At 42.0% G+C, this 62,858-nt stretch overlaps 1 protein-coding gene across 1 annotated transcript; it reads right to left on the bottom strand.

The window, feature by feature from the left end:
• Window positions 1–7,799: 7,799 nt before the first annotated feature.
• fbxo41 (F-box protein 41) lies at window positions 7,800–39,302 on the bottom strand. Its single transcript, XM_071912984.2, has 13 exons — window positions 38,733–39,302; window positions 37,472–37,701; window positions 25,218–25,425; window positions 20,682–20,755; window positions 15,527–15,912; window positions 13,814–14,052; window positions 13,539–13,654; window positions 12,692–12,844; window positions 12,229–12,324; window positions 11,986–12,104; window positions 10,160–10,318; window positions 9,240–9,355; window positions 7,800–7,933 (listed from the first exon to the last, which is right to left on the bottom strand). The coding sequence occupies exons 1-13, from the start codon at window positions 39,279–39,281 to the stop codon at window positions 7,871–7,873; spliced, it is 2,508 nt and encodes an 835-aa protein (XP_071769085.1). The 5' UTR covers window positions 39,282–39,302; the 3' UTR covers window positions 7,800–7,870.
• Window positions 39,303–62,858: the final 23,556 nt, after the last annotated feature.

Below are 62,858 nucleotides of genomic sequence, written 5' to 3' on the forward strand. Positions count from 1 at the left end.
CACTTACAATGAATCAAAAGGAAGTAATCTATGAGAAAATGATTTTTGCTCTGCAAGGCCAAAGCAGGTTTGTTGAAGTACCTTGAGCCTCAGAGTTAGAGGCATCGTGCGTATTGAGTTCCCTCTGAAAAAGGAGACTATTTTTACTCCTCTATTTAGAAGGATTTCTGCTGGCTGAGCCTGTGTGTGAACAATGAGCCGCATCTGGAGAGCATCACACAGCATTAATGTCTGAAATTAATGGCCTTTTAGGAAGATGAAATGTGGAAGCAGCAATACTAGATCTATTAGGAATAGTGTACAGAGGCAGCAGAGAGTCCAGGTATAACAGGTTACTGATTACATCGTATTCACACTTACCAGGGAGTGAACAGACAAGTGAAATGAGAAGACCAGGAGGATTTCTGGAGACCTACAGTATGAGTGGAAGAACAGCATACATCATGATCAATGTCATCATGTTTTGAGAACCAAGACTGCAACACTGGACATGGCGACAAGCCCTGAAGACACCAATTAAGAATTACGTAGCCTCAAATTTCAACATTTTGTCCCAGCATGTATAGAAATGTAACACATCCTAAGCTACTTATTTACAGCGGAGCTTAGAAACTGCAAATATATACTCTTGGAGGACCAATTCAGGGCTTCATAGAACTCACCTCCAGTAAAGGTCAAAGTCAGTAAGCTTCACCCTGAAGCGCTTTCGCAAGTGATCCACCAACACCATGTTATCTGGGTTCAAATCCATGTGGAAAACACACTCTTCACGATACTGAATGCTGCAGCCAGCTACATGTAAAGTCAGGAATATAGAGTGTAGAATATACTGCAGTTGAACATTTATAAGGTTTACATTTTGCTCTCCATCTAACATTAGTGAGGGATTCAATTTCATACTAATATTTGGCCCTGGCATATTTGGTTCTTTATGTTTCAATTGCTCTTGATTTGGCTGCCAAACCATATCATCTGTACGTTTCCAGTGACGGCCTTATGTCTTTTAAAGGCAGAGGATTAAACTCTCTGCCTCATCTAGAGCCAAAGGCTGATGTCCAACATTTTGAACATTAGACAAGTGTGACCTCGCAAACATGAAACCTGATGAGGTCGACATCCGTGGCCGAGTTTTTTTAGCATGGACACCTGACAATACAGAAGAAGTTAGAGATTGTTTATTGACTTAGTTCACATATAATACACTTTTTTAATGGGTCAGGCAAAGCATAGCAAATACAATAAAGTGGCCCAGCTCCTTTTTGGCCTCAAAAAGATTTAGCTTTTTTTTTTCTTTTGTGAGACCTTTACAGCAACGGTCTCATTGGTATCTAATTTCAGACCTTGCAACTTTTCCAAAGCTCTCCTCTTCCACAACAGCCTGCACCAGGTATCTGCTGGAGCGGCTGGACGGCCCTTCATTTTTCACTGCCTGGTCGTCTGCACCGGGGGCGCGAGGGAAGCTGAGGTGTTGAAGCAACTGGGACAGCTAAATGAGCTTTCTCTGTCCTTTGGCAAGGAGCTTTTCTTTTTGTCAAATTGCACAGCTGAGAGGAAGAATGAAACAAGGGAGTTACAATCAGAGGCTTGGAAGGCCATGCAGTCAAAACAACACAAAAAGAAACATGCAACTAATCAAGATAATCAAACCTTTGCTTTGATTGCTTGTCATTTGAATGTGTTTGCTCAAAATTAGCCACCTGTTACATGGTAATTAACTTGTCTGATAATTGGCTTTAATTGCTTTCTTTAAAGAGATGCTTGTACTCCATTGTAGTGTTGTAATTGCCGGTTGTGCCATGTTTAAATAGCATTAATTTAATTTATTCTTATTTACATACCATTCCCCTTGCTGTATCCTATGTTTTTCCTGTTATTCATCTTCAGTGAGAAGAATAAGCCAACATTAGCAATAATACTTGATGAATTTGCAGACAAATTCATGATTGTACTACTGTCATCAACATGAGGATGCCTTTCTGAGCCTACTCAGTGGTTCAGTGAAGACTAGGCCAGCCATCCTCTAAACCAGAATTTTAAACTATGGGTTTTGACCCCAAATTAGCCATGGGGCCGATTCTGTTCAGTTTCCACATGAGCAATAAACAAGTGTAATATTAGGTTTTAATGAGCCTGGGTCTCTGGAAGGAACTACATTTAACCATTTGGGTCTGGAGCTGAAACAGTTTGAGGAGCTGTGTTATAGTTCCTTTATATTTTAGATCCTCACATCATGTAAAATGGCCAAAGCCACTATTACTGTAGGAAGACTGAACAATATAAAGAAAGGACAGTTGACTGCTTCATTAAAAAACACATGATGCCATACAAAAATTTAATTTATGCAAAATAATCTTCATTTATTCCACCAGAGCCATAAAATGACCATTCACAATAGTTCCTAGGCCTTTTCTGATCACTGTCAGATTTATCACCTAGATAAGAGAGACACAACCATCAATAGTAAAAAGATTTCTGTGATTATGCATCTTCTTGTCTGATATTGTGTCCTCCCAAAACACCTTTGAAGTACTATCTAACAGCCGAAGAACGACTCCAAAACAAAATAACGCCAAGGACAGAGAACTGATAATTTTTCTTGTTGCCAACTGCAGATATCAAGGAAGCATCGGATGGTGCCTTGGCGGATGAGAGGGAATGGGAAGCCCCGAGATTCAGCGCGAGAACGACATCCAAAACTCAAAATAAGGGTTTTGAAAATATAAAAAGAAGATGCCAGCTATTAGATGCTGCCAACAACCTCCTCTCCATCTCCGTTTATCCTTCTCCTCTTATTTAAAACAAATCTATTAATGAATTGATATCTAGCCAGCATAAATAACCAGCATTATATAATATGCACTCTAATTTTGTGATGGTTGAAACAGTTGGGAAAATGAACATTTGTGTGTACTGGGTGATAGCACACCTCCAGTCACATGGTCCATCTCAAACATTTAAAAAATCTACAGAATTTACTCTTATTTTCCTTCATTTAGCTACAAAAATTGATTGATACAAAACCACAGCAGCATCATACAGTTTGGCCACAGAACCCAACTTCACACAGTGAGTGGAGTCAAGTAACAGAGAGGATGTTGAGCCACAGCTAAGATGTAACAGGAAGCCCTGACATTTCTGTTTGGCCGTGATGTGCAGTGTGAGCCGGTGTGTAACAAGATGTAAATCTGAAACCGTTTTCTGTACAGGAGAGCAGGCAGTCCACTCACCTTCAGTGTTTCTTTATTCATTCAGACAGTTGGGAAGCAGGGAGGGAAACACAGCAGAGAAGGTTCTGGCTAAAGAGGCAGTGGATTAAACCATTCGACTAAAACTTATCAGTCAAAGCTCAAAGTAATCTTTCTCACTATTTATGGTGGTGCCACACCATTTATGGAAGGCACTCACTGCATTACTTTTGACTCAATCTGAAACCAACATGACCTGATGAAAAGTGATAAAAACAAAATCATATTTTTGATTTGCGAGGTCAGATATCAATAATCTTCCCAGCATCGCACAAAGCTGATGCAATGTCTGATTGAGCTCCAGAAAGGAGTTTGAGCTTCTAATCATAATCTCTCAAAATTATAAAAAATTAGCTGAAACTACATGCAAATGTATTTAAGCAATTTTATTGATGACAGGGAATGAGTGAAAATGAATAATAAAACATTTTCATCTATTGCAGTCGTCTTAGAATGCTGATCCTCTATTGGAAAAGTTTTTCAGCAACAAAACCCATTTTGTCAAAGTAGCAACATGAAGGAAATTCATGAATCGATTGGCATACCTGTCAATGGCAGTCAAAAATTAAAATTACAAAAACACTGCACACTTAATTGCCCAGATAAGTGTTGAGGTAATGTGTAAAATACTATTCAGATGAATGGGCAGAGTACAATCATTCATACAGAAAATATGTACAGAGGTACATCAAGACTGATGAACAGATACTGCTTTTCAAATGCACAGTATGACAAATTGCTGCAGCTCCAACAAAGGATTAATAAAATTAGACTGAAATAAATAAATAATGAAATAAATGTGCCAACAATGAAGCACCTTAGTTTGATAAGTGATGCTTCAGGTGCTAAATCAATACAGTAAATAAATTAGAAGTTTATTTTTTCAAAACTGGTAGAAGAAATAAATCTGGTTGACATTTGGAGTGGCAGAGAATGGAGAAGTAAGCCAAAATTATTCTGGCATACTTCGCACCTCTATTCTCCATTTTCAGAGACGACGTGCTCTGGAGCAACTTCAGCAGGTCCGTTTTCATAATAAAGCAAATGTAGGAGTGACGTTAAAATCTGATGCAAAAGTAAAAATAAAAGCATATTGGCATTGAGAAAACACTTTTCATACCCAGCAATCTTAAGACAGTAACAAATAGAACGGTGGTGAGCATAAGGTCATATTGGCAATGAACCGAAAAAAGCACTTGGATGCGGTTGAATCAGGTTCAGTCATGAACTTCCCAACCAATGAGATGAGAGAGATGGTGTAAGAGAGAAGGTCTGCATTGGAATAAGCACATTTTCTTCAGCTGTACATAGTCTGTTCACTCACAGCGGCTCACTGGTTCTGTTCCCCCGAATCTTCTTCCTGTAACATGACCATGTAAGTGAACAGCTCATATCGTACGGGACGTCCCGCTGACAGAAACCGCTGATGTTTCTGACAAAACTGATGACCAATGGGCCGATAAAAGCGTTCTAGAAAAAGTGCATTATATTTTGTCAAATACTGAGAAATAGCTGAACATTAAAAACAACACTCTAATAATAAACATCTGGAATATCTTTTTTTTTTCTCACTAGTGCAACAACAGACTTGATCAAATAAAGAGAAACGGTATTAACCTGCAAGCAATCAAAGCTCTTAAACATCTAATAATTTTCTTGCCACAGTAGCAGAACAGTTAAGAAGGCAACTTAATGATTGATGCTTGAACACAAACATGCCAACATTATAGACATTGCTCTTTTTATAGAAATAAATAGCTGAATTATCATCTTTATCCTCTTCTTAAATAATTTCCATCTCTATATGACTCTGATGCACATTTAATATAAAGTATCTATAATACACAACTGCAATTTCAACACTACTGTTATACATAATATAATTCTCTATGTTTATCTTTCATTCAACTTTGGAGAGAAGATGCTTACAGAATGAAGACCTGTAAACTTTTTCCATCAAGAAGATCCCCATAATTATGACCTTAATATTATATAACATCAAATGTTGTTTGCTTTTTTTTCTTTTTTTACAAACAATTTATGTACAGAATAGTTCTTAGCGAAGGCAGGATTGTCTAAAACTCAAAATCAACAAGTGCATTGTGTTTTCTCTATTGTGTCAGCAAAGTTAAAACACCCTTTCCCCAAACCTCGTTCCCTCTATGAAATTGAGCGGCAAATCCTTCAGCAAGTCAGTACCAGCTCGGGATAATATGCAGCACTACTGGAAGAAACATGGAGAAAATGGACAGCCACAACTGTTACAATGTGTCTCACATATCGATTTGGAACAAGCACATCAGTACGACAATACGCAGCTACACAACTCCTCATAAACATTACGAAGTAGAGACCAAACACAGCGGCCAGCAGCTCTCTCCATCACTGAATCTTGACTCGACCGATGCCCGCTCAGCATTCTTGGAATCAGTCACCTTGCTCTGTTGTACACTCCACCCACAAATGTTCAGATTTGTTGTATATTAAACTTAGAGACGAGGCTAGTTGCCTGGTAACAAATGAGGTGAATATGCAAGGCGAAATAAAGAACGACTTGTTCGGCTCCTGCTGGAAACTTGTCGCAAGGGAGGAGTCTGGTGATATTCACCCTGATGTGGGATTCAGGAGAAAATGCAAACCTTTTCACATGTTATCTACACTATTTCTTTTAAAACAAAGGAGATGCAAGCCTCTGCACTGGTAATAAGAGCCTCTGTAAGTTATCTGCAGCACAGGAGAATGTGCACTCTGTAGTGTTTCCACTGTAAATATTGCTGCTAATACTATTTGACAGTCTCTGCAATTGTGCCAAACTAAGACTGTGACCAGAAAATCATTATGCCATATTAAATTCTCTGCTTGAAAGGTAATAAATATGATTCTGAGGACCTGATCCCTTGGTTTTAGAGTACTGTGTAATAGTTAAGGTGGTACTCTTCAACGCAGTACGCACTGCAAAGATCACCAAGTCTCCTGGATGACTCCAATACACCAGCAGGCCTTTCAGCTGTGTAACTGCCTACTACACCAGCAGAGGGAACCAGAGAACATCAGCTGGTCATTACTGAGATGCATGAGGAACAGCGAGGGGCTCAGCCAATGACGAGCCCTTTGCATGGCACTGTTAAGTATGGTAAAATGTGAAACTCACGTGAGATATATATATATATAAACACCATAACATACTCGAATATACCCGGAGGAGAACTATATGCACCATGTTCTATATGAAGCACAACACCTTTTGTTAGTAGTAACGTTTGCTTACACTCACATCAAACTCCAAAGGACCTGGAGCTAGTTGCTTGTGATTTGAAGAGTTAAACATCTGCCTTACATGGTCCCTCTTTTCCCGTTAATGGCACATTGGAGAAAACACTCAGTGGAATGAGGACAAACGTATACTGTTACAAATGGCACCAGTTTCCAGAGAAATGCATTATGAATAAACTTGCAGCCTTGTTGAAGAACAACATCAGCCGCTGCGTTGTGTTCCGGCCCGGAGATACGGCCGTGATAGAAAGAAAAAAAAAAACAAGGGAGAGAATCAAACACTGAGTCCGGGGATGTGAGACGTAGGCCTGCGCCGAACTGATCCTGATCCCGTAACCTAACGATCCCGTTCGCATGGGGAGCAGAGGATGGCGGAAGAGGTAAAATGCATCGCTGCCATGACAACCGCGCCGCGCAGCGACGAGAAGACGGTCGATGAAGACCGTCCGCGTGCTGCAGGAAGGTTGTCCTCGCTCTCTCCGCCGCGCCTGGAGCTGGCACAGTACCTGTCTGTCCGGGGTGGAAGCAATATGTGTTTCTCTTTCTGAAAGTGGTCCGTACAGGAGGTGAGTCCAACAGGGTGCAGGGCAGGCGGGATGAAAACCATCTATCCTGTCCTTGGCCGTTTGTTGACACATACACACACACACACACACGCGCACGCACGCACACACACACACACACACACAAACATAAAGCCTCTAAATATACTGGCTCAAGATTCCTGCCCTTTGACAAAAAAAACTTCATTTGAGATCCTGTGAGAAATCCAAAACAATTTCCTATTCTCACAACAGCTGAATGTCCTTGTCGGTGGTGAATATATATGCTGCTGCTCCTGCCCCCTTGTTGTTGTTGTGTCTAAGGTAAGTTTCAGGTACAGGTCGTACATATAGATGCAGACACATGAATTCTGCATCATGACTTAGCTCCAGGCGTTTACAGAAAGGGATCTGGTTCTGTTACAACATGATCTAAAACTGAGAATGAAGAATCGGTCGGGTTTCTTTTTGTCTAATTGGCAAGTTAAAGACAGGCCCTTCATTTGATGTATCCTCCTCCTGACTGGTGTTCTGTCATAAGCAAAGTGAAGGAGATTTTGATTTCCCCCTACTGGAATAGTAAATGAGTTTTTTTTTTGCAAGTTTTGTAGTTACAGAGTATGCAGGTTGAGCCTCGGTAGTGTAGCCAACTTCCCGGTTCATCGTGCCGGTTCATCATGTTCTTCCGTTGTTTCTGTTGGTGCTGCAGACTGATTGAGCCCCGTGGAGAGGGCTCAAAGCGACTGGGTCTGTTTGAGTGGCTGGAGCCAAGATGGCGCCTCTCCAAGACTTTCAGCTGCATGAAGGATGTTAGCAGAGACTGTCTGCTTTCACGTGGAGAATTTTGGAGAAGCCAGGTCTCTTCTTCAGAGCCTGAAAGAAAAGGGAGGGAGGGATATCAGAATGCGGCAACCCGTGTGGGATTTTCGCTAAATATATTAATGTGAAATTATTCTATTGCCCCCTGTGGACTTCTGTCTGTCTTCTATCTTTTCTTCCAGGAGCTTTCCCCTCATTTCTGTGATGAATAACTTACCAGTCTAATGTTAGGGTTTTCTTAGATTCTTACATTTCGGGGAGAATGGAGCCTTGAGAAATCCCAAATTGGATCAAATACAAACGTGAAGCAGATTACTGTATGACTGTAACAGCAACAGCCATTTTGTGCTAGTATTAGAATGTGCCAAGAAACTGATTTACAACAGCGGCCGAGAGAAAAAAATAAGCACAATCCTCACTTATACTGCATGCCGCTGCAGAACAATGAGGTGCAGGTTATGGATACATAAGCTTCACCTCTGCAGAATCACTCCTCAAGAGAGTGGATTAAATACAAGAGGAGAACGCTGGCTTCCTTTCAACAGCAAACTTAAAAAAAGACGCTGGGATAATAATAAATCATATTTGGTTACAGCTCTGGAGAGGTTACCTAACTGCTGTGAACAATCCCACCATCTACAGTGCAGCATCCAAGAGGGACTCACTGTAACTGACTCATAAAGGCAAAACATAAATAAAAGGCCTGGGATTTCACAGCTATTGTATCTCTCTCTCTCAACTGAGCGGTCAGCTATAAGGCATCTGACCTGAGCGTGTTTCACATCCTCTCACAGCAAGACTCTGCTCGACTGAGCTAGCGCCAGCCAATCGCTTCCACCGACCATCAAGGGGACTTCAAGGTCTGAGTCGTGGTTTCAGCATTGTGTAGTCGTAACAAAAATAGATGCGTCTTACCCACAGAACAGCTGGTAGCTAGATGATTGTAAGGGTTAGTCATGTGTATACAGTGGTGTAACAACTCCAAAGACTTGTGGGAACTGGAAATACTAAGACTCTTTGTGTTTGGACCACTAACTGAAATAGAAATCTAAATTGACAAGAAAATCAAAGTAGAAACAAATGCAAAGTGCAATAAGCTTGGCTTTGAACTACTGTAGGTTTCACTAAATACTACTTTGTGGATATTACCATATTTAGTGGGATCAACTGTTCCAAGATCTGTATTTACTACTCTGTAGTACTCCGGTACTCTGTAATACTCTGCAGATATGGTACAAATATGAAGAAGACTGGAATATTGACAATTTTCTGACAATTTTTATTTTGTCTATCTTTTGCAGTGTATCTAGTTGAAATACCTGTTTATGAAACTGAAAACCGTGTGTGTGCTCAGCATTACCTGCAGCTTGTTAACCATCTCATCAAACAGCTTCCTGGCCTCGGGGCTGTTTGGGTCCTCAAAGTAGTCTTCTATGCCAATCTGAACCACAATGGACTTCAGGTTGCGGCACACGCCTACATGGGTGGAGAGAGGTTTGAGGGAGCAGCAATGTGGATGTCATCAGGGTGTTCTCATAACAAACTCGTTCTTACAGTTATGAAAAGTAAATACATAATTTTGTACGATAATTATTGAATCAAGTGAAACAGGAGGCAGGTCTCATGTGACTGAAACAGGCTGTAGTTTAACATTAAAACAGTGTTGCAGAGAGTAAGAGAGTGGAGGTCGAGTGGTGGATGGGTGGGTGGATACATTTGCCTTTGATTGCTGCGACCTGGGTTCAATTCCCGACTCATGCAAAGAAGTTTTCTGCTGTGAGTTAAGTTTTCATTTTTAGCAGAAGATTTTATTTAACCATGACCAAAACCTTTCTCTTACCATAATCAAACTGTTTTAGTCACCTAACCTTAACCAAAGTTTTAGTTGCCTACACCTAACCTCAAACCTAACCTTAACCAAATTTGTTTCAGCTGCCTAACCTTAACCATAACCTTAACTATAACCATAGCCTGTTGTTTTAGTGCAGGTTATGCGGCTGCCCATACAAACCAAATGCATAGGTATAGTACAAATCAAGGTGCATAACATTTCGTAATATATCATACAAATGAGGTATAAGAACACATTGTATGCATATTGTAGCTACTGACATACATTCAATGAACACCTGCTAGAAGTGTTTTGTACGACTAATACTAACTCAGTCCTAATACAGGAGGACAGCATTATAGTGAACTGCAAGACCTGTGTTTTCACCACAGGAATGCATTCGGTAGGCCTACTGTAGCCTGTGCAGTATCTGTAGTGTTCAGACTCACTGTTGAAGTGCAGCAGGGCCTTGGGGGTGACGGGGGTGGAGGTGAGCACCAGCATCTCCAGGCCCTTCAGGCCCTCCCTGCAAACTTCTGCCGCCACCTCCTGGTTGATCTCGCTCACATGGTCCAGCTCCAGCACCTGCAGACGCATGCAGTTCCTCGCTGGCGGGAGGTGAGGAGGGGTGTAAGGAGGGGGAGTAGAGACGCAGAGGCGGGGAAGACAAAGGGGGAGAAGGTAGAAGGAATAGAGGAAAGGGGGAGAAGGTGAAGATGATATACAGCAAAGGCTACTGTAGGAGATAAAGGCTTAATTGCGTTCATGTTCTCTACCCATCTTGTCTGAAATGCACTTTGCTATGAAAAATATATATTAGATCTACTTTTCCAAAACTGTAATAAAGCCAAGAAATTGCTCACAATGCATTTATCATATTGATCATGAAAATGTATTCTTTAATTGGATGGCAAAAATGTAAGGATGATAAATTGGAGGCTCATTGTCCCAAGTCCCAAATGTGCCCCAGGTAAGTCCCACCCACTGTAGAAGAAGACTTCAAATGGGGCATGTGAAGTATGAGCAGACAGCGAAATAATCATTGATACCACTCCTCTCTCATACAACTAAGAACAAGATCAGTTATGGATTTTTTTGTCCATTTCATCAGCAAAGTGTCATGGGACCAACACACAGAGGATGGACCATTATTTTACATCCAAATAATTAGCTAGGAGACAACGTAAGTGTAAGTGTAATATTAATGCAGCTGGCACTACTTGTAAGCAAATTTTGGATGTTTTGTTAAATGCTCTACATCGCTCCATAAGACATTTTTCTGAAGGTAGAGGCAGGGTACAGACTGAACTCTCCTCATCTGTTCTTTCTTTCCACTATCTGTGCTTTCCTTTTGTTAACTTTGATTCTCACTTATGTCTCGATAAGCATGCAGCACTTCTCTGTCATCAAGCCACAAATGTTATTTCTCTCTCTTAGGCCTAAAGACCCATTCACATCTAGAACAATAACCATAAAGATAACTGTAAAGAGATTTAAGTCATTCTAACTAAATAGAATGTCTGTGTTCCCACTACAACGATAACTATGAAAACATCCAAAATGAGAACTATAACTAGATTTTTGGTTTGATCTCAGAGCGACTTTTGGATGCAGAGACAACGATAAAACTGCTTCAGCCAACTAAATTAAAGTTGTAAGAAAAGAAGGGGGCGGGAGAATTCGGTACCTCACTGCAGTAACGGCTTCGTATGCAGAGGAACTGATCACAGATATTGCTGTAGTGTGAATACTTGGGCACCAATGTATCGTTATAGTTTATAGCTATCTTTATAGTTATCGTTCTAGATGTGAAGGGCCTTAACTGTTTCTGTACGCTGTATAGGAGGTCCTGAATGAAAAAGCAGTGCAGTTCCAAAAGAATATAGCTGGATCTCAAGTCATTCTCTTCTAAAATGAAATAAACAGTATGATACAGTGTATAGATGACAAAAAATGAAAACTTGTTTTGAAGAGAAAATGTCATGGAAAAATAAATTATTTGTTGTAACATTATATGATTTTCCTTCTTATAATTAAAAAAAATACAAGTGGCCAGTAGCTCAGTGGCAAACGATATCAAAGATCAATTTACTGGCTATAGATAAATGATGTCACCTGGACACATGGGATTTCATTTGACCATTTGTCAGCGATCTGATTACCTACAAATATAAAGTGTAGTGTCATGTTATGCATTTCAATATCGTAGCTGCCCCTACTGAAATGGAATACAGTCTATGGTGAATTACTATGGTATACACCCATACATATTTACCCAGTGAGGCGAGGCCCTGAATGCCACACCCAGCCCCACCCACACCGAGGGCGCGGAGGTGCGGCCAGCATCTTCCTATGGTCTGTAGGCATCGGTTACTGAAGCGAGCGGGCTGTTGGCTGAAAGAGACAGAACACAGGGCATGTCCATTCATTTACTAAACACAGCGTGGTCTTCATAATGCGTCTATTATCTGGTAAAAATCAAAAAGGTGCAGAGGTACTATGTCCCTCAGTCTCTTACCATGGGTGTAGTGGTGCCACCTGCAGGGAGATGATGTCTCTGCAGCCTGCTCCGAGGGCCCAGATCACCTCCTGGCCAACTGGGTCTGTGGCGCTCCTGGAGCAAAACAAACATACACAGTTCATGTCCATATTAAATACATAGGTCAGAAGCATAAAGTTAAATGCTGTCTTACATTAGAGCAAAGTCTCTGAGGAACAACTGTAAAGTATTGTGCTTGTAGTACTGGTCAGTGTGTGGCTTTCCATGAGGATCTTGGTCCTAAAATCATCTTTTTTCACACTATAAGTCAATGATCTTTAAAAGAACGCAGGACTAAAATGCATTGGGGAAACCATGCCCTGATCACATGACCATAAACATCACTATGATTTTGCATGTTGGGCATGGAAGCTGCTATCAGGTAAGTACCCTTTCCCTCCTCTAAGATGCTTCATGAATGAGCAGTTGAGTTGCGGTCTACCTGTAGGTGACGGCCTGCAGGGCTCGGCAGTAGCAGCTGGCCAGCCAGAGGGAGCGGTCGGTCAGCAGGTTGGGGCAGTGAGACACCTTCAGGATCAGCAGGTTGCTTCCTGTGGCTTTCAATATGGCCTCCAGACCCTCCTCCAGACAGCCACTGAGATGGAGCGGTAAAAGAGAGACAGACAGAGCAGGGGTGGTAATTCTCCTTTCCTTGAGCAAGGTACTTCAACCATTTATGGCACATAACAGAATGTCTATGTCTGCCTTTGAGCTGTAATATATTCTGCAGAAATTGTGAAACCCATAATGGAACAGAAGAATAGATGCATTTTTTTTACAGAGAGGGTAGTCTGAGAGTACAGTGTAGTCTGAGAATACTGAAATGAGAAAGGAACTCACATGCACAAACACACACATGCACACACACACACACACACATACATATAGATGAGAGAGAATAAGATGGCAGTGGGAGGCAGTTGAGGGTGATAGAGTAGTGTGGCCCTGCAGCTCTATCTCGTTCTAGAAGAAAATGTGTCTGTCCATCGTGTCTCTCTCTCTCTTTCTCTTTCACACAAAAACACCTGAACCTATGTGACTGGATATCAGTGCAGTATTACACGGTTATCTCAACTTCAAAATTATTCAATATTCAATCATATCACCCCATGTTGGCATCCTCTCATCAATCAAGCAGCACAATGCAACGTGATTCCCAATGCCAAAACTATACACATTGTAATAATAAAATATCCCAAGGTGACTGTACATTTAAAGAGACACGTATGGCTACAACATCCCTACCTGTGCCTGCACTTCTGTTTCTACTGTGTGTGTGTGTGTCTCACCGTGTGCTTTTGAGGTACTCCTCCTTGGTTTCCTTCTTGCCCCTCTGTCGTGGTTTGAGGTTTTGCAGGATGAGCGAGTGTGTCTGAGTGCACCACTGAGACAGTGTGCCCAGGAACTGAGAAAGAGACACGAGGATGACTGAATATAAATAGTATATACTGCAAAAAGCAACAAAAAGGGTAAGGGTAAACCTGCCTTGACAGGTTTGGAAGTGCTCTCCTGCAGTCTCCTGCGATTACAAACGATTGACTGCGTACAGTGTTGCAGTGTTCACCTTGGAAGAAATGCGAGCGTTCTCCAGCAGCACTCTGGTCCACACAGCTGGGTGACGCGCCACGAACTTCCAGTCGCGGCAGATCTCAGCGGCCCGCAGCAAGGTTTTGGTGTCCAGGTAGGTGAAGATACAGAAGAGGGCCGCGCGCATCTTCAGGATCTCCGGGCTGATCACCTCGTTGGATTTAGACGGGCTCTTCTCATGGCGGCATGGCTTACTGTAGACGCCTTCAGACCGACCTGTGGGAATGGAAAGAACGGTTTGTCTTTCTAACTGATGCACAGTCAAATGCTTTTTTTGTTAATCTGCAGAAAGGCTGGCCACCTGAACCACTATGAGCCTCTTGTAGAACCACAATTCAAATATGAGTGAATTAATTTAACTCAGGGAGAGAGAATATCTCATGCTGAGGGAGATATATTTTACTGCACAGTTTTATTATAGTAGTTAAAATCTCTAAAGAAGACATTTAAGTAACTGCATATCAGAAATGTTTAAACGATATTCTGTCACATGGTGGCGCCAACTTTCAACTTGACACGCTGAATCAGAGTGCATAAAAATGTTTTTTTTCTTCTTCTTTTTATTCTATTTATGTCTATGTATTGGCTGATACCATGTGTCCAATCAAACCCAAGCTTATTCCTCCCAGCAAGATCACTCCTAGATGAGTCATTGCATCTTTGGCCTTGTAAGGCGTCCTCTTCAAAGCAACAGGGCTATGAACCATTGCTTATACTCTCTCTCTCACTCTCTGTTTGTTTCTCTCTCTCTCTCTCTCTCTCTCTCTCTCTCTCTCTCATTCTCTCTCACACACACATACACACACACACACCGCCTACGCTCAAGACTGCCAAATGAACTGAACAGCCAAGCTGTGTTATATGCTTAGAGAAACTGTGTGCTTGTAGATACATACCATCTGATAAAACCTGGCAGAGACTCTCCCAATAAGGAGAGCTACGTCAGATCATAGGAATGGCAATAACATGTTGATTATTATGTGAGAAGAATCTATTTGAGTTTATGGGACAGTCATAGCAGTCCAGACAAATTTGTCACAGGACTCTGGCCCAGTTTTGCTCCTTCCCGGACTGCCGTGCTACACCTGGCATTTGTAATGAACCCAACAGCAGGTGGAGAAAATGGAGGGCAGCAGCAATGAGTTGAGCAGGGCAGGAAACTAAGAGAGAGATGTACAATCTGTGTTGGATCTGAAATGTGTGGACACGACTGGCTCTCTTACTTGGCTCCCTCTCTCACAAAAGCTCAGAGCTTAGATTTTAGAGACAATAAAACAGAAATAGAGTGCATTTACACATACAAATACTCTCTATCTCTCTCAAATGCACAGATACACAGAACTGAAAGACTACAGTGATAGGAGCAGCAGTTAATGCAGTATTTTGTTTGTTGTGACAGACAGAGGATATATGGGACCCCTTGCCCTCCATTTGTTCCATATAATCTCATATCTAATCCAGACTCCAGGATTTGTAGAATGGTCTTTAGTCAGTCTGTGCGTGACACAGCTCCTGTTACATTCCCACAACTGCAGCTCATCCTGACCTAGATTCACATCAGTCACTGTTCCTCTGGGAGTAATCTCAAGGCAGACTATTATACTGCTGGTCTGTGAATCTGGGCTCCCGTGTGTCTCAGCAGTTTAGTCAGACATGCTCTTGGCTCTACTAGTTTACGCAGAGCCCCTACCTGCGTTGGGGCGGTATCCGGCCCTGCCGTGGTGAGGGTAGGGGGCGGCAGACTGCTGGACTTCAGCCACAGCCCTCCTCTCCTGCTCCCACATCTCCACTTCTGACTCGGTGGTGCGGGAGCCCACGTCTGACACGTCTCCCTCCTCCCCTTCGGTGCTGTTCCGGTACGGCCGCCGCTGCCAGTTCTGGATGGCCTGTTTGCGGAGGCCCCAGCTCCGGGACACGCCGCCGCCCCCGGGGGAGCGCTCGTAGCCCCCCTCGCCCAGCCGGCACTGGACATGGTAGTACTGGGCCTCGGGACACTCCTCCATGGGATGCATCTCTACACTGTCGCTGTCGTAACCTCCAGAGCCCTGTGAGACGGACTTGAGGCGCCCTGATGCACTATGGGAAAAAAGAAGGGAGTGAGTGATGAGTAAGACTACCAAAAACAATTAAATGAACGATGGCTGAATGAATGTGATGACCATGAATGACCTGGTTAAATAAAGTTTAAATAAAAAAAATGTTTTTTGTTTTTTTGGGTGTGCCACATAGGTGGTCCATCCCATGTGCAATGACATTACCTATTGTATTCTGAAAATTAATAATGATAATCATCATCGTCATCATCATCATAATAATAAATAGAAATTCCGGGGTTCAAGCCCTAATGACTTTTATGCCAAATGTTGCTTTAGCGAAGGTTCAGTCTGGAAGACTATCTTTAGCATGCTTAGGCTGTAGTTTTACTTCTCATACCATCCTGCCATTCACATCTCTCACGCATGCTCACTCATTATTTCCTTGCTGTCTTTTCCCGGGCCGTCAGTTGAGATATCAGCTGTTCACATCTATCCAATAGCACAGCGACACACCTCCATTGTTAGCCTATCATCTTGCTGCTGTCTTTTTAAATATGTTTCTCTCTCTCCGCTTTAGTCCGTTCATGCTGCTGTTATGCGCACCCCTCCACCTCCCCGTCACCGCCCAGTCTTCGCAGATTCATCATCTTCATCAGCTTCATCACTCATCAGCCTCACCAGCCTATCAGTCTCAGCAGAGTCATCAGCCACCACCACCACCAGTGTCTGGACTCCACGGGGGGATTTATCTTGCTGCTGCTCAGGGCTGGTGCCCCTCGATTACAAAATCTCCCTGTAGAGTCTAAGCGCCAAAGACTTTCTTGTCAAGTCTTAATTTTCACTATATCATCTGTTATAATAAACAATTATCTTTACTTCATTCACTTGTCTCTCCTGATTGAAATATGAGCTATATGCCATTACTGCATAGCCATACGCCTCCAACCCAAACCAAATCATTATGGTGGACTTGGTGCTTCAAGTGGCAAATTTGCTCGATCTGGTCACCATGTTTGGTGTCATTCAGACATGCATTGTGTGACATAAGGCCTTTCAGAATTTTAAATGTCACTACAGCGCCCCCTTCCAGCCAAATTGAATGACATTTGGTACACAACGTCCTACCAGACAAGGCTGCCAAATTTTATACTAATTTTGCAAATGCACATCAATCTACAAGCTGTTATATGCTAATACATGATTATTATGGCATAGGCCATGACTACTTTCACCAATCACAAGCAAATGAAATTTTGATTAATACATGGTCCTGGAACATGTAGACCAAATTTCATAAAATGTCAGATATGCATTATGAGATATGCATTTGTGGCACAGTCTTGAAGTGAATTCACCCCATAGTGTCTACAGCGACACATATAAAACCTTCTCACATGGTGAATGTGATGGTGAAATGTTCATATAATTCTTAAATGAACCTCCATTTTAATATATAGTTCAGGCCCCATTTCATTCATTCTATAAGATTCGTACAGGTGCACTGAGGAAAACAACGTTGTTGGTCTTTAATTTGAGAAAATTAAAAAATGTTGCCGCAAAAGCAGGGGACGCACTGAACCACTGGAGCAAAACGAGCCACAAATTAGTGTGACTGATGAGGAAGAGCTGCATTTCAGAGGATTTACAGTAGAACGAGGGCAGCTTTTGTACATACTGCAACAGTACTTAAAATAACCTCCCTCCCAACACAAATAATGAGCAGTTACAAATATCAGCCTCTCAAAAAGTAGGACATTTCTCTTTCTTCCACTATTTCTTCCTTGTTCCTTCCCCTGTTTCTCTTTGCATAATGAAGAGAGACGAAGCATCTGCATGCAGCATATTGGGAATGAAAATGAAAGAGTATCATGGGTGACACTGTGACACTGTAGGTTGCCAGTTACAGACTCTCATCATCATTCGTGCCCTGCAGATGAGCTGCATATTATGCAACAAATTTGAATTCAGATCCACCAAAACCTACCAAAGCTGTTTGTTTATTATAACAGCATTCTAAAAGAGGACAACGATAAAATTGGAATTTCTGTGTCAGCTACTGTCTAATGACATGGGTGCAAAGCAATAACCTAATTAAAAATATTTTTTGTCAACAGTAAAGCAGTAAGAACACAATGATATGAATTAACCTCAATAGAGATATTTTCTAATATAACAAGTTACCAGAAATATATATTAAGTTGGGTTTGCTAGTGACTAGTGATTCCCTAGTGTCACAGTTAAAAAAAGCTGGCCAAAGCTATGCAGGGCACAGGTTAAATCAGTGGAGCATAATCAATCGGTGGAGTTAGATAATTGGGTAAAGATCATTATTTGAGAAAGTTACAGCATGGTGATACAGTTTCCTGATTAGTAATGCACAGTGGGACTGAATGTGAGCAATGGAGCCGTTCCGGTGCAAAACTGATGCATGCAGAACGAAGATTGTTGCAAAAATATCTGGTGAAGCCAATGTCGATAAATCAGTGAGACTGTTGTGCGCCCAAGATGAAGACCATTTATAGGGGCAAAAATATCATCTATAACAATCATCATCATCCGACTTGATGAACAATTATTAATAAGCAGAGACAGAAGGCTTTGGGGGTTGTTGTTAGGCCGCTGTGTGAGCGGTGCCATCTATGAGTCAATGGGGAAGGCCTGAGTGGTCTGTGTGACGTCACGGTAAAGACACACATTCACACACCAAATGGGAATGACAGTTGTATTAGACAGAAGATTATGCCATGTCCATGTGTCTGATATCTCAAGCAGACATCCAGACACTTGCACTCACAAAAACACACTTAAAAATTCTACAGCCACATCTTATGTAGAGAGCCATCCTATCTTTACCTCAGTGCACCTATAAGAATCTCATAGAATAAAATGGGATCTATACACTATTCTATACAATACTAGTCTATCTATTCATATTTTTAAAGTAGATGTCAGTGTGTGAAACAACATACAAGTAGAGACACCACCTTGTCAACATTCACCACACTACATAAATACATTACTGCATAAGTACTGCAGTATAAATGTAGTCTACTGCATTCAGCACAGTATAACCAGGTGGCGAGGGAGGGGGCGTGTCTTCAAAGCCGCCTCAACAAAGTGGGAATGTTGCAGTCGTGGCCAGACCGAATATACTACAGCAAATCTACTGTTGGTTGAGATGCAAATGAGTTCATTACATCAGCTGTAATTTTAAAAATATATAGCCTACGGCACAAATTGTATGTTTGCCCCTATTTGAGGTTTTATGTTTCATTGTCTCAAATCAGTGGGTTCAAAGTTGGCCAGCAGCCCATAATTCACTGGTGCGTCACTATTTTGGAGCAAGCCAGCTGAGCAGGAATCGACTCTTGTGTTAATATATTACTTCTGATTGGCGGAAATGACTACAGGCTCTTGACTTGCATCCCCAAAATAGTAAGTGCTACAAATGTGGGAGAAACAAACTACAGTGGAATCAGACAAGTCGTAGAAGTAGTGCTGAAAACTGGCTGCAGGCTGAACTTCAGGAACAAACAGAGCCAGCAAATACATCTTCTATATCAGTTAGCATAACTAGCACTGATCATGGAGGCGTCAACAATGGCATTGCTGCTGCTTTTCATTGTTTGTGTGAGGCGTTGTCACTGCACCACTGTGCTTACAAGCATTTATACATGGGATTGACAAGCTGTATCCCAGAGGCCAGGCAGCGTGCGCAGTAGATGGTGGTGGAGAGTTACGGGGCTCATGGGGTTCTGTTATATTTCCACATAACTGACACATTGTGTTTCGCTTCAGCAGCTCTTACTAGATAAGAAAGATGAGGTGTGCTTTGGGTTTTGTGTGTGTGTGTGTGTGTGTGTGTGTGCATGCATGCGTGCGAAAGATAGGGCTGCCGCTCTGGTCTACTGAAGTAAATCTGTTTCCAGTAGAGGTTGAGTCGGTTCCATGGAGCACTAGATCACCAGCTAAACCAGAAATTCTGCTTTCTTGGCAGATAAATAAATAAATACACAACATGTTGTATAGTCCTTCTCTGAAAGTGGAGTTCACAATGCAGAAACAGAGTTGGCCCTGTCTTGATCTTGTGCTTTGTATTCACTCTTCCCTGACCTTGCCACTAATTAGTAACTGGACCTCAGATCATGTACTGAGGGGTGACATGACGGCCAGCTGGTGGTTAGAGCGGCCATCTTGTAACCTGCAAGTCACTGGTCTGAGCCCCCATGTCAGCTCATGTTCATCCCTGCCAACTTGTCCTAACACAAGACACTGCACAGCTCCCTAAATAGCTGACTCTGTGCTCGAGGCCCTATATTAATACACTATTAATTAATAATAGTGTGTCAGCTCACATTTGGTTGCACTCTATAGCTTTACCATGAGGCCAAAACTGACAATTTCATCTGAAGCTGCAGGACTGTCACTGAAATGCTCTATCTATGTAGCACTTTTCCAAAATGATGAATCAAGCTTATATTCTCACTGTCAAATCATTTGCCCCATGGGCTTGGACCCTGCTAATGGCCACTTGCAGCTGTATTTATTATTTTAATTATCTTAAGGAGATGAGCAAAGAAAACTAATTCCTAATTGCACTATATGTAATATGACAATTGGGAGCTCAAATAATCCTCCTCTCCTTACTTGATGACAGTTTAGTGAGCTACAATTATGTGAGGGTCTCTGTACTTGTACTGCAGAAAATACTCTTATCTAAAGCCACTTACGGCACAGCGCTCCCCTGGGTCGATTCCATTACAATCCTATCTACAATGTCAATGATCTGATATTCTCGATGTGACTTACCCGGTGCTGGGGGAGGAGCGGCGGTCTGACACCTGGTACATCCCCCTCGTGCTCCCAGAGATGCTGGAGTTTCTCTGGAGACAGATGAAAAGATGCAGATGGGAGAAAAAGGAGGGGAGGGGGGCAGAAAAGTATTATTACTATAAGGTCTCTGTATTTCCAGTAAGCTCCTGAAGAGGGAGTGATGCCTATCGTACTCTCGCTGTACCATTAGTTTAGGGTAAATAACACAGGACCATAGATGCTTTCTTATGGTCATTTATTGTACAACAAATATGTGTACCCAGCTACTATACTCTAAAGCATAGTAACGAGAACCCACTGAAACCTAAAGCACATGGGATCGATTTTATTATCAAATTGTTGTCATGGTATGTTAGTGTCGCTACTAAAATGAAATGAGCACAGCAGAATAACCACCGCTTGACAAATGCCTGCTGGGGAAAATAAAATAAAAAAAACAAATGGTAAATCAAATAGCGGCCTGTTTTGCTGTTATTCTGGGAATCTTTTCTATAAATATTTCAAATGAGCTCTCAGAACTCAGATGTTTGTCAAACAGAAGATAATCAGGGTTGAAGTGAACAACAGAAGTCGACTACAAAGTAAATACATGTGGCATCTCTGTACGGTTAAGTGATCTCCCCTCTCACAGACAGACGATATGAGCATGTAAAGTGTGACTGGTGAAAGCATCAGGCCTAAAGCCAGGCCATCCGTGGATATGAGCTACTCCTCCGTATGAGTGGAGAGCAGTCACGAGTTGACAAGCATGAGACAATCAAAACATTTCATGAAAAGTCAATTACCTACATCCATCATTTGTGATACTACAGCAGTTCATTTATCACTCTATTGAGACGGACAGAAAGAGTTTGTCATATTATAATATACTATCACCATCTTTACGATAACTTAAAATGTTTGCTCTGAAAACCAGAGGCAGTTAATAGCTGAAAATTAAGGAAGTGTATCTGGGTGTGGGCGTGCAATGTGAGTCACATTCTTTCTATCGCCTGAAAGCAAAATCCTCCTAGTCACTCTTTCATACAGCGCTTTAAGCAACCTGTGCATTGAAGTATGCTGTGCTTTGTGTATGTGTGTGTGAACTGGTGCCAGGTGGAACTCTGTGCGCCAGACCGGTGAGGGTGCCACAGAGGGAAAATGTACACACACACACACACACACACACACACACACTGTCCCTCCCTCTCTCTCCTTCTCTCTCTCTCCCTCACACACACACTCACAGAGCTAGACTGGCCCTGTGCCAGTGAAAATGGACCAGGGAGGAACAAGGCAAACACTATCCATCGCTCTCTTTCCAAGCCAACTAGCAGTGAAGGCAGAACAGGGACAAATCCCCCCGAAATTGACTGGAACACAAAGCGTCTGTCCCATCCATCTCAGACAGAGGGAAAAACCCCAATCTGGACTTGTCTAAAGTCTAAAACTGAAGTCTTTCTATATTCCTCCCTCATTTTATTTCTCTTACAAAGCCAAAATGTTGTTGAATTCAAACTATGAATTATGGCTATCTTTACCTTGCACCTCCCCTGACAAAAATGGATTGGATTCAGCTTGGATTGAACTGGCAAGTGAGGTGAAACCAGTCATCCATCCCTTCTCTGACTGTCATTCCTAAAATACCTCTGTGGCTTTTTCTAAAACCTGTCTCCTAGGAGATAAGGGCGACCTTGCTGATGTCACGATAGAGAGATGGAGAGTCAGGTTGGGTGGGGTTGTGTGTGTGTGTGTGTGTGTGTGTGTGAGAGAGTGTGTGTGTCAGTGGGCATCCCTTGATAGTGTAACAGTGTATCAAGGTGCCAGCCAGTCCACGACTTCGCACTTGCACTTGTCACATTGATTATTCACAGTCCTACAATGCCGCACCAGCACACAGACATGCTGACAGCTGATGCTTAAATTCAAAGAGAAACATCTAAATTCAGTAAGCAGTGTTCCAGGTCAATCTCAGGTCAAATAATTTTTGAACATAACAAAAAATATTTAACACATTTTAAAAAGATTAATCTCAGGTCAAATGGTCTTCTAACAGAATGCAATAAAGATGAAAAAATATATTTTTAATTTTTTTAAAATATTTAATAAAGATCAATCTCAGGTCAAATGGTCTTCTAAGATAACTCAATATGAAAAAAAATATTTTAAAATTTTTAAAAAGGTTTTAAAAATACTTTTTTAAAATGGGCCTGATTCTAGTTTGCAAGAAAAATGGCGTTAAACCAATTCCCTCATCATTTTCCTAACACTGAGCAACAGGCTCCTTTACATTACAAGACAGCTATCGGTGATTAATAGCGAACTCTTGGATTTTTCACTGTATTACTTTACATTACATAAATTGGCTCTCAGCGATAGTGATCTGAGGGGAAGATGGATTTTACTGAGCATCAGTCATACAAGAAGTAATGAAAGAGCTAGTTTCTCTCTCTCAGATGGATCTCTACTACACTACCTCTGTTACAAAATCATCTTGGCATCTTGAACAAGAGCAAGAACTGGTTTCCATGGCAGCGCACAGATCTGTGCGGTGAAGCTGGCCACCTCTTTCTCACGAAGTGTTGGATAATGATTTCAATAAGTGACATTTTTAAGAACAGGAAGTGTCTGTGAATATATTTTTATCAACATTTAATCAGGCAAAGTAAGAGAAAGGAGATATTATGCAAGCTGCAGCGTGCTCAGAGGCGAACAGCCAATGTTCCTGTCTCCGTAGCATGTGGCAGCATTATGTGCAAGTCCAGCCTCTGGTCAGCATGCAGCCTGTTGCAGAGCTACACTCCCATTCCCAGAGTTTCTGCTGAGTGCCAAGCAGAGAGGCATCGAGTCTCCGCTGGAAATGAAAGTCCCAACCTCAGAATCTCAGAGACAAAGCTGGCTGGTCTCTCCAGCCTCATCGACTGCAACCCAGCAAATGAAGTGAACATCACTTGAGTATGGGAAAAAATAGATATATATTTAGCTGGTTTATCCAAAGTGTGTAACTGGCGCCCCCTGCTGAAGCACTGACACCCCACCACAGGCTTTGTTTACATTTACAATTACATTACATTACATTTACAATTTACAATTTCTCTCTCCAATTTATTGTCTGGGCTTTTAAATTAATGATTGACAGTATGTGAAAACGTAACATTAATTTTACATTTATTTTTGTAAGATGGACTTAAGGGCTAAGTTTTAAAAAGCTTAATTTCCCCAACTACAAACAACAGAGAACATAATGAATACAGACAAAATTTAGATGGTCAAAAAATTGAATCTTTGATAAAATGTGTCATATACACACATTAAGCACCAGTGGCATATCCACACTCCCTAACTTCAATTTACTGTAGTATTTCAGGTAAAAAAAAATCTCTGCGAGGTTTAATTAAAGCTGTGCTAATATAACCAACAACATGTTAATGACTGGCTAATTCCCTGAACAGGCAACAAAACAGATGAGCTAAATGACTTAAAAGAAGAGCATGCGCATACACACACACACTCTCTCTCTCTCTCTCACACACACACACACACACACACACACATTATCTCCATTCAAATTAAATGCAAACCTGCAGTGAGGCAATGTGTCATATCCCTTGTTTCCCATCTCTAATCATACAGAAATTCAAATTCTGTGTGGTTAGAGATATGAACTGAGGTGTTTCAGTCTTAGTTCAAAGCCATTTCACTTTACCAGCTGATGAATAACTCAACCTGAAGGTAAATAACCTATATGATTATTTGACTCATTCCTCTTTCTGTCCGGGTTGGGCTAGCGACTGGTTAGTGGAGACTGGTGTTTTGATTTGAAATTCATAATCATGGTCAGAACGATTACATGTCTGTCAATCAGTTGTTAGAGCTTGATGTATCCTCATTACCCAGTAGACATGTTGTCTCAGGCATCTTTAAGTCTATTATGGCTTTGCTTGTGATGCACTACAGGGACATTACTCAATATAATCAATGCTTATACATTATTCAAAAGTAAAAGCTACTTTTACAACAACTGTTGTCAAAGTAGAAAACTAGAACCATCTCTCTCTTAATTTAAATTAACTATGACTGGGCAATACTTAAATATTGTCATTTATTGTCTTTTAATAGAATCATATTGTGATTAAATAATGATATTGAGTTATCCAGATACACAATTCTGTTTTGATAAAAACAAACACTAATCAAATGCTTTCACAAAATGAGATCTGAAACAAACTAGGGAATATTATTTGAAAATTACAGTTTTACCATACTTTATATTATCATGCAGTTCAATGTGATGAGCACCAATTTGATAATTTAGCATGATTTTGCATGTTAGCACATAAATCATTGTGATAATAATTTTGTCCATATTGTACATTCCATTTTCTATTTGCTGTCCTGACTGTTTGAAAATGGGAAATCTTAAGACACATAAAGCCTAATAGCTTCCATTCAGCGTCGTGCTCTGAACAGCAACACAACACTGTAACACAAAACAGAAGCGATAACATCCCTAAGCCTCCTAAACCTCCTCACCTGGCGCCCGTTGCCCTTTGAGCCCTGGAGGCTGCAGCGTCCCAGGCTGCCATTTGGTGTGGTGCCACAGCTGCTGATGATCTGCAGCTGTTTCTCGGCGCGGTCGGCGCGGTCCAGCAGCTCCTCGATGAATTGTTGCAGGCGCACCTTGGCGTTGGCTTCACGCGCCGCCGTCTCCTGAAGGAACTGGTCAATCTGGGCGACCTCCCTGGAGCGAGAGGGAGAATGGCAGCGTTAGTGGGACACTCATTATACTGGAGGAAATACTACATTATATCCAAACCAAACAGTTTTTCTCTCGCTATGATCTGTAAAAGCTGCCTCTTATTAGGGCTCAAACTGCAGATCTGCTGTACCTCGCTTGAGGCAGGGAGATACAAGAGGACACGTTATACATGACGGTTGTGTATTCTACCAATGTGTCTTATGTGACTGCAGGCGACTCTTGGAAAGCCATCTCTCACATTCCCACAGTGGATCTGGGGATCTGCTGTCCTTCCCTTTGCATGAGAACTATGCACAGAGGTAAATACGCAATACAAAAACAAACCAAGAATGGGGAGAAAGGGAAGCAGAGAGAGGGGGAGATAGAGGGCGAGAGAGCAGCTGGATATTTACGCTACCACAGGCAGAGTAGGGGCAAGTTCCCATCACCTTAGCAACTGTTTTGACTGCATGGGCCGCTACCCAAATACAGAGACAAACAAACCAGGAAGCAGAACTTTGCCCACCATTCATTTTAATGAATGGATGTCTCTTAATTCAGAATATATTAGTTAGTAGTCGTCTCCAGCCTGCTTGACAATATCATTCTAGTTCAATCATGTTTGTGCACTCTGGTACTGATTAAGACTCTTAAATCTGATCTGATCAGATGTGATTAGTTATATTAGATCTCACCTACATTTTCACCACAAACAATATGAGCTGTCAGTCAGGAAAGTGAAATTAATTTGCTAAGCTGCGGTGTCTGAACATCCAACGTTGATCTCGGCATTGATGGGAACTGGCCTTGATCAGCCAACTGGAACCAGTGAGTGAACCCACCTATAGATCAGTGACAGATACTACATTGAAAAAACACACAGACACGCAAAGGGACACGGGGACGAAACACCTGAATTATAGCACCCCCCCTCCCCCTGCATTCGGTTCATCTTGTATATTATGATGCTCGCCCCACCCAAACTTCACACATCTTTTCATATCTGAATCCCCCCCCCCCCCCCCCCTTTCTGCATAGCTTTCCTCGCTCTTTTCATGCTTGTTAATGTGGAACCGCATTCTACAATTCCCAGAAGATGCCGACTTCATCCAGGCTGCCTCTCCTCTCCTCCCTCTCTGTTTATCTCTGTTTGTGTCCTTATAAACAGCGCCAGCCGCTACTGTCTAAACAATGTAGTCAGGAGAGCTTAACAAGGCCGCTCTGCCATCTGACCTTGACGAGGCCATAGGAACGACGACTAGGTCAGCTGATTAGACATGAGCTCTGACAGAGAATGGGGGACATAAAAGCTGCATCCCTGTGGTTTAAATAGGCTTCTGCTTCTTGTTTTTGTTCCCGTAAACATCTCAAACATGTCATGAAGTAAACCAAGCTGCACACATGTAGCCTGAAGTGGATTCTTCTCATCTACATACTTGATTTGAACATATGATAGAGGCCCATTGGAAGATGCTGTTGTCAAAAGGTTCACTACTATCCATTATCCAATTCACAATCCAGCCCAAAACTGCACTGGCACTCACACTGAAATGTCTTCAAATGGGGGCACACTGGGCTAAAAATAGTTTGCTGTCTGGCACAGTTAACTTTTCCTGTCCTTAGGCAAAGATCTCAAAAATATAAATCCAAAATTAGACTAGGTGTTTGATTATAGGGAAGAAAAGAATGCAAATGTGCTATCAAAAGCACACAAGTTAATAATCAGAACGATGATATCTTAATGAAGTGGCCATAGCCTCTCTCCAGTGGCTTTATATGATACCATTTAGAGTTTGTCTCTTGGTAATTGTACATAATAACATGATTTGGATCTACATGTGGCATCAGGTGGTCAAGTGCTGATTATAATCGACTGCAGTCAACCCCTCTCTCTCTCCACTGTTAAAGATAACACTCTTCACCGTTATGGAAATTCACAGAGTAAACAGAGAGTGCCTGTGTGTGTGTGTGTGTGTGTGTGTGTGTGTGTGTGTGTGTGTCTGCGTGTGTGTGTGTTTGTGTGTGAGACAGAGATCATTTGTCTCCGCTCCAAGCTCTTCCATCCATCCCATCCTCACTTTAGTGTAAACTCTCCTCTCTTCTGCTGACAGAGAAAAAAGGAATTTCACTCTCTATCACAGAGGTCGTATCAACAAAAGCTCAGCAACAAACTTGGAGAGAGAGAGACAGGAAGGGGTGGGGTCTGATTTTCACCATAATATAGGACATAACAGGCGTTGGCATGGGTGCTACAGGAAGGGAAAGAATGGAGGTGGTAGAATGAGGGGTTTGCCACATACACTGTCTCCTTCGTGCAATATGAATGCAAGAGTATTGGCTTTCAGAAACAATCAGGATCACATTGAGAATTCACTGCAAAAACTCAAACTGATATCTACGTTGGCGCAGGATTGCAGAGATTCAGATTACTTCCCTCCTTCCAATCAAGGAAAGATTGTCAACCATGTCGGGCCTGAATTAGAGATGAGGTAACGGTTTGTAAGACCGCTGTGCTCAACAGCAGACTGAATACCGCTGTTGTCATGGGAAACCCTTGTAACACCAGTTAAGGATTTTATTTTCCTCTGTGGGCGGAGAAAATTCTACAAACCTTGGGCTTATGAAAACCTTTCAAAGTCCCATTGGAAAAACTCTAAACTGCATGGTGGATAAGCTAAAAACAAGGCTGTTTCTCTTAGTTCCTGAAAAGTTGCCGTTTCGGAGATACAGGGTTTTTACCCAACAGCGATTATATGCAGGAAGAGAATCACTGGCTGTAGTAGTGATTATGTTAAAAATATATATCATGCATTGGCAAACTGCCTCAGGAGAATACAGAGATTTCCATCCGTCGCTGATTCATCCTCCACGATGCATCACATACTTAATGAGTCCAGAAGCATATAATTATTATCATTCAAACATATATGATTGGCACTGGGGCTAATGTAATGTAATATATGATCGGGCAATCTGAACTGGATGTTGAAAACGTTATTGTTCCGATTATTCACAAGTAATGGTCTGTTTTGAGTTTAGCCTATAGTCGTCTTATAGCTATTGTAGGACTGCTATGAATACTGTAGATAAGCTAAGGTTGTATGCAGCTTAAAGTAAAGGCCTTTGTGTTTCAGCATCAGGATTTTCATTCAATGTGTCAATAATTTGTAAATTTACGTATCCAGTATCAGTTTCTTGTTGTTAATGGAGACTGCCATACTCTACGTAAGTCACACCACAGGATAGATGCACCAATCTTAAGAGGGGGGAACAGGTTTGAGGCAACATAGGAAAGCCTCTCTCTCTCTCTCTCTCTCTCTCTCTCTCTCTCTCTCTCTCTCTCTCTCTCTCTCTCTCTCTCTCTCTCTCTCTCTCTCTCTCTCTCTCTCTCTCTCTCTCTCTCTCTCTCTCTCTCTCTCTCTCTCTCTCTCTCTCTCTCTCTCTCTCTCTCTCTCTCTCTCTCTCTCTCTCTCTCTCTCTCTCTCTCTCTCTCTCTCGCTCTCTCTGTCTTCCCACAAGGAAGCACTGCATTAATGCCCCATACTGCCTGAAAACCACTTGACTGACTGCACCTTACTCAGCTGGGAATCTGGGACTTTCTGATGGAGGAGGAGGGGAATTAGGTGAGGGATCGAAAGAAGAAGATACTGTAGGTGGTGGAGGGTGGGCAACAGAGGAGGGAGAGAGAGAGAGGTCGCACAGGGGAGAGGGAAACAGAAGAGTAGGGGAAAAAAACATCAATAGTAAAAGGGAGAAAGATATACACTCACCAGATCAAGGGAAACGTGTGAGGATAAAGGGGTAAAACCAGAAAGAACGAGGAGAGGAGAAACAGGACAGAGACTGATAGAGGGAGGAATGGGCACAGAGAGAGAAAGAGAGAGAGAGAGAAAAAAACACTGCAGAGGACCAGCTAAAGCAACAGACAGCAAACAGAAATCTGCAGTCATGTGGAAGCAGAAAGCAGAGGAGGCTTGAGAGAGGAAAAAAGAAAAATGGGACGCGGCTGCTTCCTGTTGTCAGTCCCAATTTAAACACACACACACACACACACCTCATTCGCAGCATTACTCACGCTAACACCTCAGAAATGCAGCCACAAGGTGACAAATATGTGCACACATTTACCCGAGCACCGGGGGAGTTGAGAAGCAGATCGCCATCTTTACTGGGAGATGAATAAGAAGGTTATTAGACTGGGGCAGATGCAGTAAATATGACTGACTAGACACAGCGGGGGTTTCCATGGTGGAGCGCCTCCATCATGACTCTGATCCATGTTTGTGGGCGAGGGGGAGCCACCCATTTGTGACCCCATGTTGACAGGTGGCTGACGGTCTCACACATCTAGTCTCCTTTCTCATTCTCTCTTTTCCATCTCACATACAGCGTAAACATACATCCGCTCTGCCGTGATGTTGTTCAGAGTTGATGAATTTGAGAATATGTAATAGCAAACAAAGATTTTCTGCAACACATTCAGCTTCAAGAATATAGGAATGGACCTTCTCCAACAGCATGTCACATGAAATTTAGGCAGAATAAATAAGATCAGGTTATGTAGTGATGCAGCCCCTTGCGTACATAAAATGCTAGATCTGAATAAAAACTTCAAATGTAGCTGTGCTCCCAGCTAACGAAAACCTAAGAGTCATAGGATTTTGCAGACTAATCAAATATTCTGTTTAAAAGACGAAATTGATCTTACCATATCTCACCATGGTATTATCCTAAAATTAATTCAGCTGCACAAAATGAACTCAGACTAATATATTTTGCACAGTGTCAGATGCCAGAGATTTGCATACAATTTCACATGACTTCACTTTTAAAATGGATGCATTCTACCTATGCACCATTATTGCAGTGAGTAATTTCAATGAATACTAATGAGTAGGTTAAAGCATTGTAGCATAGGATCCAATCGGACTAAATATTGTGTTCAAGAGCTAGGCTCCCAGGCAAACAAGGTGCTTCACTACTGGGAAATACTAATATGGGAGAGACGGAGGCAATTAAAGAGCAGCAGATCCCAGGGAAGCTTTAAAGTAATACTATACTTGAGTATGGCACTTGTAGGTTTTACCACACATTCCCTGTCAGTTCACGATCAGTAAGCCACCAGAATTGCTCTTGCTAAAAAAAGGGGCATGTTTGTGAGATATGCATCTAAAAATCTCTAAGTGAATCAGATGGCTACTTGTTGCTTTAAGGTCTTGGAAACAGAAAGGGCAATTTGTTCTTGCATTCCAGTCTTGGTGAATTTAGGTTTTGCAAGCCTGCAACCAAACAAGTATCTACGCTGCTGTTATTTTGTGATGGAAAGATAAATCACAATGGATAGTATAAACCTTGAACCTCTTATGCTACCAAGAGCTGGTTTCATTTCCCTGTCACTTAACAGCCATGACAGACAGTCCAGTATAGCCAAGACTGCCAGCCGTAACAGGCATGATTAATAAGGCATGATCTTCTGAAGTATTCTGTTTAAATGTTAATTACAATCACGGTCAGCCTCCTTTCAGAGTTGCCATCATCTCTGGCCATTAATTCAAAATTATTCCTCATTAATATTTAAGAGCAGAGATGACTGACTGAAAGGCCGGAATGATGAAGAATAGGAAGCCATTGTTTGAATAAATGCTTTCTTTGCTTTAAACAAGGGCCATCCACTCGCGTGGCATTTTGTTTTGCCACCTGGATCAGACCCTGGAAATTATGTTTTTTTGGTTAGATGGATTCAGTAGGTTACATTGTGTCATAATGTCACGTACACACACATTTATATGCATCACACACTTACAAGCACGGACATCCGCGTGGACACACACAAACAGAAAAAGAGGAAGGCAGCCAGGAGGCGGTGTAGAGAGTATGGCAACATGAGAGGAGATGAGAGATGCGCTCTGAGAAAGACAGGGATGAAAGGATGACAGAAAACAGACGATGAAAGAAATACAGGCTGAAATCAAATCAAGGGGAAAGGGGAGAGCACAATGAAAAGAAAGAGAGAATAGGGACAGAAAAAAGGGAGGGACAGAGGGAGAGTGACAGATCCGTTACAGGAATCAGGTGTAAAAATGCAGCGTGAACATCAGACAAATTCACAAGGAGAAAATATGCCTTTCACCAACCTGATGCATTCATCAACCCCATTTTCAAAGCCTCCCGGTGAAATGCATGACTGGCTTCCCAAGAAGCCAGTAATCCAGGTCTTGGCTCTGATCAATCACAGAAAGTAAATATTTTATTGTGGCTCGACCGGCACCATGCTGAGCTCCTGCTGCTGAGCTCACTCCCCAAAATTTAAAACTGCCATCAGAATTCACAGCTAGTTCAGTCACCCAGGGACACAACAGCAAGGTGATTACACAGTGCATTTCAAAACGCATGAGAGAAAGGGAAACCGTTCCAAAAAAGCATGTATTTATTCTGGGGAAAAAATGCTACCTGAAATTCATCAGTCAATATTTAAAAAATAAATAAATAATCCATCCTCAAATGCTATCGTTTTGTAAGCAAAGATTGCAGTGCTTGGCAGTATTCCATAATGTGTTTTGCCCTCATGCCAGCAATCATTTACTACTAGGCAATAGCTTTTTAAATGGTGGGTATCTAGCTTTGGAATGCAACTACTTCCACTGATGTGATGATACAGGAAGATAATTGGCACAAAATTGGAAAAAAATGAACAGATTTAGATTTGGGACTGTGGAGGCTAGTGTAAGGCACACATGCAGTTCAACTCGTGCACACCATTCAGCTCTATGACAGCTCAAGATAAAAAGAAATGACAGCATAACCTCGGACTGGGCTTTCCACTGAGGAACAGCACCGCACACACCAACGCAGAAATCCAGTATGGCCTCTAAGCATCTTATTCCGCTATAAGCATAGTGCATTTTCTAACAGTGTAACGCACAGTAGTCACTTGAACCTTTCAAGTCAATGTTGACAAAGTGAGAAAGAAGGGGCATGTCCGGTGAAGGAGTGTCTGCTCCAGCCCTCCTGTTTCCTCTTTCCTCTGTCTTCAAAGCACTTCGTCCAGCCTCAAGGACCCACAAATCACTCTTTCCATCACATGACAGGCAGCTACGGCAGAGACCAACGGCCCCGCGCCTATAAATCCTGAGGGACAGCGTTCATTGGACGTTCCATACACTACGTTCTGGGTTATCCACTAACTAGCAGAACCCTTTCTCATTATAAGCCTCTGCGTATTGCTGGTGGAAATCTGAGATGCAGCGTCCATGTTGGTTACTTAAATGTCTGTTTTATGTGGTTCCACAATCTTTCTCTGTTTACAGCTATAGCCTACCGTAGCTCTACAATGTGCATTGCAACCCTGTTTATCCAACCATCCAATCCAGCTGGACTACCAAATGAGTATAATGAACAAATATGTGACAATGCAAAAAAAAAAAGTACAGTATTGATTGTGTTAATAAATGGAACTAAAGTATTTCTAATACAAAACAGACTGCACAAGGCATTTTGTCCATGCATGTTTTATAGTGTGAAAGTGTTTGGCATCAGTATTGCATTGTATTTCTGTAATTCAAACAATTTGTTGGTTTGGATGACCTCCATCCCTGAGGGGTTTGGATAAACAAAACTCTGCTGTATTGTACACTGAATCTATGGAGGACATATTTTATTAAAAAAAAAAAAAAATCTAAAGCTAACATCAGCTACATTCATCTTTATGACTTTATCTTTATTCACAATCCAAATTGTCCACATTCTCAGATTTAGCGCTGATCACATTCCTACACGTTTCATTCCATTAGAAGCCTTCAGAAGTCACTGCAACAGCTTTAACCTTGCTTGCTATGCTAATAACTGCACGCTCCTCTGTGTCAGACTCTGCCGTTAATGAGGCAAGTTCTCTCTCTAGCCTGACAGCTTCACTTTGCATTCAAGGATACTGCTCAATGAAACACATGCGTGCTTCCACAGAAGCAACAGTGACAGCGATAGCGAGCGAGGCTCCTCCGCGTGCTCTGCCGCCCTCCCACTAACGTCTGCTGGGAACAGGTTGAGAACGCCCTTTCAGTTCGTCACATGGGGCTTTCTTGTGCTGCACAGTGCACTCGCTCCCTTAATCGTGGCTGGGTGTAGGAATAAATCAAGCCTCGGGGTTGAGGCCTACTGCAGCAACTGGGTGTGTGCTGAATATGATATGAAAAAACCTGACAGGGGCCTAAATCTTCTTCTGTTTTCCTTTCATATGCATGCCCATCACACTGATTGCTCTCTATTGCTCTGCTTTTTTCCATACATAGACATACAAGATTTTCCTACGAGAAGAGAGGCAATAAAGTCCTAACCAAACCTCAGTCAAGGGAAGGCGTACATAAAGACAGCACACAGAAAAACACAGTTATTCTCCATGTTTGCAGAGTTGCCCTTCGTTGCCTTTAAGCCTACATGTCACAGTGGGTGGTGATCTGGCTGCCACTGAAGCGTATTATCCTCCTGCAGGAACACTCAGCGAGGTTGGCCATCATTTCCTGGGCTATGAATAAAATGGCCAACAAAAACACTGTTGCAAATTGAACTGCAGTCTTAAATGTTACTCACAAGATCAAAATTGATGAGAAATGGCACTTCAAAATGATCGACTGGCACAATGAATTGACTATTAGCCTATTAGCAATTGGCAGAATTACATAATAACCATAACCACAGACAACCCTGTATGTCATTAATGGCTGGAAAGATTATGGCAGCATATTTCTTGGCAGCAGTTTTCTAATCTAATGAATTTGTAAAGCGCTGAAATGATGGAGATAAGCCTCAGACTGCTTGTCATTTCTCCTAAGGCTAAGATTTCTGTTGATTAAGGCTGGATGGCTCTACCAGGGGCGTTTTTGTACACTAGTCTCTTTTCCTAATCGTTTACAATGTTTCTGAGTGCAGCGAGAAATGATTAGATCTGTGTCTCATTTTTGTGCGTGGCACTGCTAGCAGCAAAGGCCAGCTCTCATGAGTTTCCTACGGTTGCATAGCAACACTCAGTTAGCTGACTAGCATTTTTAGCATCTGTCAGCATTTGATGTAAAAAATGATATCCATGTCCTCCTTGAGGGGGACACTTAGCTTCACAGACCCTTCTAACCCTAACCTAAAAATGACAGAATGCAGCTGCTGTAACTGACACCCACAATGTATGGGATTGTTAGACAACCATGTTTGAACCGATGAGCTGCTCTGTGTCTGTTAACTACTGCTTAGTCATCCTCACAGCCGACCCTGCTGAACATTCACCGCCTGTGATGCTCTTTTTCCATCTCTGAGCTACTCTGTATTTTACAGTCTGAAAGAGCTCACTGTTCAACTGCCAGCTTTTCCTTAGAAAGAGGGAGGGAGAGAGAGAGAGAGAGAGAGAGAGAGAGAGAGAGAGAGAGAGAGAGAGAGAGAGAGAGAGAGAGAGAGAGACAGATGTTGGGCCGTTGGCATAGCTGGGAGGCAGACACATAGCCCAGGCAGTGCTTTGTGACTGAACTTCTCAGACAATTCGTTGCTGACAGGTTTGTGATACAAAACCACAGCTACTTTATCCTTTACTATAGGGACACATAAAGAGGCGGGGCCAAGCAGAAAGAAAATCACACTGATCCTCTGCTCAGGTTCCCATTCAAACCAATGAAATGCTGTCACAAGCACCTGGATGACCCATGTGTTATCGAATGCAGTTTAGACACATACAGGTCAGCACTGCTCTAATTGACATTATATCAGGATACAAAATGAGAGCAGTGAAACAGGGTGGATGACACACACGACTATTCCCCACAATTAATACGCAACAGCCTTGTAATAGTAATGTACAGAATATATGTGCCATTCTCTAAGGTTTATTTACAAATACACACACACACACACGCACACACAGTGCACAGTGCACAGTGATGTGTGCAGCATGTCAGCTTTGTGTTTGTGATGAGATTGGAGGCCTGGCCCTGGACAGTGTCTTTCTGTCTGTGGCCTAGTGCTGACGTCCAGGACCGATAAGAAGACTGAAGAGAAGAGATAAAAACCAAGAGGAAGATAGAGAGATGCAGCTGGCTCTCCTGACAGAGTAACACACTTGTATATGGAATACACAGTACAGATTCCACCCAACTTAACTGTAAGCCATGAATGATGTTTGTCCACGCGTTCTAGGTCAACAAAATAACAAAAATAATTTAATAATTTTCTGAGACCCATTCAGGGTTTTTCTAATATTGAAAACAACAATAACCTCTTGTCTGTCTTTTTCCTGACCCTTTTATTGTGCTATCTGAAAACCAAATCAATTGCTTAAGGAGAATAAAGCCTTCAAATGAAATGTGTTTTCTGATAAGTAGCAGTTAATCCTACTTCTGTCTGTATTTGTAATTCAATCATTCAAACACTGCTTTGATGACTAATACTCATAACATCAGAATTTCAACCAGCTTGTACCTGACTTGCATCATGCACAAGTTCCTCAGGTAAAACAACATGTTTGTGGAGAAATGCATTTTATTCAGTCTTTCATGGGTTCATAACTCTTATTTTGGGTGCCAAAAAACCTGTTTTCCCAGGTTAGCAACTTTTTGCCTCTGGAAAATTTTTGGGAATTGGATTGTCAGTGCGTCTCATGCCTCCCTTTTGTAAACACTTGGCATTAATTCTAAGAAACTGGATGGCCGTAGGCTGTTTGGCATTGGCCGAATACATTTTTTATGGAGATTCAATGCAATGAGTTGTCACATCTAATTTTCACAGTAAATTTAAAGAAAAAGTCAACCAACTTACTGATACTGCAGAAGGCTAACCTACAGACTGTGTATGATTAATGTGAGAGGATCAAGTATTTTCATTTATTACCTTTCATTTTGAAATACGGTTACCTGCCGTAAAAACATTGATACATGTTACATTGCCTCTATCCTGAAATCTAACATCACAATTTGGACTACACAATAAACTACCTTGGGATTAATTTAAATACACAAAAATTAAAAGTTGGTCTTTCTTTCAACAATGTAGGCTACACAGAAATCCAAACCATGTTCCTCAGATACTGAGCCGGCAATTAATTACATCACCAAACTGTGTTTTATACCCAAGTACACCTCCTATTTGCATTACCCCTACTATTAGTTCATAAAACACAATGGCAGCTCTATGGAGAGTCAGGCCAAGTGCTGTGAGAGCCCAGTCGTGCCAACCCAGCTGCTCCTGTCCAGCCCTCCATTCAGCGGCTAAGCAGTGCTAGCAGGCACTCAGAGAAATAGAGACGGCGGCGGGACAGATGCAGCCCGCATCTGGTAGGACACGACTGAGGATCACACCGTCAACAGAGAGGCAGAGGTGGGGGAGAGGAGGGGAGACGACATACGTTTCTGCGTTGTGCTTACTGTGTTGTGTGGGAGTGTGTGTGTGTCTGGTAGTGGGTTTTATTAAGGATGAGCAGGAGTTAAAGTCGAGATGAAACGGCATTTCGAGAGTATCTAACTTCCGTATCGTGACGTATTTCCGAGTGAAACAGGAAAGACAGGCGGGACATAACGTTGGGAGGAATTTGATTTGAACGTTGAAAAGTGGGTGTGTCATAACACCCGAAGACACACCAAAGTACCATGCTGTTGCTAGCTAGCTAACTAATGAATCTTAGCCTCTTAGCTCTGTGCGCTAAAAGTTGAAGATTGATTGATGGGTGGATGTCATGATATTATTGGTTGAAATTAGTTACGGGCATGCTTACGTAAGCACACGGCATATTTTGTTTTACAGGAAGAAAACATGATTGAATTTTGATATAAGAATACAATGAAATTGATTTTTGGTATTTTTTTTGGCATCTATTGTTAAATAGGTGCACAGTATGACCGGGGATGTGATCTAAAAGGGTTAAAAAGGCATTTTTCATTTCATCTCGTCTTTAAGAGCCGCCTGTAGCAAGGTTCAGGTAGGACTCCATATCATAGCTCAGAATTAGGTCTCAGTTATTGGGAAGGCAGGCGGCAACCCGTCATAAGCACAGAGACTAGGGACAGACCAGTATATCACTCACTGCTGTTTGTGGTTGAGCTCCTCCTCCTTGTTGACCAGGTCCTGCTTGAGATTGGCCAGCATCTCCACGGAGACGTCCACCTGCCGGGAGAGCTCCGAGGCCTTGTCCTCCAGGTCCTGCTTCTCCTGGCTCAGCCGGTCGCTCTCCTGCTTGGCCCGCTCCAGCTCCGAGCTCTTCCTCTCCAGCTCCGCCTGAAGACGGCCGACACGAGCCGCTATTTTCTGCTCCACCTGCAAACAAGAGGCACTTGAGCGGCTTAATGTCCCGCCATAATCACCCTGATATAGTAAACAGAACCAGTTATGAAGATGAGGTTATTAATTAAGCTAATGAATGCATCAAGTAGCAAATATTTCTATGTCAACATACATGTCTTCACATAACACGAGTGGTATTAATATGAACTTTATCTTAAAGTGTTACAAAGTTACAGTAGTTGTTCCTCATTATATGCAAATTTATGCAGTAAGGTGCTTCAGAATCTAACCAGGTCATCTCCTCTAAAGGGGGAACCTGTGGTGAAAGTATGAAGTTTCTATCATGTATTGTTCTTGAGTTATTGTGTTCACTAGAATGTGTCTACAGACAGACAGACAGACAGACACACAGACAGACAGACAGACACACAGACAGACAGGACATAAAAAGGAAGGAAGCACTGGCTCTGATGAGAAAATATTTGTTTTTTCTAAATGTAGGGATTTTGACCATATATTTTCTAGGTCATAATTTTATTCCCTCTTGCCCTAGAGATGTTTGACTTTTTTCTACAGTGGTATAGCAATACAGAGCTCAAAACAAAGAGCCTATGGTTTATTGTGCTAATTTGGTTTCCGGTCAGTCAAATAGTAATTTGTCACAAAGAAAATCAATCTTAAAGTCCTCATGAAATGGCAGATTTACTTCCTGGATTTGATGCATTTCCTGTTGGGGCGGGACATAATGCAATGAGGGATCATTCAAAAGTCTAAACCAATGAAATATGAGTCAGGGAGAGAAAGGCAATTTTACTTAATGGGACTGGTGCGGAGGGGCGGGACTGTTCAAAAATCTGATGGTTTTATTGGTTAGAAATTTATATTTTACGCCTACTAGAGCAGCATGAGGTCACCATTAAAGATACTGTATTTTCCAGGAAGTAAAAGTAATGGGAGTTCATTTCATGGGGTTTTTAAAGACTGAATCTAACAAGATCTCAATACAAACATAAAAATGCGGTGGCTCTCTCCAGTACCATAATGACTATAATGATCCTAATTACCTCTTCAGACAGTTTCTCCAGCCTCTCATCCAGCTCCAGTCGCTCAAACGCCCGTGCCTTCAGCCTGGCCAGGCCTTCCTCGTAGGCCGCCTCCACTGCGCTGGCCGCTACATTAGCCGCCACTGCTACAGCTGTGCTGGGGTTTCCATGGGGACCCGGGTCAGCGGATGTCATGGCTTTCTTCATAAAAATCTCCCCTAGGGGAAACTCCACATTGGGGATGTACCGGGCTGCGGCGTTGGAGTTAGCCGGGGTCAAACCCAGGTCGTCCGGGCAGGGAAGCTCGCGGCAGGGGAAGCGTCGCTCCTTGAAGGCGGAAGGTCGAAGCGGCTCGAAAGGGTCGTTGTTGTTGGCGGGCGTGAGGAGAGCTCCCTCAGCCACTAGGGGGAGCAGAGCAGCGGCGTCACACACACTGTTGGACTTGGAGAGGACGTAGAGGGTCTCGTACGTGTGGTTGTACTCCAGGTGGGCGCGTAAGGACGACAGGCTTCGGAAGCGCTTGTGCTCCCCGCAGCGAGGACAGCGGTATGGCAGGTCCAGAGAGGCCATTCCGTGCAATAACCGCCGGAGGAGTCGGGGGGGGGGGGGTGGCGCTCACGCAGCACAACGGTAGCGCCGGGACGAGGGCACAGTGGCCGAGCGCCAGACGGATCCTCTCATGGTGAAAACGGAGCAGTAGGGCAGTTAGTGGAAGGTGGTAGGACCCAGAGAGATCCCACGTGCGACGGAGGAGCCCAGTTCAATCACAGAACCACACATAGTGGCGACATTCACATCCACACATTTTCTTGTGTCACCCGTTTCATGAGTTCCTACTGGTCTTTTCACTTCTGCTTCTCTTCTGGTTCCCCTGCCTGAGGTCCTAAAAACAGAGAGAGAAAAATACAGATGACAGGTTAAGCACTTCATACATTGAATGAGTGGCTCCTTTTGGTATAAAATAATACAGCCGAGAATCAACCAAACTAAGGGAATGTAATCAAAATAAATAAATAAATGCATAAAGGGTTGCTCAAAGGAAATTGATGACAAGGGTTGTGCTTGTGCCTAATGCAACCTGCTGCATAATGTTAAAGCTGCGAAGCAATCTTTTAGGGAAAAACTGATGTGTTGAACTTATTTTTAGAAACGTATCTGGCATTTCAGTGCGGCAAAGTCAAGTGACTGCTGTTGTTTGGAATTACTGCTGAGAAAAGAAAATGCATATCTTATCTCCTCAGTAGTGATGTTGGCATATCAGCATATCAATTGGACATCTCGGGAACTTGTTTTGTATGTTGTTTGGAATTGAATGGGAATCAATGAGCTCGAGAGGAATAGCATAACTGATTTAAAAACATCATTAATCATGAGATATGATATGAGAACATGCAGGAACTCTTCCAGAAGAATCCAGATGATGGTCCCATAGCCTAGTCCTCATCCCTTCACTCAGCCCATCCCTCACTATGTGCTACTCCTGCTGACTGGACAGGCAGACATTAGGGCCTGTTATGTCAAAGTAAGAATATTGATCTAAGGTCAGTGGTCAGGAAACATGAAACCTAAACTTCACTATAGCTGAAGAAGCAAACTGCTCTCAAATCTGCACTCCTATCCTGAAAGGAAGAGAAGAGTGGGGAAAGGGGAAATGGATCCATTAGTGTGAGAGCTTCTGAATGCTGAAGGCATTTTCCATATCAATGTCTGAAGTCTACGAGGTCAGGCTGGACCATGCTATGAGTCCTGCACAAGGGATCTCATAACCCACACAAGTAAAAAAACGCCACTATCGTCTGAGTTGCAGCTTCTTCATCCAACCCTTGCCTGATATTTCTAACTATGCCCTGGTAATAACTGAAGAAGAAATAAGTAAACGCACACCGAAAAGTAAAAAAAAAAGACAAAGCATACAATTAGTCACAACCACGTGACTATCAACATGTTATATAAGCGGGGTCAGGAATAGAGACGTTTAACATTCATTATTTCCATCTGCCACTAAGGCCGTAGACGCTGAGCGCCAACAGTTGGGCCGCTGCAAAGAACATTGCATCGCCACGTTCAGCCAATTAGCCTGCAATTGATGCCCCTGGTTTAATAAATCCAATTAATTCAGCATGGCGGCTTCCACCGACTGTCGTTTCCCGCGCATCAGTTTCTTTAATTAAGCAAGCACGAGTTTAAAGAGTCAGTGCAAAGATCCTGTGCTAAACGATCTCTCACACGAGATCCTCAGGTCCGTCTCAGATACCAGGCCAGTCGCAATTAAAGGCTGGTGAGGTTCAGCTCATTACAGACAATATTGACTATGGAATTGACAGCGATGTGTCTTGTCCCCACGAAACCACAAGAGCACTGAGTTTAACAGTATAATCCACTGTCTCTGACAGGCGATCAATGAGGCTCGATGGGTCTTTGGGTCTAGATGGTCTCGGACAATAACCACAACAGTCTATAGAACCACTCGGGTCATCTGGGTATTTGTGAGGTACAGTTCCTCTGTTGATAGCAGAGACAGACAAATATTTAGTCAGCTGGACTAACATCATGACAGGCCAACAAAAACACAAAATAGATGTGTATATTTGGTTTGCCTATGATCTAAAAAGTCCTTGGATGTCAATACAACAGCTGGGCACGACTATGTACTCTGCTACAACATTTTTTTCTTTTTTTTGTGTATTTATTTCTAAAATGAGCCCATCTGATGCTGAGATCTGGTGCAAGTCTTGCTTCACACAAATTATGTGTAGTCATTTTATATTGGACAGTAGCTATTACTGTAATTTCTATTTAAAAAATGGCACTTGTGGGAACTGGTTAATTTTATTATCTGGGTAAGAACCTTTTTATATGGGCTGCTCCTACATGAGGAGCTGCTAATGTGAAAGAGAGCAGATTAGAGTCTGCTTGCACACTTCAGCACTCTACTACAAAGAATTTGTTCACAAACCCCTAAAGCTCTGCTGAAGTCGTCCTCCACAATGTCTAGTGTTGCTGGACCCTATGCAATATGGATCCTATTGTGACTATCACTATGACTTACTAATATCGCAGATACCTCATCCAAGCAATGACAGTATATGACATTACTACAATTTGCCCTTAAAAAACCTTGTTCTTGTTCAGTAGATCTGTCTTGCAAGCAGCAACCCTATGGGCAGTGGTTCAAAGACCAAGCATATTAACCAGAACAGACTCTTTGGGATTTGGCAACGCTCTCTACAACATCTATTAATGAGTGAAGCAGGCACAGACATTGGCGTAATCACACAGAACAGACACAGGCCCTTCTTAGCAGAGGGCTCATACACTGGCAATCCCCAACAAGGCACCAATGAGGCAGGAGACTGTTATTAGAAGTCTGGTGAGGGTAAAATGGGGAGTGTACTGGCAAGCCATGCCCACTTATTAAAGGAGGATTTCAGTCACAGTCACTACACTGCAGACTGCAGGCTTTCCCATCTGCTTAAAATTGCTAAGTGAGGTATTTAATTGGGCAGGAGAAAGGAAGTGAGGCTGCTTGGTAGCCACATGTCACATCCTGCCAATGGCACGCAGCTGTGGCATCCCAGAGGACTGTCTGTAATGTTTCAATGTGGATTGCCAGTATGTGTGTGTGTGTTTGGGTTTGTAATTCACACACAGATCTCCAAGGCCCATCAGGTTCCCTCTTCTCTAACTGCAGCATCATCTCTGTCCCGTCTGCCTCCAAGATATACAGTTCAGTAGCCTCTACCTTTTAACTGCCAACCTTAGATCACACAACTTTATGACTTGGGCAAGGCTGGCAGGTAAGGAGAGAACAGATGATATAATGCGTTTAAAGGTGCGGGTTCAGATATACAGGATGTCTATGAGCAGGGGTAAAGGCTGTAGAATCGCATTGGAAAAGCCCAGTGCTTCTTTCTCACTCACGCACTAATTAGAGACACATCTGCCACTGTCCCAAGTCCAAGTCTTGTGTTGTGATGCTATTCTGGGATACAAGCACACGCCGAATCGCTCTGTAACGATGATGATTCCACAAAGCAGCCACTTGGTGCTACGACAAACTTCACAGTGGCATAGTCTTTGGCACAAATGATTAAGAAGTACAGTATATATTTCTTATTAACTCTCTAGCCTATTTAAAATGATCATGTTTTTACTTGGTCGAAAGCGTTTAGTTGTTTCTGATTTATTTAGGTATGCTATTCCAGGGGATTTGGAACACACTTGACACATTCTTGACTGACATGATAGGCCAACAAAAACATCATCCTAATTGGTTGTTTTGTTTCTTTTCTTTGAGTGACCCTATTATGCCAGGATGTATCTTTCTGGAACAGCCTTTGAAGGGAAATCTAGTTTTTAAAGACTCTTCGCTGGCAAACGCTAATAATCTCATTTTCATTGTCTGTCAGTCCTATACAAGCTTTCAGACAGTGAAACGAGACATTAATGTCAGGCCAATCAAACCGTATGTACCTAGATGAGACAGAACGAGGGCCTCAAAGCACATCATCTGTTGCCATTGACCTGATGGCTGTTACCTGAGGGAAAAGAGCGTACAGAAATGGAAGGTTACCCACTCCCACAATACATTTCTACCATAAATAAAAGGTTGGTTTACTAACTTACAGTCAGGAGGGAGACACAGGTGATAGTTGTCAGATGGATGGAGAGAAGGAAGATGTAGACAGGTGATGGCAGAGAACAGGCAGAGGACAGGCAGGTGGGCGGAGGTGTGGGTGTGAAGAAGCTGGAAGAGGGGGACAGACAGAGAGGGTGAGAGTGTTTCAGAGTGGTGGGAAGGGACACAGACGGCGCAGGAGGTTTAGAGATTGGCAGGTAGAAGTCATAATCAGAGGCTGCAGCAGAGGAGGGCCAAGAGAGCACAGCCTCTGTAAATCTGGTTTCAAATTGGTAAAGCTGCACTTGGCAACTTTGCACACATGGCAGTGAGAAATAACTGTTTGACAAATCTGAACAGGAGACCAAAGAGACAAGAGAAGCAAAGGACCGCTCCCTCGCTGCTGTTTAGGAGACAGTTTGCATTTTGCCCTTCAATTGGTTTGAATCCATAGACACCTAATAGACATCAGAAGCCACTGGTTGCAAGCGAAATGTCTCTCAGCCTCACACAATCTTGATTCATCAGACCAACTGTGCTGCACCATCACAGAGTAAGGTGAGATTTATTCCTCTCTGTGGTCTCTGATAAAGATTTTTTTTGCTTGGAGGCATGGGGAGGAGAGTGAGAGAGAGTGCATCAGATCCACCCTGCCTGTTCTCTGCAAAGTTTCACATGGAGACACTGCAGCACTGAACTCAAACTGCCGGTTAGTGGTATGTTACTGTACATAATACCAGAGGTACCAAGGCTGTGTGCAAGGTGTGACACGAGCGTCTGCCTACGCTTCAACAATGGTGTTGTTACCGCTGCTGAGATTTTGCATTGGGAAAATATGATGCTCACACCCTCAGGACATTATTTTCACAGTACGATGCTAAATTTGTACATCCCAGTAAAATATGGAGACAGCTGACATGAAGAACTGTACATTGCCCAACCCTAGATTGCATTGTATGGCACATGACACAGCACCGTTACCGTGGAAATGTGTGTGATAGGCCGCAAGCACTTTGACAGCAGCAGACACGGATGGGAAGCCTTCAGAGCCTTAACATGTTCCCAGGAGCTCAACAGGCTGCACTACAGTGTATGGACTCCACTACAACCTGAAGGAGAGGTTTAGTGAAATCTCCTAACGCCTGCTAGGCTTCTACATGAGCATGTCAAAGTGTGTTAGCCCTGAGTAAGCCATGGGACTCCCATGACAGGCCAATCACACTGCCTGGGGCTCCTCACCTGACAGCAAAGGGCAAGCCTAACCAAAGATTCAGCATGCTCTCCTCATTAAGGAGACTCTTTTGAAATAGACCAGACCGACAAAGTTTTATCTCAATAGACAACTTGATGGTCGCTACAAGATGAAAATACAACTGTTGAGAACTATGACAACTGTCTAGTCGTTTAGTTGCTAGTTTAGTGTTATAAAGGACATAAGAAGATGTTTTGTGATACAGGAACAAACCTGTTGAAGCAGTGTTAAAGTCATGTCACCACAATGAGAATGAACATAAGCAAGCTGTGGAAGTCGCACTGCTCTCACTGCTCTCAGGACGAGGCTGGGACAGCGAACGAGAGAGAGTGACTTTCACAAAGGCTGGCCAGAAGGCAAATGTAGGTCTATGGTCAGACTCATTCCCTGGCTCTCCGCTGTCTACTATTGATCCAAGGAGCTGTTCACAGGAACAATTATCTGCCAGTATACATAGATCATCATCACATGCCACGCATGCCAGGAGGACGTCACTAAAAACACTAGCAGCACTGGCCCATTTCCAGCCTCCACGCCGTTAATAGGCCTGCTGTAATCATTATGTGTATGTAGGGAAACGGATACAGTATGGATTAATGCTTGAGAATGTATGAGTCTGTTCATGTTCAGTCTGCTCATTGTCATGGATGAGGAAGGTCATTTAGATTAGGACGAGGTGACAAAGGGCAAAAATACCATATCCAATTGCAAACCCAATGTACAAATGTCTTTTTTGAATGAAGTAATGACAAGACTCTAATTATTCATGTGACAGTTTCCTTAACAGGTAACAGACTCAGTAATAAGTCAGAAGTTTCAGTGTCGGCTTTTTTCAATACTCAGGCCCATTAATTTAAGCCAGTGCTGGCTGTGCAGATAGCCCTCTGACCTATGGCTATATGTTTATCGCCTCCATCGAGGAGTGTTGCCACAGCATCTTATCTAACCAAGGCACTTTTTCTCATAGTTGAGCTACACAGACGCACAGAAGCAAACTCTTTATGTACAAAATGCCTGGTGTGCTAGCATGAACAAGATCGGGGACGTCGCATCTATAGAGGACATCTGTGGGAAATGATGTAGAAAAAGGCATCTGTGATTTCTGGTTGTATTTCGATTGTCTCTCAGGCCCTCTTACACTAATTAATCCTGAGCATGTGGTGGCATGATATTCAAGTTGCTGGTAGAGGGATGAAGAAACCAGTGCAGATGAAATGCTTCCTTAATAGGGCTGACAATGAGTGGGAAGTTCTGCCTAACAAGGCTGGAAGACTTAAGACAGACTCAACACCAAGTTGGTTTGAGCATACTGAGAGAATTTGACCACATCAATTCAGAATGAAACAAAAACAGGTCAAATGTAATTATTCAAATTGTGTCAAAACTCCTCAAACTATTCAAAACACTACGTGTGTCTGTTTCATACTCAAGTCATGCCAACCACAAGGCATAAATGGTCATCCAATGGTTTGAAAAGCACAATAATAATGTTAAAGAATGTGCAGATTAGTGTCTGTCACAGTGTTATTTCCACATGTAGTTTCTGGCAGCCATGAGTCATCAGAAAAGTTTAAACGCCCTATGGCTAGTATCAATTAGCACAAGCCTTGATCTCTAAGTGATGCTTGGATGAAAACCACGCTGCAATGTGCAGGCACAGCCATAACAGCACTGCCAGGAGATGGCTGAACCAGCTGTGCACAAACACAAAAATAGCCTTGTTATAACACAAGGGGTTATTGAGTCCTGATTTACTGAGTAGTGAAATACAAAGTTTCATCACGGCTAGTCACAATGTAGATGTAAGTAACAATGAAATTGCTTAGGAATAAACCTGGTGCAACCAAGTTGAGAGCCCTTATTGTAGAAAGAGTTAATGTTTGTGTTTCAATACTTTGCCCATACTCTGAGATTATTGTGACTAAAGGACACACTTACACGCCTACACTTACATCTTGTTCACTGTGACCGATATCAGGACCTGTACATAAATACCTGTAGAGGCCTTTTTGATAAATCAATCGAGACAGAATATGTTTCAGTATGCAGACTCCTAGCTGGTATCTGCGTGGCCCGACTCCCACCATCCTGACAGAGGGATTGTTCTTTGCATCTGCATCCTCATCCTACCTCTGAACCCCCACATCCAGAGAGGCAGCCTGCTAATCAGCCTCTTTCTAGCTTTGCTGCCTCGTTCTCACATCCACGTTTACCCAACCCATCTCTGGAGAGGCATAAACAGAGCTGCTGAACAAAGGGGGAACTGATTGAATGAGAATAGTGGGGAATGGTTGGCAGGAAATGAGGGCGTTACAGCATACAGCAGATAGATAGATAGATAGATAGATAGATAGATAGATAGATAGATAGATAGATAGATAGATAGGTCAAAGTCAAATTAAATAAAAAAAACAGATCTTGCTCACAGAGGAATGGCCATATATATTTGACTACAGAGTTCTCGTTCAGGATCGATAGGGAGATCAGAGGCAGTCGACACTCAATGCCTTGAATGTAAACAAACCCATATTCCCTTACTGTCCCAGAAAGGCATGAGGAGCATGTGGCGAACATGTACGAATACCTTTCACTAGACGAGGATTCCTATCTGCTGTGGGATCATGAATAATGAATATGGGATGCACTGTCACACTTCTAACAGCCTGACACGCACACTACCCTACTCATAAACACATACCGCTAGGAACACTGAATGCCAAAGACTGCACAACAGACTGTAAAATATTCTGCTTGAGTATGTATTCCTATGAAATACAATTTCAAAGAGAGCTGCTGCCTGACAAGTGATCATGGGAAAACCATCTGTCACCAAGGACATTTACCTCAACGTCAAAAACCGCAGGCATACTGTCTCAAAATCTGTCTTGGAACAGTGGATGGAGCAGTCGTTAGCCTGTCATGGGGACTGCACACAAGCACGTGGTGTATGTGTATATGTGTGTGTGTGTGTGTGTGTGTGTGTTGTATACTGCTGCAGTGCAGATGCAGGACACAATTCTCTCTTGATAAGAAGAGCAAACCACAGTACACCGGTCTAAATACCTGAAATGTCATCATGCAGTAAAATTTGATCTCAATCAGCAGAAACCAAGCGGATGTGTCTGCCTTCTGTTTTCATTCTTCCAGCAGTCAGCTCGTTAAGTTATTCTTCCTCACTTCAGCATGACTGGTCTAACTTTTGTCACATCTGATTCCCCAAACAGAGCAGCACGTAAGGCCCAGCGACTCAGGTTTCTCATGCACTGTACAGTCACATGACAGTTTCCCAAACTCCAGCAGCCTGGCTGTTTGTCACTTTTAGCAATGTGCTGCTTCAAGAGCCGAGCCATACTAGGGGAGTTTTAAGTGTCCCATGGGAATATTGCAGTCATGATTTCCTTTAGCACTTTCCCCTTGAATCAAAGTGTGCTCAGGGCAAGATGACAAACCCACACTGCCTGAGGACTCCAGTCTGTGAAAATGATTGCAAAAAGATAATAAATGATTGTATTTTGCTATCAAATGGTAAAACTGCTCATATATGAAGTCATGTCACACACAGACCGAAACAAACAGGTTACACCCGTGTGCATACTGTATAAAAAGACATATTTCACTTCTAATAGACCACATCTTCATCTCTAAATACAGCAACGACATGCACAGTCCCCACAGTGTACACATCCAGGCCACACAGGCCAGTCAAGGTCCCCAGGCAGTTTGGAAAGCTGATCCAGGCTTTTCGATTGACAACTGGTTTAACGATATGACAATAAACACTGGCACGTTCAGCGCTAAAGGTTATTAATATTCATATCTGCACTGCACTTGGATCAATCACATGCAACATATCATGTGGGTGTGGACAAGCGGCATCACCAAACACTCAACTTCAAGCAACGGAACCCATCCTAATGACTTGAAAATTACCGATAGGCCTACAGTTAGCATAATTCACGCCGATGCCGACGGCAGCAGTGCCTTCTCGAAGGAAAAACGGGGACTTGGGAGAGCCTGGCATGCCCCGGTTTTCTCCCATTTCCCCAGCACTGGCTCATGGCTTGACTCCGGTGCTGCGTTATTTTAAAAAATCGTTGCACAAAGCGCAAAAGGAGCCGCGGCGTCAATGAACCGATAATTGTTTACATAAACGGCGCACACAGACGCGTCCGTAAAACGCGTAAAATGTACCAGAAGGAAGGAAGAGGGGGAACAAAAAAAAAAAATAGAAAATGCGCGTCTCACCTCGCAATTTTCTCCCCATTTTCTCGCTCCAGCCAAGGAACCGCTCCAGCATTCATTGACGTCACGCAGCCCCACTCTGCTGCAGAGAGCAGCAGGCCTGCAGAGGACGAACAGGGAGGAGAGAGAGGGAGAGAGAGAGAGAGAGGAGAGAGAGAGAGAGAGAGAGAGAGAGAGAGAGAGAGAGAGAGAATGCCTTAACAGATGCAAAAATATGAATCATAAAAAAAAAACATCCTTCCCCTCCCCTAATTGAGTGTACCTGTGCCCGTGGCTGTGGGTGTGGATCTGTCACACATACAGACAGACAGACAGACAGGTAGACAGGCAGGCAGGCAGACAGACTGCCAACGCTGTCATACAAGTGGAACAGCTGTTTGTTGTTATGTAGCACCAGTTGTTTATGTTTTTATTCAGTTGTTTTTAAATGCTTTGGCACTGCTGTTCATCTAACATTCATGCCAATAAAGCACACTGAAAGCAACCGAAAGAGAGAGAGAGAACATATCACACTCATCCAGCTCAGCATCACAAGCTGGTAAGACAAGTTGGTCCTTCAACTGCCGCTTCACTCTATAAATCAACAGAAGCATTGGGGGATTGTGAAAAATCAGCCGTGTGTCAAAGCTTTCCCTATTCAACATCCAGTCAGTCACAGTATGTTCCTCAGTCTTGATACCAATGGGGGCTTGAGGGGCCCATCCTGGGGTCCAAGGTCCCCTATAGGGGCTCTTGCCGGTCATCAGCAAAATGAAAGACAGTCAAATTTCACTATTACTGTTATTTGATTCACTAAAAGTTAGTATAGAATGTAGAAAAATGACACCTTTGATTGCAGATTTCACTCTCTCCACTGTTATGCCTCCAACTATCAGATCAACAGTTATGTAATTTTTTACAGTTGTAATAACTACAAAAATCCTCTCAGATAGGATACTGAATGGGGTTCAGTGGCTTAATGTCTATCTGTTTGGGGGTCCTTGACATGAAAAAGTTTGGGAACCCCTTGCATTAGGGGTTGTGGGTGTGTGTGTGTGAATATGGAGGGGGTTATAACTGTCACAAGAATGTGTATAGATGAATAGCAAGTTGCCATGTGGTGACAGTGATGTCACATAAAAATGAAACAGAGATGAACTTCTCCAGTCATGCCACCTGCACAATTTTCAATAAGAAGACAGCTATTATTTATATGAGGCTATCTAATTAAATGGTATAATTGTTTATCAGAGAGAGAGAGAGAGAGAGAGAGAGAGAGAGAGAGAAAGAGAGAGAGACCTTTGTTGCCTTGGCAACATTGTTTGTAAGCTTTCATGCCAATAAAGCAAATTGAATTGAATTGAATTGAATTGAGACCAGATTTCTATCAGTGAATTACTAACTGGAACTTGTCAGTCTCAACTAGTTTTTATTTTTTTCCTCAAAATGGACTCCAAAGACCTTGTCACGTTAAGCATCTCTAAATAAACATTAGATTTTGGGAATGGTGCAAGGTGTCAAGATTGATGAGGCTGTAATAATTATCCAGGTCAGATCAGTTTTAAATAATACAACTGGGCTCTTTGGAAGAGAAAGGGTCTCATATCTTGTTTCATACCTTTGAAATCGAACCCCAAGACAGTATGGGGTACACAGCATGCCTTTTTATTGTTTTGTGTTTTGACTTTTGGAGTTTGTATTGCAAGGATTTCCACAAGTAGCTTTAAGGATCCCCTTATCTTGAACCAACCAAGGACGTTTTCATACAAAGGATCAAATAGCATTTTCATTTGAGCTATGATTTATGAGGTTGGGAAATCCTGAAGCTGTATAAGCGTAATCTTAGTCAGTGCAGTCAGATTGATATCAGCTGTGACTGTCGTATCAGGACCCCTGTTATTAATCACATCATCACACAAGGATGTACTCTAAGTGCCCACTCAGCAGAAAAGAGTCTCATATTTGTAATTACCATCAACAGATGTCATTCAAAGACCACATACGGGGGGACAGTGGGTAGAAATGTGCAGAAACTTTGCGAAAATGGCTTATTAAAAATCACATTGTAGAGTTTTAGTATTGAGAAGAATAAGTGAGTATGGAAAAACTTCCTCTTTCTGATAAACCCATTAGCAGTAGTTAGGAACCCTTAAAAGATGGCCACATCTATTTTTTTAAGTATTTTGCTTTGTGGAACTTCAAAAGTAAGAAAGGCACTTTCATCTGTGTAACGTATATGTTCTTTATATTTTCGCTCGGCTATAGCATGTATTGAGTGAAGTATTTCAGTCTGAGTGGATACATTGGTATGGAAGTCCGTCCCTCGAGGCAACTTTAACCACTGTAACAGCCTGAGCATAATGGGACTGTTGACTTCAGAATCTCAATATCAAGTTTGATTGTATCTGTGAATTGTGTTTTAAATATCAGTCCCATCAGAAGCAAAAACTGGGGGCGTGCTCCCCTAAATTCCCCAAATTAAATAAATGGGAAGAAACTCCAATTTTTGCTCTGTGTGTGTGTGTGTGTGTGTGTGTGTGTGTGTGTGTGTGTGTGTGTGTGTGTGTGTGTGTGTGTGTATGTTGCAGGTGCACCAGAAATTTCATTAAGGAGCTGAAGCACCACATAGTGGTCAAAGAAGGGAGGTACACCGTGCACAGAATTTGTCGTTTGAAAATATTGTGTGCATTTATATATATTAGGACTTCATAACTAAATAATTAAACCAGGTTTTTGAAATGAGTTAACACAGCTGGTACAGATGGGTACAGACTGATATCTGGTGACAGTAATTTACCACTGGAATACCACAGGTCATGCCAACTCTCCTTCATGATCATCATACATACATACAGATAGTGTTTATCTAATAACCTGCCACATATTTTATTGTGCAGCACACAACACCCTCTAACAGAGTCAAGTCAAATCAAATGTATTTAGGCCTGTATAGCGCCTTAAACACACAACTGTTTGTTACAAAGTGCTTGTTGTAAAGGCACAGAAGTTCTGAGATACAGTATGTAAATTGCCATTAATGTTACTGTGAAAGGCATAAAACTCATACAGAAGAAAACTATTAGAGCTATAGCAAAGAGCTTTTTCATCATTAATCAGGTCAGAACATTTTAAAACTGAAATGGAATGGAAGGATGACAAAAGTGGCATTGTGAAATCTTGGACATATTAAGAATTTATTCAGTATAGTAGTTATTTTTAGGATATAGTCAAAAAGTCTTACTGTATAATGATATCTAACACCCATAAACCTCACCAGAATGTTGATATTTTATTTTAAACTTCTGTCTTGATTCTTTTTGTCTTCCATTGTATCTCTATGAAAATTCATCCGTTATTTAACTTAACTCTAAATTATTCTGGGGAAGTATGCAGTACATGGTCAGAGCGAAAGAGAACAACAAGGGTCTGAGTTATCAAACCAGCCTCCAGTCACCATGTGTCACCTGTGTCAACATTGACATGAATAAACTTGATGGATGATTCTCCCTGATCATTTTCCCATTCAACTCTTATGGAATTCATAGAAGAGACGGGCATCAAAGACATGTATGGCATATATTTAATATATTATAATAGCTGATAATGGCAAATTCTCTCCCTCTCTCTCTTTCTCTCTCTCTCTCACACACACACACACACACACACACACACAGACCTTTTTTGACAACCATCCATCCTCCGTCTACAAATAGGAAGATGTAGATTCTCTCTTTGATTTCTTCTGTCAATGCCTCCTATTGACCAAACCAGTTCTCACTGTCCAGCTAGAAAACACACAGAGAAAGCCTGAAAGAAAGATATCAGGCTCAAGTAAAAAAAATATCTGATTCGTTTTTTGGGGGTTAATGTTTCATATGAAAATGTCAGAGATTGTCACTTTGAATATCCTGTTAAGATGCAGAATGAAATGTAGGTCTGATGTAAGTCTATCCATGTTGTTCTTTTTTTTTTGATGCAATAAACCAAATAGGTTGTCAGCAAACTGTAAATATAGCAACTAGGCATAAGGTGCAGACTCAGTTGCTCACAATCAGTTAAATTTCAATTATGAAACAGATTGTTTCCAGTCCTCAGTCTGTTGTAAAACACCTGATAAACATACACCTGTGCCCACATCACAGTTCATTTAAACACGAACGAAAATCACCACTTATACCGCTACTCGTGTATCGCTTAGCAACAATGTTCTCTAGCTACTGTTCGAGAGCAATATTGCACATTTAATCATTATTATTATTTAGTTTACATTGATTGATCATTAAAGATGTGTTAAACATTTGTAAGCTCTTTTTTATTGCAATGGTGTGTTGCCACCATTTAAAAAAGTAATAATCCACTCAACACAGTGCTTTACAGTGATTTTAGAGCAGCTGGGAGGGTTTTACTCTGCTTGGCATTGTGCCTAGCAACTCCTCTTAGCTCTTCTAAAATCACTGTAAAGCTTTGCATCCACTAGCTGCTAAATACTGTAATACAATGACTAACCAGACACAAGCAATCTGACTGGTCAAAGACAAGTATGGCTAAAATTGAAATTGGTTGCTATTTTCTTTTGTGGCAAACAAGGAGCTAGTAAGCGATCTTTCAGGCTTTCTCTTGTCTTATTTTCTTATGGAGGTACACAAAAAGAACTTTTATATACTGTTCACTTGAATTGTAACTGTTGTGTGTAAAACCAAAACAATAAAACACTAGAGGGCGTTACTTTGTGTGATTATGAGTTGGCCTAGTGCTGACAGTATTCTCTGTACCTTCAGCATGCCATCGTACCCATAACCACAGTAAAGGATGCCCTTTAGTCGAGGGTATTATTTAAGTTAGAAGCTGTGGGAGCTCATGAACAGTAGCTAAACAAAGTGGTTGCTAAGTGACACATACTGTATGTAGCAGCATGAGTGGTGATATTCAGCTATAATGCGGTCACAGATGACTGTTTCCATTTCATAATGCTATATTGTTTGATATATCTTTGAAATTTGCATTTCCTTTACAGTAATAGCTGACACCTCAAGTTTTTTTCTATAAAAATATTACCCCCACACACACACACACACACACACACACATACCCCACCCCTAATTAAATAAGTAAAAACCCAAACCTGTTACATTTATCTCCGCCCTCTACATGCTGCACTTCATCCAGACATGACAAGAAAAGAGTGACATACAAAAGATTAAAAACTCCGGACATTTTGATAGGATGAATATGATGCTGAGCCGTTTCTAGTTCTCACGTCAAAAACCCATGGCAAATTTAGATTGAACACCTTTATCCATCCCTCCTTATTCATATTTATGAGAAGTGACTGACATATTCATTGTGGGGTAATTACAGTGTGGTGAACCTTCATTGTCTTTAGATTGGTAGAGACTGAGACATGCTGTGCTTTGGCTTGCTGCACTCATGCAAACCTCTTCCGTGTAGATATTATTAGCCACTATTTGCTTAGCAACCGTAACACATGTCTGACATTTTTGCACAATGAAGTCGTTTTGCCTAGAGTTTATTTTATTTTGGCTGTGAGGATATAAAAAGGGTGAAAGGAGAGGAGGAGAATGAAAGGATAGAGGCAAACTCTCTCATTATTCTGTCTGAACCTCAATGTTAAGTAAGTAACGTTGATGTCATTTCAAAACTCTTTTGTTTTTGAGGACGCTGAACAGTGATGTCTTTACTGAATATGACACAAAAAGTAAGAGACAAACATCCAGAAGTAGCCATGGTGATTACGCATGAAATTCATCATAAAGGAAAAGCTACAGGTTTTTTTTGTACATCATAATTACTCCCCAAGGCAGTTATTATCTTAAAGAAATGAGCATGCTCGGGTGACCTTAAGATCAATTTAATTCAATAGGTCACGTCAAATAAAATATCCCATACTTAAACACATCATTAAGCTACAGCTGTGTGATGTAGCAACACCAACGTGTCAACAAAACCAGAGCGAGGACGAAGCTGCAGCTTTGAACAGCAGGGGGCACCAGTAATATGCAAGGAATGATGCACATAATACAACTTACCATGAGAAATATGACTTGTGAATCATCAGAGCCAAATACTCTCAATATAATATTTAAAATCCCTGTTATTGTGTGTGCAGTAGAATTTGTATCTTGGTGGGTGAATGTTATCCTTTTCTTATCTCTAGAATGAGAGCAACATAGTACTAAAATAATGCTTAAAAATGACTTACTTGAGCACTGTGTAATATATACAAAAGATTTGACTGTATTAGCCCTTGTGTTCTCTGTGCTGTTTGAAGAGGAGACTTTTAACAAAGCAATGTACTCACTGATAAGAGACCAGATGAAAGCACAAGGGCACAATGACAGCCAGCCTGATTTCCAAGAAGGATGAGACATTTTTGCTACATCAGTAACTCAAATAGATTGTCAACGTGTGCTGTTGTTTCACTTTGCTGTTGCCCTCTGTTAAGTTAATACGGGGTAAAACAACAGAACAACACACAAGCCTGTGGGAGCGCAGCCTATATCAATATATCACCTCAAGTGCCAATTAAACCCATTAAGTGGATAAAATGTGACAAACTGCAGGCGAAAGGCTTGAAAACCATAATCACATTCACTGCATAACAATGTAACTCAACTAAGTGTACTGTTTATTTTCCTTTTTAGTAGTCCTGCTAAGAATATGAGTATGTGCGAAGACACTTTGGGAAGCCAAACAACTGGTAAGCATAAAACATTTGGAAACCATTTCAGAATGATTCAAAATCATTTTGGCCTTTTTTTTTTTTTCAAACATTGCTACTAGTAATTACAGTTGACGCTTTGACAAATCATCAGTGACCTGAAAAATCTTTCTATCTCAGAAAAGTCAACTATTCAGGAATTAAGATCTTATTTGCCCATTGATACAAATCTATTTTCTAAAAATGTCAAATATGTGGCTTAGTCCATGAAACATTCTCCAAGTGCTTTAGACAATGTCAGCTGTCAATAAAATGGCAAAACTGTAGATGAGTGTTTTTTGGTGGATTGAATGCTTGGATTTATTTGATAAATTACAATACAATATACAACTAAGCATGCTAAAAATCAGGCTTACACAATAAAGTTGTAAAGGTCCTTGAACCATTTGGGAGGCAAACAGGCAGAAAATGCTTACTAATTATACTTACACTTACACTTACCAGCACATATTTAACAAAGTGCAGAAATTAGAAAAATGAATATATTACTCACCATTTTATACAACACAATCTTAGGGTCCAATGGCTACTTTGTTTCTGCAGGATATGCAACAAATGCTGTTACATGCCTTTTGCCAGACAAACAACAAAATCAAGTGCTTTTAAATGATTCATTAATGCCACCATTTGTGTAAATTGCCACCATATTTTGTATTTATTTACTGCGGTACAACTCATATCAGTACAGCAAGGAATACACAGAATACATTAAGCATCATTCAGATAGAATGATGGGCAGAGGCTTGTTGTACAGTATATAGGCAATCCTCAGTATATATACAGCCTTTATTGAAATGATATGTGAATGAAGAAAGATCTTACTAACTGCAACCACATTACTGTCCCAATTTTGCAATACATGGGTCTTATAGCAAACCCCATGTATCACAATGACAACGATTATCCAGATCTCTGCATTCTTAGCTTGAGCCATGGATGTTGCCATAGTAACACGAGTATGTCTTATCAAGTATGGCCCTTGTGATTTTTCACTGCAACTTATTTGGGCTTTTCACTGTAGGTATGACAACAGGCTATTGAGTTGTTGCATTCATTTCCATGTTAATAGAGCTAACAGCCATTGTGTGTTAGCTTAACCTCTGACCTTGTCTTGTCAAATTGTTGTCACCTAATATTAAGATAGAAATAGAGGCGTTTTATGCAAATGGTGTTAAATACTTCAAAACTATAAATAGGCATAATTCTGCTGAGAGCTAATGAGATAGTGATATCAAAACATTTTTGCTCCACTTCAATGATCAGATAGCAAAAAGCAATTTATTATACTGTATATTCAGCACTCATATTGTCTTGAATTTTGGTAAAACTAGAATGTTGGCTGGTGTGGTATCTTGCGTATTTTCATCTTAACATTTAGCCCATGAAATTCAGTATATACAATATAATCTTACTCATCACCCTCACAGTATATTTCTAATTCAGTACTGTACACCGACTCAGCATGCACATTGTAGATGTCTGCAGGTGGTTGCAAATCATGCTGGATTCTCATGTTAAAGCAACAGAGGTCCCGTTTTCCACATCATTTCCAGCAAATCTTATGTAAATATCAGTGAAAATGGTGACATAAAGCTCTCTTTCACGTCTGGAGAAATACTTTAATCTCTGCAGACAACCTTTGCCGTCTGCCTATAGCGGGCTAGGTGGCCTGCATTTTGCTTGCATAGCATAACCACAAAGTGTAGGTTTTATTTGAACTTGGTAGTCACTTTGTAGCCCCCACTCGTCACACACTTGCGCTTCCTCCCTTGTTGAAAATAATGAGGCTGTTTGATGTGAGGCTACTATAAGCCATAATGAGAGGAGTATGCTGTTCAGAAGACATGAAAGCTCTTCAGTCCATTTGGTCCATGAGCGGCCATTATGGCGCAGGACAGAGCCATCATGGAGGTCTGCTGACTTTATGAAGGGGAACAGTATTTAATGATGGAGGCAACAGCTGAATCTGTCACCCTTTTAACGTCTCATGGGAGAATGGAGAGAATATTTCAAATGGTGTTAAAACTCGGGGAGACCCACAAAATTCAAGTGCAGGGTGAATGGGCTGTATGAAATTAAACATCAACACATTTAGCCTCAATAAAATGCTTGTGTACAGGACAGATAGGAGACCACATCACAGATGAAGGGAATTTGCTGCATACAGTAAAGTCCTTGATAGTTGTGGAACCGTTTTAGTGACTGTTCAACTTTTAACAAACACAATTGAGCTATATAAATAATAGGGAGCGCAGGAGCATCCGTTCTTAATTGTCATTTCTTTGGCGGTTACTCTTTATTTACAAAAAAAAATTTGTCATCACAACCCACAAAGCTTTGGACTGATGAGTCCATAAATTATCTTTTCACATCCAGAGGCAGGAAGCAGCACATCTACCTCTTGTCATATCAATCTCTTTATCCTCCACAAGACGCCACTGTCAGTGGTGCCAGAAGAAACAGAGAGATACAAATGGAGCGAGCGGTTGAGTAGGAGGAGGGATGGTGACGGAGGGATCAGCCTCTCTCCATTTGTCTGTGGGACGATAGGAAGCGCCCCAGCGGTGATGGGGTTAATGTTTCTCCAGCCTCAGTTGTAGGGAACACTGTGATTTGTCACCTCAGTAGTAAGCCCCGGAGCCCAGCGTCTAGTTAATGGTTAGACACAGCATCCTGCCACTGGGCACCATTTTGGCTCCATAACAATGGAAGGCCTGCCTCAGCCTGGGTGTGCTGCGGAGGACCGGGACCCTGTCGCTATCTGTCTCCCCAAAGACGGCAGTTCCTGATCAGTTAATAGTTAATGGACGTGTGGGAGCATCAATCCAGAGAACTGTCAAGGAGTATAAATGCACAAATACACAGACGGTGGGGACCCAATGCTGATGCTGTAAACATATCTTGTTAACAGGAAGCAGACCCTATGCCACCACAGAATTGACTGACAGGATCACAGATGACTAACAATAACAGCACAGATTTTTTTTCTCTCCTGTTGCCTAACTAAGCATTTGTGCTGCCAATTCTTCAAAGCTGGAATAAGCGTTATTCCCTCTGAGAGCTCTTTACAGGAGACTCTCTATAAGAAAATTAGGTTATGGCAATCAGTAGGAATAGTTTAATTTTGCTCCTTTGACATAGAAGGAACTACAGTATGTATTTAAACCAGACATGACCAAAAGCCATAATGACTGAATCAGTGATGTGTGAAAGTAGCCTATACAGAGAGCACTTTATATTGTTTTTTACATTATTCTAGTCTGATACAGCTACCATTTCATATTTAAATCAAAACTTGGCAGCATCTACCTCAAGCAAGAATTAACTTTGTGTATGGCACTGCTCCATTTCTACATTTTCAGCTTCACCTGCCCATGTTAAAATATAATCTGATGAAACAAAAGCAATTACAAAAACCACAACCCAATTCACATTGTGACTGACTACATAGCCACAAACCAATTCACATGGCGATCACTGGATTACAACACAAGGCAAGGGAATTGGGGCCTGCAATGAGAGAAAGTGTTTTGATTTTCAAATGCATAGCGCTGATCTGACTCATACATATGAAAGCCCCATGTAAAGCACCAAGAATCACGGGGCGACAAAATCAGTCTCTTTAGGTTTCCAACACTCTACAGGTTTGAGATCAGAGGCAGCTTCTGTGTGATACGGCCTGGGCTTTTAGGCTTGGGAAACATACTGTAGCGTATAAGCCCTTGTGTGACCCCAGCATGGCTCCTATACACTCAGACAGGGAGAGACGTCCCTCTCTTTGCACTCCCCCGGTGAAAGTGACGGTCCATCAGTAGCTTAAAGCCGCTGGGGGGTGGAACGGGCCATTATGCACTATTGAGGGGGAAACAGAAAGGAGGGGAGGGGATTGTGTGATGCTTACAGCTCTGCTATGCTGCTAAGCGGAGGGGGGTAAAGCAGCAGGTACAAGCAGAGCTGACTGAGAGAAGAGAGGCATTCTTTTAGTTTTGCGCTCAGCAGCCTCACAGGGATTTCCGACTGAGCGACTTAGACACTGCAGGTGTTGCAAGCTAACAGAACATAGTGGATACTGTATGACATGATGTTATATATATTACCATAAAGCCATAAAGATGAATTAAGGTTAAAGAGGACAGGAGGTTGATAGACCTGTCAGTCCTGAGGTGGGCTACAACTGCAAACATTAGTAGCAATTTATCAATTTTCACAAAGATCTGGTTGAACATTTTCTGTCATATTTTTTTTCCTTGACCACCCAATCATGCAGATTTATCTGTGATAGCCTCTTCTGTGTTTAAGACATTACAACAGAATAGAACAGAACAGAATAGAACAGAAAATACGAGAAAATAGTGGCTAGAGCTTATACTGTATATATAAGCATACTTATTAAACATGATTAAAAATACATCACATGAAAAATGAAGTGATCTGAAACCTTCTAAACTAACCCGCTGAATGATTCTCACTGTTTCATTTACATCACTCAGCTACCTGTCCAGAAAATAACCAGGCTCTCTGTGCTCTGTTATTCTTTACTAATGGCCCCAGTTCACATCTATCAACATTCAGCAGGCATTAAAACAACTGTTCTGGTAGATAAAGCATGCTAATGCTGAAGTAGCTACATTTTGCATACATTTCATGCAGCTCAGAAGTGAGATGCTTGATTTTGATGGTTCATTTAGATGCAGAATACATTGCTGGCGTTGAGGTTGGTAAGCGCATGCAAATCGTCACCCTGCTTAACAGAGGGTACGGTGTATGAGCTGAGCATGTTCAGCCCACTCATTTTATATTACTAGTCTTTATGTCCCAGCCTAGGCTCCTCTCCCAGTCTCTAACTCCATCTTGGCCATGACAGACATGCACACACACACACACACACACACACACACATATAAACACTCACACACACATAAACAGGGACACACTAATACACGCTTGCATATTCTCTCAATCTCTTTCTCTCTCTCTCTCTCTCTCTCACTCTCTTTCACTCTCTCTCTCACTAAAACACACATGCGCACAGATTCCTCAGACTTCGACATATTCTCTCTACTTCTCCACGGGTGAGCCATCATTATCTGGAGAGAGTGCCAGTGTTTGGCCACAGTATGTCTCCTTCCCAGCGTTGAACTGAACAGCCGAGACATAGGCTGCTGGTAGTGACACAGCTGTCACAGACATGCCTCATTACTGCTGTTGCAAATGTCAAAGCACTAAAGTAATCACTCACAGCTCTGCTGGACACATGGTGATAATTTATTTTATGGAAAGAGGATTTACAATTGTGTGAATATGGCAATGTTATATAGATGAGTGAGTTTTACATATTGTTTTTTTACTCTAAAGTAACAGGTTCTTGCGGAGATAGATACTTTGCAAGACGGCAGAATGCTAATGTGATGGCATGTATCAGGATATTTGGCACAAGTAAAAGCATGATAGACATTTTGTTCACAAACAGTGAAGAGGAATCTACTCTGCATGCTTCAGAGTCATTACTGTCAATCCAGGGCGCTCTCAGCTATCATGTTTCTCTCATGAGGTTGATGTCACAGTATATTTCAGGTGTATATGAGCCTGAGGCTGTAGAATTCCTCCCGACATGTTAAAGCGAGCGTGCTGGACATTGTTAAAAGGGTTTCCCAGCTTTGTTGGAGCAACAAAGTGCTGAGAGGATGGGTGGGATTTTTTTGTACACAGCCACTAGCATCTATCATGACAGATTTGAGTGATCATTCACTGTTAGAGGAAGCTGTGCTACTCTGCCACCGGCTGATCTGGTTAAATGTTAACATTTCATCCTGTCATCAATACCCTCTGCTGCCATAGCCATCCCAACTGGGCAGGACCAAAGTCAGTGGCATTGTTATGGAAGGTGGGGGGGAGCAGCTAATTAAGTCTGTGTTGTTGTAAGAAGATGAGTGGGTTGTCTTGATTGAGAACTTGTCATGGTGTTTTAATTATTTTCCTTTAAAGAACCCTAAAGGTTCAATCTGTCTTGTAAATATATTAATTAGGATTTGGAAGCTGCTATCTTACTGTAAATGTCTTGACAAACCTTTCAAAATACCCCAAGAGCCCTGAGTTCATGGACTAACCACCAGCTTCAAAAGGACTGGGGCTTACAACGCTGTTTGCATAGATTGTAATTTTCATTTTCATTGACTGCCCAAATTCCTGGAAGTTGCCATAGTATAGACAGCTGTACCACAGCACTGAAGCCATATTGTAAGGGCCCAAACCTGGGCTGCTCCAAGGGCAGCTGTGAATTTCCCTGCAGAGTAATTGAATTGCTATGAAGTCATTCAGCTGGCTTGGGCATGTTCACCTCTCTCCATTCACTTTAGGTGCAGCATATAAGTCCTTTGACTTAGTTACCATAGAGATGTTGTGCACAGGATGAAAACGGTAGACAGGACTCCTTGACCCAGGGTTGACTTGTAATTTATGAAGGAGCTGGGAAAAGTTATCCTCTCAATCTAGTGCTTCGTCTGATCAGCAATACAAATGAAGAATTTGGGAGCCAGAACAATGGAAAGAATTAGGTACTTTAAAATGTTTGCATAACGAGCTCCTTCTCGCTGCAATGGTTCTCTTCTTCTTAATCACCTGCACTCTCCAGAACACCTACACCCTTCTTCGTGATCAGATACAGGACCGACGGGCTGATGTATGATCCGAGGAATTAATCTGCTCAGCCTGATTGCCATTACCGCCATGCGATTATGCACCTTGATTACTGAGCCCACCCCAAGGACCATGACGTGCCCCAGTGCACATTTTAAAGGTGCGCATAAAATTATGTGGTGATTACCCCACAATAGATCAATCCAGAAGTGAATGAGACTGTGTGGCCATATGGACCGTCTCAAGTAGGACTGTGATTATTAATAGGTACTTGAGGTGACCTGATACCTGAAGCTTGAACCACTGAAACAGCCTCTGATCCCTAATATAAGCAAATAAATTCAGTTTCATAAATTTTGAAGGTCATTATTGGATTATTGTTGTAGAGATGGAATTGTTTGGAGTTCAAGCATGGATTAAAGAGATGTTAGGCTCTTCAGAGACTACTGGGGCTGTACTTGTCCCACTTAAGATAGGCTTCAGACATTAAACAGCACCACAATTGCGGGTTGGCTTGATGCTGAGGTGGGCGGCATGCCACGATTAGCAGCCTACATCATATAGACCTAATGGAGGTCAGTATTTGCTTAGGTACAGTGCAAAAGAAAATAAAAATAGAGTATGCAAAATAACCTAACTTTTTGTGTGGCAACCAGAGGGAACAGATAGCTTGTCCTTATA

Source organism: Centroberyx gerrardi, chromosome 3 (assembly GCF_048128805.1).
Source record: "Centroberyx gerrardi isolate f3 chromosome 3, fCenGer3.hap1.cur.20231027, whole genome shotgun sequence".
NCBI lineage: Eukaryota > Metazoa > Chordata > Actinopteri > Beryciformes > Berycidae > Centroberyx > Centroberyx gerrardi.

Bases quoted from the DNA above. Each gene is read 5' to 3' on its own strand.
- fbxo41 (XM_071912984.2), bottom strand. From the start codon at position 39,281: ATGGCCTCTCTGGACCTGCCATACCGCTGTCCTCGCTGCGGGGAGCAC. The intron at 13,655-13,813 runs GTGAACACTGCA...TCTCTTTCTCAG, and splicing joins ACGCTCGCATTTCTTCCAAG to TTCCTGGGCACACTGTCTCA. The intron at 7,934-9,239 runs GTAATGCTGAGC...CTTTTCTTTCAG, and splicing joins AGATGGTTAACAAGCTGCAG to GCTCTGAAGAAGAGACCTGG.